General features: G+C 44.4%; 1 protein-coding gene across 3 annotated transcripts; it reads right to left on the bottom strand.

Annotated features, from left to right (window-relative positions):
• Positions 1-30,118: 30,118 nt before the first annotated feature.
• Positions 30,119-60,884, bottom strand: OTULINL (OTU deubiquitinase with linear linkage specificity like). 3 transcript variants are annotated; one of them, XM_064270682.1, is made up of 8 exons: positions 60,764-60,883; positions 38,048-38,207; positions 37,929-37,960; positions 37,730-37,821; positions 36,677-36,826; positions 34,243-34,371; positions 32,809-33,078; positions 30,119-31,902 (listed from the first exon to the last, which is right to left on the bottom strand). In XM_064270682.1, exons 1-8 carry the CDS (start codon positions 60,825-60,827, stop codon positions 31,729-31,731), a joined length of 1,071 nt encoding a protein of 356 aa, XP_064126752.1. In that variant the 5' UTR covers positions 60,828-60,883; the 3' UTR covers positions 30,119-31,728. The 3 variants fall into 3 exon arrangements, with proteins under 3 accessions (XP_064126752.1, XP_064126760.1, XP_064126763.1); XM_064270690.1 differs by having other exon boundaries at positions 38,048-38,204; positions 60,764-60,858; XM_064270693.1 differs by lacking the exon at positions 36,677-36,826 and having other exon boundaries at positions 60,764-60,884.
• Positions 60,885-72,089: the final 11,205 nt, after the last annotated feature.

Here is a 72,089-nt window from a genome sequence, read left to right as displayed (position 1 = left end):
GTCCTCAAAACCACTTCACGAAACAAGTATTATGCCCATTTAAACACGTCAGAGATGATTCCTAGCCCCATTTTACTGAAGAGGAAAGTAAGTTATGGTCACTTGGCTTCAAAGGCTGTGCTCTTAACCACCACACTACACTGTCTCTCAACAAACAACACTAATACCTTCTCCATTAAACACCAGGGTTAGAAAATCAGGCTACCACATGGTTTACTCTATTACTAATTTAAGGTCTAGACTCAGCTGGGCTTTCCATTCTCCTGCATCATTTTTTCATTTTCCTCAGTCCACTCCCTTCCAAATTTCGTGCTGGCTGCCACTTCATGAAAAACTTCAAAAAAAAAAAAAGAAAAAACCCATGACAAGTCACCCATCCAGGTGTGTTGCTTGGCACATAGGACTTCTCCAGGAGGATCACAAGGAAGAACTGCATTTGAGAGTATCCCATGGGAGGGAGACTACCTTCCTGACTCCCTCCCGTCTCCTAAGTCCTATTGTCAAGCTTCACCACGTAGCAGGCTAACTCACCTACAGAATAGAATCTGGCTTCCTGAATGATGTCATCAAGGCTTTAATGGCCACTCAGCAAGCCAGATTCTATTCCAAATGGTGTGGAGCTTCATCCAAGGCCAGAAGTGGCCACGATCAGCAGAAATGGATCAACACAGACTTCACCCAGCCCTCCAAGCTGGGCGAAGGTGGTGGAAGTGGCATGGTCTGGGCTGTGGGTGGTGCCTGCAGAAGGATGGAGGCAGGCTAGATGGGCAGAGGGTCTCTGATACGGTAATCATTTGACATTTGTAGAAGGCCCAGAATTACTTCTGCCCTTTCAAAGTGCACTGGTGGCTATCCTAAAGTGGCAACATTTCCTGAAAAAAAAACCTAACTACAAAGCATTATTGAGAAAGTATATTTTAATGGTCATATAAACACTAACCACGTTTGAATTGAAATGTAAATATTTAATAACCGAGTAACATAATTCATCCTATCCTGAGCCTTGACAGGTGACTGAGTGGGTGTCTTATCCTATAACAAATATTATGTTTGAGATTCTCTCTACTCGGCTCTCAATGTTACTTAATATGCAGTAACATTCAGATTCCAGTTCATCTAAAAAACAAGTGGTTGAATTACGCTAAATTTTTCTAACAAAATAGGTGAAACCTACCAAACCATTGTGAAAAGAGTGAGAATTAAAATACATTCATGATGGCAGTCAAGTTGGGAGGCAGCTTATGGCTTCCGGGTAATTTCTAACAACCTGGGTCCGAGTGACATTGGGAAATGGCTTGCTTATTACAAGGCTATCCTGTCCTTGTTATTGGAAAGACAGAAAATGTGTGAGCTCTATGAGTTCACATTCCATACCAAGGGACATGTGGCTGCTTGCTGACTGTCTTAAATATTGGACCGCGGAACATCTTCGTTTCCATTGAAAATCCTTTGAGATTTCAAATGACTTACTCCTCTTATATTCTTTGTTAGTTTGAAACTTTATGACATGGGTTGTCATGGATATGTATGTGTATGTGCTTTGCGCTAGGATGTAGTTACTCCAAGTGGCTTATCGAAGAGCAGAAATGCTCAGCAGACAATATTGAAACTGTCCAAAGGGCTGAAAATGTACATACAAATTGTCATCGCTGAAATAAATAAGAGTCACTGAGAGAATAAAGAGGGATAGCAGGCAGGTGTGTATTACGCATGGCTACAACAGTGATGTTCCCAGTGGTCTTAGTGGCTTTAAAACATTACCCACAAATGCTGTGAATTGGAGGCAGATAATGAAGAAGACAGTTCTCATGGCCAGAAGTCCTAACATGTCACACCAAATGGTATGTCCCACCACCCTCTTGGATCCACACACTGTGTTTCATGTCCTCTTGATTAGAAAGTTGTTCTTATACTGACACCTAAGTACCCATACTTTCAAACGTCAATCTCCAACCCCATCCTCTCCACCAAGTTCCGGGCTACATATTCCCATTGGCACCTCGTCATGCCCCAAACTGAATCCATCACCTATTCTCCCAAACCTACCTTTACTTATATGTTTCTGTCTCAGTTTATGATATTGCAATCCATTTATTCTCTTAAGTTAGCCATTTCGTTTATTTCTTCAAAACACTTTTTGTGCCAGGTCTTGGGTATACATCAGGAAACATAGGAAATGCCTTCTCTCATGGATCTTATATTCTAGTAGTGAAATGAACAATTGTGTGTGTGTTGTGTGCGTGGTAGTGAAAAGTTTTGTGGGGAAAAAACACAACAGAGTAAAGGGGCAGAAGGTGTCAGAGATGCTATTTACGTAGATTATCAGAGAAGGCTTCAGACATGTCAGTTATTTTAAATTCCTTCCTGTTCTTCACTTGGAGCCTTGGTGGCGTAGTGGTTAAGAGTTTGGCTGTTAACCAAAAGATCAGCAGTCCAAATCCACCAGCTGCTCCTTGGAAACCCCATGGGGCAATTCTACTCCTTCCAAAGGGTTGCTAACAGTCAGAATTTACTTGAGGGCAACGAATTTGGTTTTGTTTTTTTTTTAATTCTTCACCTCCTCTATCCAACTGGTCACTAAGGGCTATCATTGGTGTCCCTGCCTCTGGTGTCTTTGTTTTCTCTCATTCCATCTTCCATGCTTCTGTGCTTCCATCTGAGTCATTCTTCCAAAATCCAAACAACTGAGTCAGTTGCCTGCTTCCCCATTGACTGTAATTGATGTGACATTCTTGGCTTGTCACAATTTGGTCCAGCCTACCTTTTGAACTATAGATTCCACCGCTCTCCAGTTGCTCAAGAGGGAGTTCATTACTGCATCTTCCATGGTTCCTAATGCAAATATGTATATTTCTTTATCATTATATGTTTTCCTTTAGTCTCCCCATTATAACGTGATCTCCTTTTGGGAAAGTGCCGTATACTTCATCTTTTTGTCCCCACATCTGGCACAGTTCCTGGCACCCAGTAAGTAAGTATTTCCTTGGTTGGTTTAATAAAATTTATTGAAATTTAACTTTCTCCTTCTTCTTATAATGGAAGTTTGCTCAGGCAGTACTTCTGAGTTCCTAGTTGTTACTTGGTTACCCAATGCTTTCTCGCTGTTGTTCTACGAGACGCTCCAGCAGTGTGGAGTCACCCAGATCACCAGGTAATGGGGAATTTTGTTCCTCAGGTGTCATCACAACTCCCAGCGAGTCCTTCCCAAAATTTAGCTTTGTGAACTCTAGATGAACTTTGTCAGTATTGTGACTGCCGTGAAATTCTGAGTAAATGTGAAGGGGTGAGGAGGCTGACAGAGCCCACGCTTCTGCAATGCTCTCATCTTTCTGAGATGGCAGAGGTCAGGGTCATAACCAAAGTGGTGACATGACTGAGAAGACCCTTTAAACTGGCCTTTTCCCCACTCTAAGTTATATCAGGGTTTTTGTTGTAGACTGAGAGTTTTCCATAATCTAGTAGTGAATGATGATTTTTTTTTTAAGTCAAAACAAAACAAACAAACAAAAAACCCACTTACTTTCTTTACTGTACTTCTGGGGATGCCACCAGAGAAAGCTCAGGGCCAGTTTTACTTAATCACCCACAAGCATCCTCAAGAAGGAAAATTGAATCGCCATCTGATATCTTCTAGAGGTCACAGTAACATCAAAAATAGAACTCACTATACATTTTGAGTCCCACTATGCTTTTATTCTAAAAAATATACCTACACAGGAATTCTTTGGAAAGTACTTCAGATGACCCTAAATGTTATGACTCTGAGATACTAAGGTAAAAGACATTTGAAGCTTTATAAATTAAAGTGGGAATTTCAGGTATTTGTAAATGAGATGGTCTGATAGCTATTATGTCACTCTCATTCTGTCCAATATAATAAGCACTTGGAAAAAATTAATATCATTTATGTTATGAACAAACTAAACTTTAAATGATTCTTTAAATATATTGAATTGATAGGAAATTATTATTTTGGCACAACCCAAAAGGAGAAAAACAGCTTCAAACATCATTTAATAATCTGAATGTGAGATGTACAAAGTATGAATCAAGGAAAACTAGAAGCCATCAAAAATGAAATGAACACATAAAAATCAATATCCTGGGCATAAGTGAATTGAAATGTATTGCTATTGGCCATTATGAATCAGAAAATCATATGGTTACCATGTCAGGAATGACAAATTGAAGAGGAATGGTGTCACATTTGCTGTCAAAAGAACATTTCAAGATCTATCCTGAAGTACAACACTCAGGGATAGAATAATATCCCTACGCCTATAAGGAAGACCAGTGAAAATGACTACTATTCAAATTGACACACCAACAACTAATGCCAAAGATGAGGAAATTGAGAATTTTTACCAACTTCTGCAGCCTGAATTGATTAAACAAGTAATCAAGATGCATTGATAATTACTGGTGATTGTAACGCGAAATTTGGAAATGAAGAAGGATCAGTAGTTGGAAAATATGATCTTGGTAATAGAAATGACGAAGGAGATAGCATGATAGAATTTTGCAAGAACAATGACTTATTCATTGCAAATACCTTTTTTTTAACAATATAAATGGTGACTATACATGTGGACCTCACTGGATGGAATACACAAGAATCAAATTGACTACATCTGTGGAAAGAGACGATAGAAAACTTAATAGCACCAGTCAGAACAAGGCCAGGGACCAACAGAACAGATTGTCAAGTGTTTATATGCAAGTTTAAGTTGAAGCTGAAGAAAATTAAAACAAGTCCACGAGAGCCAAAATACAACCCCGACTATATCCCACCTGAATTTAGAAACCATCTCAAGAATATATTTGACATATTGAACACTAATGGCCAAATAGAAGACCAGAGAAGTTGTGAGATGACATCAAGGATATCACATGCGAAGAAAGCAAAAGGTCATTAAAAAGACAGGCAAGAAAGAAAAAACCAAAATGAGTATCAGAAGAGACTCTGAAACTTGCTCTTGAAAGAAGAGTAGCTAAAGCGAAAGGAAGAAATGATGACGTAAAAGAGCTGAACAGAATTTCAAAGGGTGGCTTGAAAAGACAAAGTAAAGTATTATAACAATATGTGCAAAAACCTGGAGATGGGAAAGCAAAAGGGAAGAACACACTCAGCATTTCTCAAGCTGAAAGAACTGAAGAAAAAATTTAAGCCCTGAGTAGCAATACTGAAAGATTCTATGGGCAAAAAAACTAAACAATGCAGAAAGTATCAAAAGAAGATGGAATGTATATACAGAGTCTTTATACCAAAAAGAACTGGTTGATATTCAGCCATTCCAGGAGGCAGTGATCAAGAACTGATGGTATTGAAGGAAAAAGTCCAAGCTGCACTGAAGGTATTGGCAAAAAGCAAGGCTCCAGGAATTGACGGAACACGTGCAAAATGGATGCAGTGAGGGTGGTGCTCACTCATCTATGCCAAGAAATTTGGAAGCCAGCTACCTGGACAACTGACTGGAAGAGATCCACATTTGTGCCTATTCCGAAGAAAGGTGATGCAATGGAACACGGAAATTGTCAAATAATATCATTAATATCACACACAAGTAAAATTTTGCAGAAGATAATTAAAAAATAGTTGCAGCAGGACATCATCAGGGAACTGTCAGAAAGTTGAGTAAGATTCAAGAGGACATGGAACCAGGGATGTCATTGCTGATGTCAGATGGATCTTGGCTAAAAGCAGGGAATAACCGGAAAGATGTTTACCTGTATTTTATTGACTATGCAAAGGCATTTGACTGTGTGGATCATAGGAAATTATGGATAACATTGCAAAGAATGTAATTCCAGAACACTTAATTGTGCTCATGAGGAACCTGTACTAGATCAAGAGGCAGTTTTTTGAACAGAACAAGGGGATATTGTGTGGTTTAAAGTCAGGAAATGTGTGCATCAGGTTTTGTATCCTTTCACCATACTTATTCAATCTGTATGCTGAACAAATAACCCAAGAAGCTGGACTATAGGAAGAAGAAAGGGGCATCAGGATTGGAAGAAGACTCATTAACAACCTTTGTTATGCAAATGATACAACCTTACTTGCTGAAAGCGAAGAGGACTTGAAGCACTTGCTGTTGAAGATCAAACACTACAGCCTTCATACGGATTACGCCTCAACATAAAGAAAGCAAAAATCCTCACGACTGGACCAATAAGCAATAACATGATAAACAGAGAAAAGGCTGAAGTTGTCAAAGGATTTAATTTTACTTGGATCCACAATCAACGGCCACGAAAGCAGCAGTCAATAAACCAAACAATGTATTGAATTGGGCAAATCTGCTGCAAAAGACCTCTTTAAAGTGTTGGAAAGCAAAAATGTCACTTTGAAGACTAAGGTGCAGCTGACCCACGCCATGATATTTTCAATTGCCTCATATGCATGCGAAAGCTGGACAATGAATATGGAAGACTGAAGAAGAATTGATGCCTTTGAATTATGACGTTAGCAAAGAATAATGAATATATCATGGACTGCCAGAAAAAGGAACAAATCTGTCTTGGAAGATATACAGCCAGGGTGCTCCTTGGAAGTGAGGATAGTGAGACTTATCTGCGTACTTTGGACATGCTATCAGGAGGGATCAGTCCCTGAAGAGGGACATCGTGCTTGGTAAGGTACAGGGTCAGTGAAGAAGAGGAAGACCCTTGACAAGATGGATTGACACAGTAGCTGCAACAATGGGCTCAAACATAGCATCAATTGTGAGAATGGTGCTGGACCAGGCAGTGTTTCATTTTCCTGTACATAAGGTCAGTATGAGTTGGACGCAACTCGACACCACCTAACAACAACATTGTTTTTAGCAGGAGGAAGAACATTTCCTGAATTGAAGCACTTAATTTTGAAGAACTGTCAATATAAGGGAGATACATTTTTGGCTCAGGGCTGAACGCTCAACTTGAGTGCTGGATAGAATACTGTATATGGAATTTTGTAAGGGAGCTTTGTTAACTCACCAGACACCTTTTTAAAAAAATCTGTTTTCCTCTAATGGGGAAAAACTCTTACAGAAGGTAATTCTTTTCAATTAAAAAATAGTTTAAGCTCTCTCCAATCATGTAAAAGGAATTTTTTTTTTTTTTTTTTTTATCAAAGAACAGAATTTGAAAACAAGAGCTTATTACTTGTTAGGGTAGGAAACAGTTCTCCACTTCCATTTTTTGTTTGTTTGTTTTGGTACCATTTTCAAGTGGACTTGGATTGTAGGCTCAGTGTAATGAAACAAGTGTAGCCTTTGAGGCACACCTCTTCTGGAGGCTATGGACGCCACATTTTCTGCTTCATCCAGTTTCACAAACGAGTCTTTTACTAGAGAACCACTAAGTTTTCTTTCATAGGGCATTTCCCAACAGTTACGTATGAGTTGGAATCAATTCGATGGCAATGGATTTGGGTTTGGATTGATTCTGATGTTGTGAAATCTGCTCCTGGCTTTATAATGTGCTATTCAGGGCATAGATTTTGGAATTCCTATTACGTTCTGTCAACCACCCTGAGGAAAGTTGATGAGGAAAAGATTGGGAAGGATCAGAGAGGAATCACCATGTTGAAAAACAGTCCTCCACACCATCAAGAAAGTGAAAAGAACCCACATAACGGGAGAAAATTTTTTCAAACCGTGTATCTCGTGAGGGACTTGTACTGAGAATATGTAAAGAACTCTTACAACACAACATTAAAAAGGTAAACTATTTTTTTAATAGGTAAAAGATTTGAAAAGATATTTCTCCAAAGAAGATAACAAATGGCCAAAAAGCACATGAAAAGATGCTCAGTATCATTATTCATTAAGGAAATGCAAATAAAATCAAAAAATGAGACACCACTTCACACACACTAGAATGGGTAAAATCAAGAACACAGACAGTAACAAGTCTTAGTGAGAATGTGGAGAAATTAGAACCTCACACATTACTGGTGAGGATGGAAAATGATGCATTTGCTTTGAAAAACAGCTTGGCAGTTCCTCAAAATGTTAAGCAAAAAGTTATCGATTACCCAGCCATCCCACTCCTAGGTATATACTTATGAGTACTGAAAACGTATTTCCACACAAAACCTTGTACACAAGTGTTCATAGTTCATTATTCAAAATGGCAAAAAAGTAGAAAGAAAGCAAATGTTCATTAGTTGACAAATTGGATGAATGAGATGCGGTATATCCAAACAAAGAAATATTCAGCCATAAAAGATTGAAGCACTGATATATATTACAACATGGAAGACTCTTGAAAATATTATGCTAAGTGAAAGAAGCCACTGACAAAGGCTACATATGCTATGATTCCATTTATATTAAATGTCCAGAATAGGCGAATCGGCTGCGAACTGAAAGGTTTGCAGTTTGAACCCACCAAGATGTTCTGCAGGAGAAAAGACTTGGAAATTTACTCCTTTAAAAATTACAGCCAAGAAAACCCTACAGAGAAGTTCTACTCTTTCACAATGAGTGGAATTGACTCAACAGCACCCAACAATGACATTTGTAAAGAAAATAGATTAGTGGTTGCCAAGGGTTAGGTGTGAAGTGAGTGGCTGCTAATGGGAAAAAGGATCTTTTTGGGGTGATGCAACTGTTCTAAAATTGGATCGTGGTGATGGTTTCACACCATTTTATTTTTATTGTGCCGTAAGTCAAAGTTTACAAATCAAGTCAGTCTCTCATACTGACTTGCTACATACTCCCAGTTGCTCTCCCTGTAATGAGACAGTCCGTTCCCTCCCTCCACTCTCTCTTTTCGTGTCCATTTCGCCAGCTTCTAACCCCCTCTACCCTGTCATCTCCCCTCCAGGCAGGAGATGCCAACATAGTCCCAAGTGTCCATCTGATCCAAGAAGCTCACTCCTCACCAACATCCCTCTCCAACCCATTGTCCAGTCCAATCCATGTCTGAAGAGTTGGCTTTGGGAATGGTTCCTGTCCTGGGCCAACAGAAGGTCTGGGGGCCATGACCACCGGGGTCCTTCTAGTGTCAGTCAGACCATTAAGTCTGGTCTTTTTACGAGAGTTTGGGGTCTGCATCCCACTGCTTCTCCTGCTCCCTCAGGGGTTCTCTGTTGTGTTCCCTGTCAGGGCAGTCATTGGTTGTAGCTGGGGACCATCTAGTTCTTCTGGTCTCAGGATGATGTGGTCTCTGGTTTATGTGGCCTTTTCTGTCTCCTGGGCTCTTAATTACCCTGTGTCTTGGTGTTCTTCATTCTCCTTTGATCCAGGTGGGTTGAGACCAATTGATGCATCTTAGATGGCTGCTTGCCAGCGTTTAAGACCCCGTATGCCTTTCTCCAAGGTGGGATGCAGAATGTTTTCTTAATAGATTTTATTATGCCAATTGACTTAGATGTGCCCTGAAACCATGGTCCCCAAACCCCCGCCCTTGCTACTCTGGCATTCAAAGCATTCAGTTTATTCTGGAAACTTCTTTGCTTTTGGTTTAGTCCAGTTGTGCTGACCTCGCCTGTATTGTGTGTCTTCCCCATCACCTAAATTAGTTCTTATATACTATATAATTAGTGAACACCCCTTTCCCACCCTCCCTCCCTCCTGCCTCTCGTAACCATCAAAGAATATTTTCTTCTCTGTTTAAAGTATTTCTTGAGATCTTATAATAATGGTCTTATACAATATTTGTCCTTTTGCAACTGACTAATTTCACTCAGCATAATGCCTTCCAGATTCCTCCATGTTATGAAATGTTTCACAGATTCATCACTGTTCTTTATCTATGCGTAGTATTCCATTGTGTGAATATACCATAATTTATTTATCCATTCATCTCTTGATGGGCACATTGGTTGCTTCTGTCTTTTTGCTATTGTAAACAGTGCTGCAGTGAACATGGGTGTGCATATATCTGTTCATGTAAAGGCTCTTATTTCTCTAGGATATATTCCAAGGAGTGAGATTGCTGGATCGTATGGTAGTTCTATTTCTAGCTTTTTAAGGAAGTACCAAATTGATTTCCAAAGTGGTTGTACCATTTTACATTCCCACCAGCAGTGTATAAGTGTTCCAATCTCTCCACAGTCTCTCCAACATTTATTGTTCTGTGTTTTTTGGATTAATGCCAGCCTTGTTGGAGTGGGATGAAATCTCATTGTAGTTTTGATTTGCATTTCTCTAATGGCTAATGATCATGAGCATTTCCTCAAGTAACTGTTAGCTATCTGAATGTCTTCTTTAGTGAAGTGTCTGTTCATATCTTTTGCCCATTATTTAATTGGGTTATTTCTCTTTTTGCAGTTGAGTTTTTGCAGTATCATGTAGATTTTGGAGATCAGATGCTGATCAGAAATGTCATAGCTAAAAACTTTTTCCCAGTCTCTAGGTAATCTTTTTACTCTTTTGGTGAAGTCTTTGGACGAGCATAAGTGTTTCATTTGTAGGAGCTCCCAGTTATCTAGTTTCTCTTCTGCATTGTTAGTAATGTTTTGTATACTGTTTATGCCATGTATTAGGGGCTCCTAACGTTGTCCCTATTTTTTCTTCCATGATCTTTATTGTTTTAGATTTTATATTTAGGCCTTTGATCCTTTTTGAGCTTGTTTTTGTACATGGAGTGAGTTACGGGTCTTGTTTCATTTTTTTGCAGATGGCTATCCAGTTATGCCAGCACCATTTGTTAAAAAGACTGTCTTTTCCTAATTTAAATGTTTTGGGGCCTTTGTCAAATATCAACTGCTCATATGTTGATGGATTTATGTGTGGGTTCTCAGTTCTGTTCCATTGGTCTATGTATCTGTTGTTGTACCAGTACCAGGCTGTTTTGACTACTGTGGCTGTATAATAGGTTCTAAAATCAGGTAAAGCAAGGCCTCCCACTTTGTTCTTCTTTTTCAGTAAGGCTTTACTTATCCTGGGCCTCTTTCCCTTCCATATGAAGTTGGTGATTTGTTTCTCCATCTCATTAAAGAATGTCGTTGGAATTTGGATCAGAATTGCATTAAATGCATAGATCGTTTTTGGTAGAATAGACATTTTATAATGTTAAGTCTTCCTGTCCATGAGCAAGACATGTTTTTCCACTTATGTAGGTCTGTTTTGGTTTCTAGCAGAAGTGTATTGTAGTTTCCTTTGTATAAGTCTTTTACAACTCTGGTAAGATTTATTCCTAAGTATTTTATCTTCTTGGGGGCTACTGTAAATGGCATTGATTTGGTGATTTCCTCTTTGATGTTCTTTTTGTTGGTGTAGAGGAATCCACCTGATTTTTGTATGTTTATCTTGTATCCTGATACTCTGCTGAACTCTTCTATTAGTTTCAGTAGTTTTCTTGAGGATTCCTTAGGGGTTTCTGTGTATAAGATCATGTCATCTGCAAACAGAGATAATATTACTTCTTCCTTGCCAATCTGGATGCCCTTTATTTCTTTATCTAGCCTAATTGCTCTGGCTAAGACCTCAAGCACAATGTTGGATAAGAGGGGTGATAAAAGGCATCCTTGTCTGGTTCCTGATCTCAAGTGGAATGCTTTCAGGCTCTCTCCATTTAGGATGATGTTGGCTGTGTATAAATGCCCTTTATTATGTTGAGGAATTTTCCTTCTATTCCTATTTTGCTGAGAGTTTTTATCATGTATGGGTTCACACCTTTTTTAATATGCCAAAATTAAATTGTAAGCTTTAAAATGGCAAATTTGATTGTATGTAAATTATAACTCAATAAAGCTGTTATTTCACAAAATAGTTCTAATGCTTTTACATGAAAAATATTGATAAAAATAATTTTTATTAATGGTGTTGCTATTGATCATAGAAGTCCAGAAGAAAATATGTACAAAAATTGGTGAAGGTCATTTTCTAACCAACAGCTGCTAATCGAAACATCCCAGATTCAGAACCACGGACAGCTCCCCCACAAATGCCATCTTTTCAAAGATAGCGTATAAAAGGCTACCTGTGGTCCAACAAAGGTTTCCCAAATGTGACATTCTTTAAACTTTTCTTGTTTTTAGCACTGCCATATGTTATGACAGCTACTGGTAATACTTTTATATATATGTTTTGTGAGCACCTGACTAGGACACAGATCTCCTACACTATTTCATTAATCCATTCATTTAACAAATACAAACTGATCGATTGTTAATGTGTCAGGCACTCACTAAGCGTGAGATCGTCCAAAAGTCACTTGCCTCTTTGAGTTTCAGTTTCTTACCCAAAGCTTGTGAACCATTACACATGCATGATAAACTAAAACAATATTTGTGGGGGAAAAAACCTCATAAATCTTATATTCATGAAAGATATTTTTCATTACTGAATTCTTGAATAAGTCATCCCATTGTATCATCAAGCATTTTATTTTATTCTGGAAGCATTGGAGATGCCGTGACTCTAGAATCCCAGCAAGTGTCCTGGATATACCCAGGATTAAGTTCGTTGTTGTTGGGTGCCATTGAGTCAATTCCGACTCACAGCAACTCTATGTACAAAGAACGAAACACTGCCTGGTCCTGAGCCATCCTGAGAATTGTTGTTATGTTTGACCCCATTGTTGGATTAAGCTTAATTCAGTCTAAAGGCTGGCTGGCAAGCACGCTTCAGATGGACACAAATTTCTAAGACATGACCTTGGGTCTGGCCTGAAAATGGACCCATTTGTAAGGATAAGTAGAAGATTAAAAGCCATGGATCTAATCCTTCACCTTCCTAAATTTAGTCCAATGATGAACTTCCGTACAAAATTGCAGATACATGTCCCCTACACATATTTCTATATGATCAATAACATGATTCGCCAGTAAGGTAGATGTTAATTCTAACCCCAAAATAACACTATTATAAAGGACTACCATAAGATTTAGCACTTTAAAACAAGAAATTGTATGGAAAAGTCCCTGAGTTTTTGAACAGCAAAATTGTGTCAAATCATATAACCTCTGTGACTGCATGTTTTCATGGGTATGAAAGAGACAGGGGTTGTGGGGTGGGGGAGAAGTGGACCAGGTGATCTACAAAGGCTTAACTAAATTTGTATGGCTCAGTTTCACTATTTTTAATTTCTCTCATTCTTACTCATATGGTTAAACTTTAGTTGTCATTTACCACTCTTGCTCCCATTTAAATATCAAAATAATAAGCAAAGGATGCTTACCCCTGTCAATTTCCATGAAACCGGATGCTGTTTCCTCAGGAAGAAAAAAAAATTATTAATACTTATAGAGGATAGGGTGCAAGGCACACGTTTGACCTTTCAATGTCTACTATTTCCTTTGCTCTGAGTTAATTAAGAACGTTGTGGAAGAGGTCAGAGTACACTTCCATGGAACTTCTGGGGATCATTAACGCGGAAGTAGTGGTCATCTCTCTTCCTGAGGAAAGAAAGTACATCATTCTGACCAGGTACAAACAGTACCGCCTCACTGTTTAAGAAGCTGGAAGATAGGCCTTGAGTCCACACGTTTCAAAAAGTAACAGCTTTCCATTTCCATTCTATAGTGATTCTTAATTTAATCCTTACTGTGTCCTCTGTTGATTGATTGCTTTCTTCAACTCTAAGCCCATCAGAAAGATAGCTATTCTCTTTCTGTGGTGCTCAGAATCTCAAAAGTCTCTGCTTTTTATCTTTAAAGATTTCCCCAACTAGTCCATCTGGCCATATCCTTTTCCAAGGCTCAAAACATGCCATATCATTTCACATCACTCATCAACATTTATGATATTTTAGAACACAGTCTTTCTTAATTTTATGAATGTATTTTCTTTCTGGTCAGTTTTAGGGCCCCGTACACAATCATTCATATGTACTTACTATGCTTCTGAACATATAGAAACACTCAAGATGAAAAACTAAAAGAAATTTTGCGTTTATTAAAAATTCGTATAATACTTATATCTACAAATAAGTGACCAGCACAAACCAACTTCCCTCAGGTTAAGGCAAACCATAATACGTCATTTTATCTCCACTACTGGTTCGTTAGCCATAGGTCTACATTTTAGCTTTTAGTGGTTGAACTAATGTCTATAATATACATCCTTAATTCATCAAATCTACTTTAAATAATAATATTTGAATGTTATACAAGTAAGAACCTTATAACAGTATACTTCATTTCCCTCTTTCATCCTTTGTCCTATCACTGTCATATATTTAACTTGGACATATTCTTCAAGCCCCACAGTGCAATATAAGTATTTTATATTTACCCACGTAATTGCCATTTCTTGTGCTCTTCATTCCTGTGTAGAGCCAAGTTTTCATCTCATTTCATTATTCTTCTGCCTAAATAACTTCCTTTAACATGACTTATAGCACAGGTCTTTTGGTGACAAAGTCTCTCAGCTTTCGTTTGTCTAAAAAAGCCTTTATTTCACCCTCATTTTTAAAGTTTTTTTTTTCTTTTTTTTTTTGCTGGATATTTTATTCTAGGTTGGCAGAATATTTATTTTCATTCCCCAATTTAAAGATGCCATTTCATTGTCTTCTGAGTTCCACGGTTTCTGACAAGAAATCAGCTCTCACTCTTATTTTTGTTCCCCTGTACATCTTATGGGAACCTGTTGGCGTGGTGATTAAGAGCTCAGCTGCTAACCAAAAGGTCGGCAGTTCAAATCTGCCAGGCGCTCCTTGGAAACCTTATGGGGCAGTTCTACTCTGTCCCACAGGGTTGCTATGAGTCAGAATCTACTTGACGGCAATGGGTCTGGTTTTTGGTACATCATATGCCTTTTTTCCCTGGCTGATTTTAAGATTTTCTCATTATCACTGTTTTCCAGAAATTTGATTACGATGTACCTTGGTATAGTTTGTGTGTGCGTGCATGTGTTTATCCTGCTTGGGGGTTCATTAAGCTTCTTGGATCTGTTGGGTCATAGTTTTCAACAAATTAAAATTTTTTCCCCATCATTATTTTTTCAAATTGTTTCTGTCTTCTCCCTTTCCACACACAATTTTACAGTTTTCTGGGACTCCAATTACACATATAATAAATAGCTTGATATTACTCCCAGGTCACTGAAGTCCTGTTTTTTCCCCCCATCTTTTTCTTTCTGTGCCTCAGTTTAAATAGCTTCTGTTGCTATAGCTTCAAGTCACTGATATTTTCTTTTTCATGTTTAAACTGCAGTTAATCCCATCCAGTGTATTTTTCATTTCAGATAATGTGTTTTTCATGCCTAGAAGTTCCATTTGGCTCTTTTTTTATATCTTTATTATCTCTCCTGATTATGTTTATGTTAAAGATCCTTAAGCATATTTGTATAGCTTCTTTAAAGTATTTGTATACGAATTCCATAATCTCTGTCAAAAGTGGGTCTTTTCCCTATTGATTTTTTTTTTCTTCCCTGGTTATGTGTCACATTTTCCTGCTTCTTGGTGTATCTAATAATTTTCTACTGAATGCTAAATATTAAGTTGTTAGGTTATTGAGAGTCTGACTTTGGCTATCTTTCTTTAAAGAGTGTTTGACTTTGTTCTGAGAGGCAGTTATAGAACTGGCAGATCAGATCAGTTTGATCTTTTCACTACTTTTCTTTAAAGCTTTTTAAGGATAAGTCTGGAATAGCCTCTATTCTGGCCTAGTTTAGCTCTATTACTAAAGTGTGACCCTCAGTGTACTTCAATTAGTGAATGGACAAATTGTAGTATATCAAAAAATGGTTACCTACTTAGCATTAAAAACGAACAAAACTCACATACAACACACAACACGAACGAGTCTCAAATGCACAGCAGCCTGAAGCTGCTACAAAGTCTTTTCTTGCTCCAGGTTCTAAGGAAAATCAGCAGCTTATGCATTTCTTGGTAAATATATTGAAGAAGTACACTAAAATAGCTTATGTGTTGCCTCTAAAATTCAAATAGTCTCACATTTATTATGTGTCATTTTATTAATCATAGCGGTGAAGATACAGTGATTTGTCTCTCACGTTACAGGGGATATCCTGGCATATAAACGAATGGAACCCTAGAAATTTTACCGATGTGGGAGACAGCCTTCTGAATTTCCAGATATTCTGTCTCACCCTGTGGAATGCAGGTGTCTTACCAAGGTTATTTCCTGCTCACCAGGCCCCGTTGGTATGGTGCCATCGATGCGTGAACCAGCATACTATTCTCAAAGAGGAGACTTGATCAAAGTCTCCGAAGACTCTATTATGACAGAGAGCCAGAGAGTTGACACAGTGAAGGGGTATTATTTCCCTTGCTAGATGAAAGCGAGCTGCTTTTGGTGGTCTTCACTAATCCATATAAGAAAAATGTACTTGTGAGCTCAATAGCTGCTTACCAGGTGCCAGGGACTATGTTAATCTGACGTAGCAAAGAGAACATATCTGGGGCAGTGACTGCACTCGGACTCATCAGCTGATTAAGATAACAGCAATCCATCATCACTCTCCAAGGTTTTTCCCTCTTTGGTCTTGGTCAAACAGAGTTAATGAAGATGTGACAAAAATCACTACCCCTGTAAGTTTTAGGTCTATGAAGATGGCATTTCAAGTCTTTGAAGGTGGTGGCACTAATCTCTGCCATTCTCCCAGGAATGATATACATTGCTTTTGATTTAATATTTTGATAAAGAAAGGCTGTTTCAGGCATTCCCATATGGTCATTCCTAGAATAATAGCCCTCATTACTTGGGTCGGAGGACCAATGCCACGTTTTAGGTTTTTGTTAAGGTGGTGCACCACGTCTAAATAGCAATTTCTGTTTCAGTTAATTGATGCTTAACGAACATCCCAAAACTTGGCAGCTTAAACAACAATTTATTATCTCTCACAATTTGGTGAGCAGACTGAGAAGGTCTTTTGTTGGTCTCACCTGGGGTCATTCATGCACCTGTAGTCAGATGAAAGCTGAAATGACTGAATGGTTTAGGATGGCCTCACTCTTGAGATCTTGCTTAGAAAATCGCACAGCATCACCTCTGTTGCAAACGTTGATCAAAGCAAGTCACTAGGTCAGCCACATTCAAGGGATGGGGACGATAGATCCCATTTTTTTTTCTTTTTTTAAAAAATTTATTTATTGTGCTTTAGGTGAAAGTTTACACATCAAGTCAGTCTCTCATACAAAAAGCCATACACACCCCACCTTGCACTCCCAGCTGCTCTCCCCTTAATGAGACAGCACATTCCTCCTCTCCACCCTGTATTCTCCATGTCCATTCAACCAGCTCCTCTCCCCCTCTTCCTTCTCATCTCGCCACCAGACAGGAGTTGCCCGCATAGTCTCATGTGTCTACTTGAGTCACAAAGTTCACTCCTCACCAGCATCATTTTCTATCTTGTAGTCCAGGCCAAGCCCTGTCTGTAGGGTTGGTTTCGGGAATGGTTCCAATCTTGGGCTATCAAAGGGTCTGGGGACCATGACCATCAGGGTCCCTCTGGTCTCAGTCAGACCATTAAGATTCCATTTCTTGATGGAAGAAACTATATAATTTGTGACCATTTTTAATCCACCACACCATGCATACAAAGAGGTGGGAAATAAAGTCACAAAAATTCTACCCCAGTGAACTTTCTAAGGGTCAAGGGTCTTGGGAATACAGAGACACCCCCTGTAAGGTGAGAGTCATTTGGTGAGAGCACATGATTGTTGGGTGTATGTCACACTTGGTTTGCTGCCATGGCCTATTTACTGAGTAATCAATGCTAGCTCTAAGTGGGTCTTGGAGCAAGAGAAGGCTTTGCAGCAGAGCCATGCTGAGCCACAAGCCACCTGCCAGTAGATGGAAAGATGCTCAAATCATCCGTGGCAGATGGGGATGCTCTATGAAGTCTTGGACAAACACTGATAGGAACATCACAATGCAGACACTGAGGGTTTGGAACAAAGCTGTATCTTCCTCTTCTGATGACCATCCTTGTCTTGGACTATAGTAGAGGCTAAACGTCTGACCATGGGACACCAGGTGACTGTGAAATCTGAGTCCCTTGTGCACTCGGTGCTATTTGATTCACTAGGTTCCACATGAGCAGCATCAACGCACCATCTTGTGAAAATGGCATTTGTGCCTCCTGATGGAAGAGTACAATACACACTTAGAAGTAGTTTAGTTAATTGAATCGGAATCTGATCAAGCCTGATCTAGCTGTACCTTCCAGTTTATAGGAAAAGCAGAGGACAGGAGAACAGGTAACTCGGTGCTGGCCATGTCCCAGTGGCTTAGTGCCTGGGTGCTGACCAGTGAGAAGAGTCACCAGGTTTACCTTCAAAGAATCCAGGATTTCACTCTGTTCCCTGGCCCCAGGCTGTGTCTTAGTAAATACAATATCCTGTAGAAGTCACAATAGGCTTGGGGAATACAATATCTAATTCCAGTAAACATGAAGCTAGCTGCGATAGAGCCGTTGGGAATTCACCACGCGAGGCTCCAGACAATCAGATTTGACCTTCGTGCTACGCTGAAGAGTCAAGGAGCCAATTTCCCCTGCTGGGTGAGGATTTACTACCTGTGGCACGAAGAGAACAACAAATTAAGGAAGTGGTCATGGAACTTGGACGAAGCCAACAATGACAAATCCAACGTGTGCAATATGAGATTCAAGTACTGGGGCCAAAATGCTTTGCAAACAGAGCTGACCAGCTGCAGGCTATAAGTGTGGCTGAAAATGCCCCTCGGTCAGGTTTAGACAACGAGAGAGCACTGTGACCACTTGCCCATCAAAATGGTAGCGAAAAGCTCACAGGGCTCTTGTCAACATTTAAAAAACAGCACAGGTCTGTCTCGTCAGCTGTTTAAACAGAACCACTGCCTGTGTGTGAGGGGAATTACTCTGGGCAATTGCAACATTTTTCGCCTTTTACCCTGACAACTACTACACAAGGGCCACCTTGAGTGATGGCTACCCTCACAATTCTGCACCAGCCAGCACGCAAAGAGACCAACTACAGTTTCTGTTAGTGAGGGTGCGAATTGGATGGTTGCCAACATTAATAATGTGCTGCCCTGAGCCAGATTCTCTGCTGTTACTAAAGGCCACTTGTGTACCTGAGCTGTGAAAACCCCCACTGTCTTAGATATGATTGGAGGCGTGTCCCTCTCACACAGGCTTCCCAGGACCTTTGACTCTGTGCTGCTGGCCCTCTCCCTGCCCCTGTGGCCCACACCCTGCCACAGATGATTGGAGAGAGATGGCCATGAGGTTCACTCGGGTGGCTGAGCCAATCCGACTCTACTTCTCAGGAATGTGAACTGAGGTGTGGCTCCTTTCCATGGTGGGAGCAGCCTTGCATGCCAGGTGAATAGGCAAATGGTTGGCTGAGGGTTGAGAGGTGGGGGTGGAGTACACAGAGACGAGCGAGAGAGCAAGAGAGGGAGGACGTGTACAGTGAGGCAGGGAAGTTGAGTTGAGATCACATGGACGGTGAGAGATGAAGCTGATAACCATAATTCTTGACTTCCTAGGTCCCAGGCAACTTCCTGTGAGAACTGACTGTATTTCTTGCCCTTTAGGTCTGTGGGATTCTTCCTATTAAACTAACTTAATTGGCTTTCTGCCACCAAAACCAAAAGGGCTTGAGCAGAACCCAAAGCATGTTAGAAACTCCTGTTGTTTGCATTTGTAGCAAGACTTGACTTAGTTAGGCTCAGGTGATGTTTCATACTAATCATAAAAACAGAAACTTAAGCTCCCAAACATTTGACCGTCATTATAAAAATCCACCCATGATTGGAATTTCTGAATTTGCTAAGGCTCTGCCTCCCAGAGAACATGAGACCTGTGCCACCCCTTCAGCCTCAGCATCTAGGAGACCTGCAAAGTTCAAGCAGATGGTGTTTATCTTTCAAATCCTCCAGGTTGGCCAGGAAACCAAGGCCTGGTGGATGTGTCAGGTGAACCGCAGAGCCAGCGTCTGGTGAGAGGAAATCTGTCAGAGCAGTCAGGTGTTTTGCAACGCCCTCTCACCCCACTCCCCACCATCAGACATCTCCCTCTGTACTGGTGATGAAGGCAGCCCTGGGTGGTGCAAACCGTCAGCATGATTAGCTGCTAACCAAAGGTTGGTGGTTCAAGTCCACCCAAAGGCGCCTCAGAAGAAAGGTCTGGCAATCTGCTCTGAAAAATCAGCCACTGAAAAGCCTATGGAGTCTAGTTCTACTCTGACACATGTGGGATTGCCATGAGTTGGAGCCAACTTGATGGCAACTGTTTTTGGTTACTGGTTTCAGCTGGGCACCTGGGTTACATGCTTGTGTTTCCAACTTTGAGAAATAGCTGAGATGGAATGAAACTGTTCCCGGCAGCTGTGCGGACTCAGGCCGCAGAGCCCTTGACCTAGCTTCCTGTTTGCCGCCCGGCCTGACCCTACATTCGGTCTCCAGCCCGGAACGTGGAGCGCGGAAGCTGTGCAGAGGCCAGGCGGGCAGCGGGGCGGCTCAGGGCAGGCTCTGCCCGGCAGCTGCGCAGAGCCCAGGCGGGCAGCGGGGAGGCTCAGGGCAGCCTCTGCCCGGCAGCTGCGCAGAGGCCAGGCTGGCAGCGGGGCGGCTCAGGGCAGGCTCTGCCCGGCAGCTGCGCAGAGCCCAGGCGGGCAGCGGGGCGGCTCAGGGCAGGCTCTGCCCGGCAGCTGCGCAGAGGCCAGGCGGGCAGCGGGGAGGCTCAGGGCAGCCTCTGCCCGGCAGCTGCGCAGAGCCCAGGCGGGCAGCGGGGCGGTTCAGGGCAGGCTCTGCCCGGCAGCTGCGCAGAGCCCAGGCGGGCAGCGGGGAGGCTCAGGGCAGGCTCTGCCCGGCAGCTGCGCAGAGGCCAGGCGGGCAGCGGGGCGGTTCAGGGCAGGCTCTGCTCGGCAGCTGCGCAGAGCCCAGGCGGGCAGCGGGGAGGCTCAGGGCAGCCTCTGCCCGGCAGCTGCGCAGAGGCCAGGAGGGCAGCGGGGCGGCTCAGGGCAGGCTCTGCCCGGCAGCTGCGCAGAGGCCAGGCGGGCAGCGGGGAGGCTCAGGGCAGCCTCTGCCCGGCAGCTGCGCAGAGGCCAGGCGGGCAGCGGGGCGGCTCAGGGCAGGCTCTGCCCGGCAGCTGCGCAGAGCCCAGGCGGGCAGCGGGGCGGCTCAGGGCAGGCTCTGCCCGGCAGCTGCGCAGAGCCCAGGCGGGCAGCGGGGAGGCTCAGGGCAGCCTCTGCCCGGCAGCTGGGCAGAGCCCAGGCGGGCAGCGGGGAGGCTCAGGGCAGCCTCTGCCCGGCAGCTGCGCAGAGCCCAGGCGGGCAGCGGGGCGGCTCAGGGCAGGCTCTGCCCGGCAGCTGCGCAGAGGCCAGGCGGGCAGCGGGGAGGCTCAGGGCAGGCTCTGCCCGGCAGCTGCGCAGAGGCCAGGCGGGCAGCGGGGCGGCTCAGGGCAGGCTCTGCCCGGCAGCTGCGCAGAGGCCAGGCGGGCAGCGGGGCGGCTCAGGGCAGGCTCTGCCCGGCAGCTGCGCAGAGGCCAGGCGGGCAGCGGGGAGGCTCAGGGCAGGCTCTGCCCGGCAGCTGCGCAGAGGCCAGGCGGGCAGCGGGGCGGCTCAGGGCAGCCTCTGCCCGGCAGCTGCGCAGAGCCCAGGCGGGCAGCGGGGAGGCTCAGGGCAGCCTCTGCCCGGCAGCTGCGCAGAGGCCAGGCGGGCAGCGGGGCGGCTCAGGGCAGGCTCTGCCCGGCAGCTGCGCAGAGGCCAGGCGGGCAGCGGGGCGGCTCAGGGCAGCCTCTGCCCGGCAGCTGCGCAGAGGCCAGGCGGGCAGCGGGGAGGCTCAGGGCAGCCTCTGCCCGGCAGCTGCGCAGAGGCCAGGCGGGCAGCGGGGCGGCTCAGGGCAGGCTCTGCCCGGCAGCTGCGCAGAGGCCAGGCGGGCAGCGGGGCGGCTCAGGGCAGGCTCTGCCCGGCAGCAGGACACAGTGAAGCATTCCCGGGCCCTGCTCATTTCTGACCCAACTAAATCATGTGTTTTCACAGGCTGTATCGGTCTAAGAACTTGTTTCTGGGTGAACTCAATGTTCCTGGGTAATTTTAACTGCACCGTTAGAAAAACTTGGTTTGACCTCTAGTGTCATTCTACAGGCCACACTGTTTTGATGTTTCAGGGTATCATTAACTTCCGGAAGCGTTTTTCTCCAGGACAACATTTAAAAACTTGCTCTCCTGAAGTCCTGGTTCAAAAAACAGAAACTTCAGGGAAATAATCACACTATAGATTCGTTCTGTGGTACACAGGGTCACTATGAGTCAGAACCACTCAACAGCACCTAACAACAAACAACATAGATTCTTTGCCCTTTTAGAAGTACTGGCTGAGCCTGGCTCTCATTATTAACTTGCAGTTAGTATTGATGTTTGGAGTCCTGGTGACGCAGTGGTTAAGAGCTTGACTGCTATCCTAAAGGTCAGCAGTTTGAATCTACCAGCTGCTCCTCTGAAAAGCTATGGGACAGTCCTACTCTGCCCCAGAGGATAGCTATGAGTCGGAATGAACTCCACAGCAACGGGTTTTTCTTTTATGTGAGCACTGTTCTAGTCACAATGATATAGCATAAGGCCCACATGCCCTCTTTCAAGGGGGGAAAACTCAGAAAAGAAAAAAAGTGATGATGAATGGTTTTCTTAAGTACACCCAAAACCAAAAACTAAACCCACTGCCGTTGAGTCGATTCTGACTCATAGCGAACCTATAGGACAGAGTAGAACCACCCCATAGAGTTTCCAAGGAGCACCTGGTGGATTCGAACTGCCAACCTTTTGGTTAGCAGCCGTAGCACTTAAACACTACACCACCAGGGTTTCCTCTTAAGTACACAGCACTGTGAAATCAAACTGAGGTTAAAAAACAAAAAAACCTTATTCCTTGCTGGTTTCTTCTAAGGGAGAAGCCCGTAAAAGCCTTCTCAAGAAAGTATCACCTCCCTGAAATGCATAGTTTTGTAGCGGGGCTATCCGGAGGCTGAGCTGAGGACCCTGCCAAACAGGCCTTTATGCAACTTAGGAAAAGGTGCCCCCACTGGCACAGGCCTTTGTTGGTAGAAAAAGACATTCCTTCCCCTGGGACCATGGTCACCTCCTGCAAGGGCCCATGGTTTGGAAAGGAGGCATTAGGTTCTCAGTTGGGTCCTCCAAGCAGGGCACACACCGTACAACCCCACGCGGTGGCCTTGGTTGGACCGAGAATCACAAAGCGGTGCCCTCCCCTTTGGGCAAAATCTCAAACATCCAGATAAATAACATCAGAACCCGTTGATTACTGCCTGAAACTCTTATTTCAGTGCTTTTTTTTCTTTAAAGTGAGGTCACAGACCAGTGCTCATTTGCAAACTCTGTTAATGGAAATCAAGAGACAGCATTTAGAAACTTTGATAGTAACTTGACCACAGTGAAATATTTATTATATTTTACCAAAGTGTCAGTCTGCAAAGGATTGGAAATTTTAAAAACTTGTCTATCACCATGGATTATTTGAAACACACTGCTGCACCCCAAGTGAAGGTGGTGAGACTTTGGCTTGCTTACTTTGGACGAGTCATCAGGAATGACCAACCACTAGAAAAGGAGATCCTGGTTGGTAAAGTAGAGGGTCAGCGAAAAACAAGGGAAATCATGAGATGCAGCCCTAGGAGTACAGGACCAGCACAGGACCAGGCGATGTTTCATTCTGTTGTACGTAGTTAGGAGTTGGAGCTGACTCAACAGATATTAACAACAATCACAGTTTTCAAAGCAAAAAAGCCACTTTCTGCTCTAAAAAGAGAATCATATGGTGTCTCCTTTCCTGTAAGTATAGAGTATCTTTTCAATTTGCTTGCACTTCTGAAGCTTATCGGAGGAGCAGCCAAAAACACAACTACTAATATAACTGGTCTCACGAGAAGACTGAAGCATTCCATTATCACCTGGTGGAATGTAAATCAAGTGGAAATATTAATTTTACTCATTTACAATTTGCAAACTAAAGACTTAAACACAGATCAAATATATATCAGTGCTGAATTTTTCTTTGACTCTATCGAGCATATTTACTTATAGCTAAAGGTAACTTCAGATAAGAGAAAGATAAATATTTGTCTTTCCGATCTAACTACGATGAGACCCATGTTTTATGACACTGTTTTCACCCTGGAGCCCTTCATATCTGCTGCTTCTTTACTTAAGGCAGTCATGAATGTATCTCCTTGGAATCACAGACTATCTCTGAAATTTCCAGAGCACTCAAGCAGCTCATGAGGTCTTTGTGCTCATCATCAGTCAGCTTGCACTCTTCACCCTGCCCCGGGTCCTTCCAGTGAAACTCAGTCCAGGAGAAGAGCCAACACCCACAGGAAGTCAGTGTGCATGCCAAGTGGGGATAGAAGCAGAGACCTGACATAGTGCTTCAAGTAGTTCCAAAGTTGCTCCCCAGATTTTGTCTTTGGGGATGGTAGTGATAACAAGAAACAAAGGCAGGAAAGTCTCAGGCTTCTTTGTTTTTGTTACACGCCTTCAAGTTGGTTCTGATTTATAGCGACCCTATGTACAATAGAACGAAAGACTGCCTGATCCTGTGCCATCCTCACAATCGTTGTTATGCCTGAGTCCATTGTTACAGACACGGTGTCAATCCATCTCATTGAGGGTCTTCCTCTTTTTCAATGACCGTATACTTTTCCAAGCATGATGTCCTTCTCCAGGGACTGGTCCCTCCTCAGGCTTCTGTATTGGTCCCAATAAATTTGTTGATGTATCATAAGGTGAACATATCAAGACAACCTTTTCAGTGATAGAATAATATCCACATGCCTACAAGGAAGACCAATTAATACTATTATTTAAATTTATGCACCAACCAGTAACGACAAAGATGAAACAATTGAAGATTTTTACCAACTTCTGCAGTCTGTTGCAAGATCAATGACCTATTCGTTTTTTTCAACAACACAAATAGTGACTACACACATTAACCTCACTGGATGGAAAACATAGGAATTGAATCGACTACATCATGATGGAAACGCTCAATATCATCAGTCAGAACAAGGCCAGCGGCCCACCGCAGAACACATCATCAATTGCTAAGAAAATTAAAATCAGTCCACGAGAGCCAGAATATGACCTTGAGTATACCCCACCCGAAGTTGTCAAAGATTTCATTTTACTTGGATCCACAATCAATTCCCATGGAAGCAAGAGTCAAGAAATCAAACAATGAATTGCATTGGGCAAATCTGCTGCAAAAGACCTCTTCAAAGTGTTAAAAAGCAAAGATGTCACTTTGAGGACTAAGGTGCTCCTGACCCAAGCCATGGTGTTTTCAACTGCCTCCTATGTATGTGAAAGCTGGACAATGAACAGGAAAGACCAAAGAATTGACACCTTTGAATTATGGTGTTGGCCAAGAATATCAAATATACCATGGACTGCCAGAAAAAGGAACAAATCTGTCTTCGACGGATTACTGCCAGAATCTTCCTTATAAGAGAGGATGGCAAGATTTAGTCCCACATGCTTTAGACACGTTATCAGGAGGGACCAGTCCCTGGAGAAGGACATCATGCTTGGTAAAATGAGCATCAGCAAAAAAGAGGAAGACCCTCAAGGAAATTGACACAGTGGCTCCAACAATGGGCTCAAACATAGCGATGACTGTGAGAATGGCGAAGGACTGGGCAGTGTTTCATTCCGTTGTGCATAGGGTCGCTCTGAGTCAGAACTGACTTGATGCCACCGAACATCGTAAGGTTCAATGCAATGAAGTTATACAGTTTATAATGCATCCTAAAAAACCAGTTGCCATAGAATCGACTCTGACTCACGTGGACCCCATGTGTGACAGGCTAGACCTATGCACCACAGGGTTATCAATGGCTAATTCTTCTCAAATAGACTGCCAGGCCTTTCTTCCAAGGCACCTGTGGGTGGAATCAAACCTCCAATTTTCGATCAGCAGCAGAGCACATTAATTGTGTTATGGATTGAATTATGTTCCTCAAAAATATGGGTTATAAATCCTAACTTCTATGCCTGTGGTTATAATCCTATTTTGGAATGGGTTTTCTTTGCTATGTTAAGGAGGCAGGATTAGAATAGGGCCTATCTTAATTCAATATCTTTTGAGATATAAAAGAGATTAAACAAGACAGCAAAGCAGAGATAGGGGTGATTGATGCCAAGCAACATGGAGATTGTCAAGGAACCTGGAAACAAGCTGAAGAGACAAGGACCTTCCCCTAAAACTGACAGAGAAGGAAAGCCTTCCTCTAGAGCTAGTGCCCTGAAATCGAACTTCTAGCCTCCTAAACTGTGAGAAAATAAATCTGTTAAAGCCACCTAATCGTGGTACTTCTGTTCTAGCACCACTAGATAACTAAGACAACCGTTTGCACCACCCAGGGGCTGCAAAGTGTTCCAGCATTACAAATGTGTACCACATTTCACCCGATCGAGCTCGTGGGGAAGCAAAACAAAATCTGAGGACACTATGCTGACACTTAGTTTTAACTACCAGACTCTACTCAGATGTTCCGTCTGAGTTTTTATATATTAGGAGCGAGAGCTATTCTTTGTTTATAAATACACTATTTCAACAGGAAAAAATACTTCTATGTTTCAGGAATGCTTCTTATAACACAGTCTTGTTTGAAATAAACTATGTATACAGAAATGGGTTTTACAGCATACCTAGGATAAGATGAAAATACTTAGAGCATCTTTTTTTTCCTTTTAGGAAAATCTCTTGATTAAACTTTCCAAGGATCACTGCAAATACGTAACACTCACCAGTGGCAGCAAAATAACATTTAAGACTTAATGACATCGATCAATTATACACAGAAATTTGTTTTAAAGCCATGTTGTTTTTGCGAGTCAATGGCTAATAACACAACTTGAAATTCCACGTGCAGGAATTCACCCACGCTGGCTCCTGATCCACACCAGGAGTTCTTTCCACCCTGAGTCCGTTTCCTCAAACACATTCCAAGGTCTTAAAGGCAGAGACACAGTTTATGTCCGGCCGCTCGCCGCAGCATCCAGGGATCACAGAATATGTGAGTGAATGGTTTTTCCATTCACTTATAAATCAGGCTGACATGAAGTGTAAATACAATCCAGGTAAGCTTTCATGTTCCTGGTCTAAAGGAGTATAACAGGATTGAAAACGGAATGAATTAAGGGCAGTCTCAGTTATTCTGGACAAACACTGTGGAAGTGATTCTATAATTGGACCCACTTAATTTTGTGTCTGGCTTTAAAACAGATGCTGTGAACAAAAAATAGGATTTGAAGGAAACTGGCTATACAGAAAAGTTTAAAAAAAAATTAGCTCAATATAATTAATACATATTTATAAGGTAATTAAAGAATACTCAACTGATGACAATCCAATAAAAAAAAAAAATCCAGTGCCGTGGAGTTGGTTCCGACTCATAGTGACCCTATAGGACAGAGTAGAACTGCCCCACAGAGTTTCCAAGGAGCGCATGGCGGATTCAAACTGCCGACTCTTTGGTTAGCAGCCGTAGCACTTAACCACTACACCACCAGGGTTTCCTGACAATCCAATAGGGAATTAATATTTTAGATCCAAAAAAAATCACGTAGTTTGAGGAATTTGCTATTTCAAAGACTTATAATTCTAAAATTAGTCATTTTTATTCATATTCTAAAGGAGTTGTGGTGGCACAGTGGTTAAGTGTTTGGCTGCTAACCAAAAGGTCATCAGTTCAAACCCACCAGCTGCTCCATGGGAGAAAGATATGGCAGGCTGCTTCCATAAAGATTACAGCCTTAGGAGCCCCATGGGGCAGTTCTACTCTGTCCTATAGGGTCACTGAGAGTCAGAACCAACTAGATGGCAATGGATTTGGGGGTTCATATTCTTTATATTCTATAAAGATCTACACAAATCAGATTAGTTATCAATCAAAAAGTATTTACCTTTTTTGATGCTGAATTCTTAACATTCTCAGAGCATTCAGAAAAATGAGATTTTTTTTTCTCTTTAAGCCCAGCTTGGACAAAATTATCTCCCTTTGATCTCACTAAAATATGAAAATATCTCACTTAGAACAAGAACATAAACCTTCCCACCTAAAATTCATTTGCAGGGAAGTCCTCGAAAAAATGAATGTAGATGCCCCTGACGGGCGCTGTCCTCCCCTGGCGGCTGGGCCTGCCCTGCACCAGCGCGGCTGGGGCTCTCCCACAGCTAGAGAAGGCCCTGGGCTTTCACCTGGCTCCCGCGTCGGTGGAAGTGGCTGGTTCAAGACTGCAAAGGGCCATATTTAAGCAACTGAAGTTACCAAGGTGGCCCTGAATTAATTCAGTTTCTTGGAGACCTTTGGAATGTAGTATTCCTAAGGGAGGGTTAGATGGCCAACTAAATCGAACAAATCATGTTTTACTTCATCTTCAAAGCAAAGAAATAACTGGAGGTTATTTCTTTGCTTTGAAGATGAAGTAAAACATGATTTGTTCGATTTAGTTGGCCATCTAACCCTCCCTTATATCAGACTTCTTCGACAAGGATCTTTTAAGCCTGGAGAAGATGCGAGGATTAGAAGGGTGTGCAATAAAGATAGTGTGAAAAGAAAAGAAATTCAGGTACATGGTGGGGAAGTAAACTTGACCTCCTGTGGAAAAAGTCAGCCTGAACTACCCTTCATATGACCCCACAGTATGCACAAGAATTTAAGAAAACTTATTCTAAAATAACAATGATTGTGAGCATGGCGCAGGATGGAACAGTGTTTGGTTCTGCGGTACACAGGGTCGCTATGAGTCAGAACCGACTTGATGGTACCTAACAGCATTCTAAAATCAGAAAAGGATTAAAGGCATACGTTTTCATTTTTGCTAAGATAGTTATCTCATCACTTAAAACACATAAGGTTAGAAAGACATTTAAATGTTGGCATCATATGGTACATTTACTTCCAATTTATTGCTGGCATTTAAAAGTGCTTAGTTATGTGAAAGTTCCTCCTGGCTAATAAGTTTGTTAGATTCATTACAAAACTGAATAGTAATAACAAAAAGACAAAAAAATACCAATACCTTGTTCCTAGAAACTTTGTCTTAAAGCCTTTCCCAAATATGCTGTTGAGTTGGCTCCAACTCATGATGACCACATGTAGGACAGAACAAAACGTGGCCTGGTCTTGTGCTTTCTTCACAATCGTTGGTATGCTTGAGTCCATTGTGCTGGCCACTGTGTATTTTGAGTGTCTTCCAACCTAGGGTGCTCATTTTCCAGCACTATATTGGACAATACTCTGTTGGGGTCCATAGGGTTTTCATTGGCTAATTTTCAGAAGTAGATCTACAGGCCTTTCCTCCTAATCTTAGTCTAGAAGCTCTGTGGAAACCCACCCACCATGGGTGACCCTGCTGGTATTTGAAAAACCAGTGGCATAGCTTCCAGCATTATAACAACACACAAGCCACCAGCTTACAACAAACTGACAGACTTTCCAAACATAGCTATTTAAATGTTTTCTTACCTTTCACTTTCACTGTATTGAAAAGACCTTTTTACACAAAATTTGGTCTTGACTCTGTAAAGAATTCTTGCCCCCACCCCCCACATAGTTAGGGATAAGCATAACGGCTTGGCTCCATAGGCCCTGTGACTTATGATAGGACCTGCCAATCCCTATGAAAAAGTTATTTCCTCTCAGTCCTGGCTTGATGTGGAAATAATTACATTGGGTGAGGAGATCCAAGGTGAGTCGTAATAAATGAATTACCAGGTAGGTACCCTGGACAGCTCAACCTGAGCCAAAAGTCCAGTACAGCAGGCTGTCGTCAATCATGTCTACTCAGGAAGGGAAAGGGAAGAGATCAAGTGTTCTTGGTCACTGTAACATACCAAGGTGGATACCTTCAAAGTGTCTGTGAAGTGACAGCCTTTATGCAAAACCACAGATAATTCTGAGCATAAAGAGTCCTGTTTCGCGTGGCTGTCAAGGTAATACAAACAAAGCTCCAAGTCGGCATTACTCTCCGACCAGAAAGCTAATCAGTAGCAGGCACCCCAGCCTGCGCAGTACATGGACTGATTAATCCCACTGGAAAGGAATCGGAATGTTATTCTCATACACTACAGCATTCAATGAACCTCTTATTTATTTATACCAGAAGCAATATGAGAATGTGGGGAAAAGTTAGTGCCAGACACACCGCTACGCAAGCCACTCTTAGAAAGGGGTTGGTGACTCTGAAATAGAAGTCGTTGGCAATATTTCCAAAGTTATTCTGTATTTATTGCAATTCAAAATAGACTAGCAAAGCACTTCCAAAATAAAGGTTACCAGACACTAGTCAGCCTGAGTGTATTAGTTTTCTGCTGCTGCTATAACACTTCACCACAAACTTGGCAACTTCATTCACATTTCTTATCTGACAGTTAGTTCTGTACGTTACCCTGACAAGAGTCTCGCTGAGCTAAAATCAGGGTGTTGGCAGGGCTGCATTTCCCTCTTGAGGCTCTAGGGGAGAATCTGTTCCTCTCCTGTTCTAGCTTCTAGAGGTTGCCTGCATTCCTTGGCTCGTGACCCCCCTTCCTCCACTTTTAAGGCCAGCAGCTTATCATCTGCTGTGATTGTTCTTTCGTATTTCCCATTTCCCTCTCTCTCTTCTGACTCCCTCTTCTATTTTTAAGGACCATTGTGATTACACTGGGCCCACGTGGGCAGTTCAGATAAACTTTTGATTTCAAAGTCAGCTGATTACCAACCTGAGTTCCATCTGCCACCTTAATTCTTCTTTGTCAGTAACCTAACATATTCATAAATTTTGGGAATAAGGACATAGACATCTTTGGGGGGGCTATTATTCTGCCTACCACAATGAGATTCTACATTAAATATACACATAATACACATTAAATACAACAGAGTTTAGTATTTTTGTGACAGTTCAATAATTGTCATTGAGTTGACTTAATCTCCAGAATTTCTCTTTTGTATCAATACAAAACAGTATGCAACATTAACAACAACAAAAAAATGTAGAGCTATAAAACACATTGTACAACATTACTAAGTAGTAGTAGGTGTGTGTGTGCGCGCACGCGTGTGTGGGTGTGCATAATAAAACTACACGTGTATACATCCCATTGCTGTCGAGTCGATTCTGACTCATAGTGACCCTACAGGACAGAGAAAAACTGTCCCATAAGGTTTCCAAGGCTGTAACCTCTATGGCAGCAGACTGCCACATCTTTCTCCTGCAGAGCGGCTGGTTAGCAGCCAATCGCTTAGCTGCTGTGCCACCAGGGCTCCTACACGTACACATACGTGTGTGTACGTATGTAGATGCATATAAATATATATTCACACACACATAATTCTAAAGTTACACAAGCAGTTCTAGAAAGTCAACAGACCTCAAAGATTCCTGGGAAGATAATGCTCATAAAACAAAGCCACACTGACGCTGCTCCAAAATCAGCCAAGGAGGAGATTCTTCATGAAGAATGTAAGGGCTGGGGATAAAGGTATTCTTTCTTTTCAGGTTAGTCGCTTTTCCTGACTTGTTTTCTTCTCCTTCTTTTTTCCCGCTGCTGTTATTGTCCACGTTAAACTTCCCTGTGCTCTTAAAGGCTGACCGTCGTGTGACGTGACCAGAGAGCCCTGATGAACAAAGTCAAACCACCAACCCACAAACATCAGTGCAGCTGTTTGCAGGAAATCACTGGACAGTAAAGAAACGCAACCCTCACCCTGCTTCATCCTCGTGTACCTGTAACTCCAGAGAAAGGCACTCCAGGCCCTTCGCTGGCTGAAACACTAGCTCCTCGCAAGTGTGGCCACTGTACCTGGCAAGAGCCAGTGTCCAGTCACGTCAGACTTAGAAGACGGGGATGAGATAGTGGTGGTCATTCTCTGTCAGCAGGGTGATCTCCGGCCACTCCCGGAAAGGCTGCTCTGGGTAGCAGACTTCAAAGTCCTTGGAGTTAAACTTGAACAGTCTGAACACTTTTATCTTGACTTCAAGGGAGTATCCAAGGATAAACATATCAATCTGGGGACGAGATGAAAGGAAGGTCACAAATACACATTTTCAAATTCTGGCCCTCCCACCACAATGGGAGAAAGTGTTCTTCTGCAGTTTATGAAATAATCTGCTTGTTTACACCCACACATAAGCCACTGAGTGGGCAGTTAGGAACAAATGTCCATTACTGGAAGAAAGGGGACAAGTGTGGCAAATCTCTCTAGTGGTCTAGAAAAAAGTTTAAAAAATCTAAGGAAAAAGCTCTCCGAAAAAAATTTTAATGAAAAATAAAGAATGCTCACAATAAAAACGACACTGTTTTCCAACAAGCTTTGTATCATCTTAAATCAATTTGTATAAAAATATGTCAGATCATTTTGTTCACCTCCTAGGAAAGCCAAAAGAAATCCATTTCCAAGAGGATAACAGCATTTTCTGGATTTAAAACATTTTAATAATTTCTATTTATCTGCAGTAATTAACCAAATGCTTTCCCAATATGTTATCTCGTTTTTCAAATGGACTTCTTCCTGGTTAAGTGTGAAAGGTCACCCAGGTGCCCAGAACTGGGGCTCAGAGAGACACAGGGCGCTGGTCTGGAGACACACAGCCACCCGCAGAGCAGTGAGGGTTACGATTCTTCTTCTCTTAACCGGAGGGGCACTGATATTAACCAATAGGCTGACACAGTGGCCGTGACAATGGACTCAAAAATACCAACAATCATGAAGGTGGCTCAGGACCAGGGAACATTCTGTTCTGTTGTACATGCGACTGCCATGAGTGGGAGCCGACTCGGCGGCAACTAGCAACAACGACAGTATTAACCGACCACCCCTCTGCGGCCGGTTCTATCACCACTGAGAGCGAAGTGCTCACCCGTTAGCGCCACGACCCTTAATCCAACGCTCACAGTCCTTCTGTCCCACTCACCCGCTCCAAACCACACGTGTCGCCCACAGAATTCAGGTGATTCATCATGAAGCTCAACGGATCAGAGGAGGTTTCCCTGGAAAACAGCAGGCTAAAAAGGCTGGGGATAACTTTTTTAGCCTTCATTTGTTCATAAACTTCAGTGACTTGATATAACATGATGAATTTTAAAGCTTCGTAAAGTCTGTATTCCAGAATCGCATCAGAGAAAAGCACATTGCACATGCTTCCTCTCTTATGATAATCCTTCATCCCGCTAAATTCAGTCCACTAAAAACAGGATGTAAAGGTGAATTAGAAGGGCAAACCGCACACATCCTCAAGGATTTATAATAAACCAAAGACCCACGGGGCAGCGGGGAGCGTTAACTTTTTACTTCCTATCTTCTGGCATTGTTTTTTTTTTTTAAACTAGAAGTATACATTACTTTTACAATAACACACTGGTTTAAATAATTTTTTAAATGTACCATTTATTAGATATGATACTAAGCAGGTCAGTTCCCTACAACTGCTTAAGGTGGTTGGGTTACACAAAGAATATTCCAGCACAGCACAGAGCTAGCACCAGGCACAGCCTGAAGCACTCAACATGTACGAGCTCCTACGTACAGCATGTAGTGAACCTCACAATAACTGTACAGGGAAGATCAGCAGCCAGAATCAGTTGGCAGTGAGTCAACTCTGACTCATGGTGACCCCATGTATGTCGGAGTAGAACTGTGCTCCACAGGGTTTTCAAGGGCTGACTTTCTGGAATAGATTGCCAGGCCTTTCTTCCCAGGCTCCTCCAAGTCGACTCTAACTTGGTCAGTTCCTGAGCATGTTAACCATTTCCACCACCTGGGGACTCTGCAGGGGAGATACTATTCATATTTCAGTTTTACAGATAAGAAAACTATGGTTAAGGTACTTCCCAAGTAACCCAGCAAGTAAGTGGCAGGCCCAGGATTAATTCTGGAAGCTCAAAATCTGTATCTGTATTAAAAGGCAGTGAAAACTCTTAGTCAAATGATCTGTGCTGTTCCTGAGCTATTAATAGGGTACATTCCAAAGGGGCATTTCTAAGCACCTCGCCTGGAACTTGCACCACATTTTCCTGGAGAAACAAAAGAATGAGGTTGAAGGTTGTTCAAGTTTGCACCACATTTTCCTGGAGAAACAAAAGAATGAGGTTGGAGGTTGTTAAAGTTTCGAGGCCAGAAAAGCCTCCTTAACCCCTAAGGAGCCGAATTAGCAAGTAGAACAACCTTGCTGTAGTTCATTACCTGGTCGGAGAAAGATCAGCAAGGAAAGGCAACATCAGTTTCTAGAATTTCCAGCCTGTTTTCCTACTTCCCTATCAATGAGGGATACGCTGACTTTAGAGGAATGTGGCTACATTTGGGATGTGTGTTTTCATGCCTAGTCTCTTTTTTTCCCCCAAACACTCACCTGAGTTTTCAGTAATTCCACACATTTACGTAATTTTCCAAACACGTTTGAACCTGTATACTTCTCTGGACCAAAACTGTATTGCTGGATCCAATTACAACCTTGTGAAAAGAGCAGTTTTTCAGGAAGCTTAAAAAGGAAGTCGATGCCAACAACGTTAGTATCTTCACAGGTATTACACGCAATTCTCAATATGTCACAACTCTTGTTCTTATCCCACTTAGTAAGCTTCTTTTTTAAAAAAAACACAACACAAGGTAAGTGAAAAGTAGTTTTTTGTTTTTTTTTTTTTTTTGGTAGATTCATGGATTCAGTGATTTGTAAATCATCTTCCTACTTCCCAATTTCATGAGTGATGACAATCTAAAAGATTATGTCTATAGAAGCTATTTTTTTGGACAGAATACTTCCCAAACTTCCTAGACATAACCCTTTACAACTTGTTTTTAACCAAACCATCTCAGAGCATTATAGCACACCAGGGAACACGTGGCTTTTAGGGTTAGGCACTCAGGGCTCGGTCCTCGCTCTGGCACTTACCAACTGTGAGACGACTTAACCAGCATGGATTATTTCACCTCTTAGCTTCACTCTTAACCGTAAATTAAGGACACTACTACCCGTTTTACAGGGCTTTTGTTAGGATTAAATCAAATAATGGTTCATCACAGGCATCCAATACATTTTTCCACTGAAGAATCTTGAACCCAGGGTCTCTGTTACATTTTATTGAACCAAAAATTTATTGCTGGTTCCAATTACAACCTTGCAAAACATATATATATATATATATATATATATAGTATATATCATAAATTATGTTACATTCTTCGTCCTCAGCAAGTAGCAGAACGCCTAGCACACTACACACACTTGACAAATATTTGCTAGATAAAACTGAACTAATGAAAACAGTTCTAAATAAGAAATGTCAAGGTCATAGAATACATGTAGCTATATAGATGCATATATTTCATACTTCCTTGATCCTCGATTCTTAAATGTACATTCTAGGTTAGCATCCTGAATTTCAAAATAAAAATTTAGGTTATGCATTAAGAATTGGCTGTCTTTACACTGTTAAGGCAATGAAAATACAAGCTACAGACAGGAAGAAAATATGTGCAAATCACATTGATAAAAGCACTTGCATTCAGAATATATAAAAACTCTCAAAACTCAATCAATAGTAAAAAAGTAGCTCAATAAAAAATGGGTGTAAGATCGGATAATTCCTCCAAGGTGATCAGAGGGATGGCAAATAAGCACCTGAAAAACTGCTCAACACCATCACTCATTGGGGAAATGCAAATTAAAACCACAATGATACCAACGCACACTTACCAGAATGGCCTAAGGGGAAAAAAAAAAGCCGACAATACCGAATGCTGGCAAGGATGCAAAGCAACTGGAAAGCTCATCCATTGCTGGTGGGAACAAAAATGGCAGAGCCACTTTGGAAAACAATTTGGCAGTTTCTTATAAAGTTACACATATACTACTCCATGACCCAGCAATCCCACTCATAGGTATTTACCCAAAAGAAATGAAAACTTAGGTTCTCAACATCCTGTTTGTGAAGAGAAGAACTAGGACAGAGATAATAAGAATGCTGATACAATGTGAAGAACGTTACTCCATGTTACTGAACAATATGTGTAGAAGTTGTTGAATGGGAGCTGCATACACTTCCACTAAAAATATAATAAAATACTATTTTAAAAAATCTTGTTTGTGAATATTTACAACAGTTTTCTACACAATAGCCAAAAATTGGGAACAATTCAGTTCTCCTTCAACTGGTGGATGGTTAAACAAGCTGTGTACATTCATGTAAAGCAACAGCACTCACCAATAAAAAGGAATAAACTACAAATTCAGGGGACAACATGGACGAATTGGAAATGCATTACGTTAAAGGAAAGGTCAGACTTAAAAGGCTACATGTCATATGATTCCATGACATTTACATGACATTCTTGCAAAGGTAAAACTATAGGGACAGAAAACATATCAGTGGTCACCAGGGGCTGGGGGTTGGAGAAGGTTGACTGCAAAGGGATATGAAGACACCCTTGAGAGAGAAGTGGTTACACAACTGTACGTGGTAGTCAAAATTCATGTATCTCTATAAAGTAAAAAAGTGAATTTTACTGGATCACCTGACTTATGAAGGATGGATACCCTTCCCAAGAAGAGATGGGGACACTGAAAAACAAACAAAAAACTGAGTATGGCTACTTTTCTGAGATGGTTTATTTGCAAACTTAGGTGAGAGAGGGTTGGGTTAAATGACCTCTCAAAGTTCCTTCAACCTCACCATGCCCTGGGTACATCACGTCTCATTTTGCCCTGAGTAAAGCAGCCCACAGCAGTTCGGTGTGGCAGTCATCACCAACATGACATCTCCCGTGTGTCAGGCATGAAGGCATACCTTAACAATGTCTTTTTCTTTCATCCAGGATGGAAAAGAGAGGCCCTGGCTGAATATCTGAAATAACACCGATCTTAGCGCACCATAGTTGTCTCGTTTTACTTGTCGAACGCATTTAATATGATGCCGCCAGAACAGCTCCTCATAAGCCTATCAGCACAAAAAGAAAAACACTTGCAACTCCATGGGCTAAGAGAATAAAGAGGGTACACTGGATTCTCAGTGAAGTGTTACTCCCATCTAAGGTGGACAACAGAAACAAAAACAGTTATAAATTACAGCTTATGACTGCATGTAATAAGTGATTCTCAAGGATAGAGTCCACGTCATGCTATTTTAGACAATAAACACCTAGAGGCCCAGACCATGGAACACCATTTTGGGGAGGCCATGGGTCCAACTGCACCACAGGGAAAAATACTATGTACTTTGAAGACCATGCTAAGGAGGTCCTTTGGAGCCCTGGTGGCTCAGTGGTTAAGAGCTTGTCGGCTAACCAAAAGGCTTGCAGTTCGAACCCAACAGCTGCTCCCTGGCAACCGTATGGGGCAGTTCTATTCTGTCCTATAGGGTCGCTATGAATCAGAATGGACTTGGCGGCCAGGGGTTTGGTTTAAGGAGGTACATTAAATGTACGCTTTCGCTTTGCTTTTGCAGGTAACAAAGTTGGTCAGCACCAGTCTGACAGAGAATTCTAAAAATCTTCAAAATATTTTACATCAAGGTGCCTGGTCCCTTTGAGGACAGAAGTCTCCACTGTGTATGCAGGAGTGTAACAGGCCCTGCCAGGAGAGGGCTGAGAAGAGCTGTGACACTCCGGTCTCCCAAACTACACACCTGCTTTACCTAGTCCTCCCAGGAGCTAGCTCTGGGGAAATGGCCTGAAGGCAAGGTCTAACTTTGGCGTCTGAATTAGAGCCTCAGTGGTTGCTTGTTATCACACTTGTTTTAGTTGCTCTTTGGATTTAGTAAAGCAGAATAGAATGTCTGTTTCTTTCCTGATTTTTATGGAAAAATTCTATGTTCTTCCATAGTTTTCATAAACAGACACACCTTCTTCATCAGGTTGACACAGGGCGTCTCTCCTTTCCACTCTCTTGCACAATAACTGAGCAAATCAACTTCCGCCTCCACGCTGAGGTTCTCTGGACCAAAGAAAAAAATCAGAGGCAGTTAATTTTCCCTTTCCTCTCCCTTCTTGAGCTCTCTCCACATCTTAAATATAAGGAAACACACACATGAAAATATTTACTTTTGAACTTTCTCTGCAGATATCCAATCCACCTGAAAGATAAAAGGAACGACAGTATCAAAACTCTACTCGGAATGGCAAGGGCATTTTTTAAACTGAAAGATGATACGGTCACCTACCATTTCAGCTGATGCCCCACGTACAAACACAGGCTTTGGAAGTAGCAGAGGGCAGCCAGCAGGAACGAGGCTGTCAGCATCATGGACCCCTTCACCATCCTCCATGCGCTGTCCAAGGCTTGGCTTGTGACAACTGTCCAGAAGGGAACTTTGTCATCTGCTATTAAAAAAAAAAATCACATTACAACTACACAACAGTCTGCTTTAAGAAAAAAAAGATACATTGGAAAATTTTACCTACATTCTATCACTGATTTACATAAACCTTCTTCCCTTCTTTAAAGGATTCAAAAATTCAATCTGAAAGAAAAACTATGCAGTTGTATAATCAGAGTGTCACGTATGAGAATAGCTTGGTTCCATAAAATTAATTAAGAGGGGTGCTGTTGCTGACAGCTGCCACCCGCGTGGCCCCTGACCCTCGGCGACCCCGAGCTCGGTGGAATGGGGTGCTGTTCTTGACAGCTGCCACCCGCGTGGCCCCTGATCCTCGGCGACCCCGAGCTCGGTGGAATGGGGTGCTGTTGTTGACAGCTGCCACCCGCGTGGCCCCTGATCCTCGGCGACCCCGAGCTCGGTGGAATGGGGTGCTGTTCTTGACAGCTGCCACCCGCGTGGCCCCTGACCCTCGGCGACCCCGAGCTCGGTGGAATGGGGTGCTGTTCTTGACAGCTGCCACCCGCGTGGCCCCTGATCCTCGGCGACCCCGAGCTCGGTGGAATGAGACCCTGCCTCCCGTGGTCAGCTGCAGACCAGACCACTGTGACCCACAGGGTTTTTGCCGGCTGCGTTTTTGGAGGCAGACCACCAGACATTTCTTCCTAGTCTTAGTCTGGAAGCTCCGCTGAAACCTGTTCGGCACCCGGAACATTCAGGCCTCCACTGGCTACATAAAGGAATTGAACCTGGGTCTCCCACATAGGAGGTGAGAATTCTACCACCGAGCCACTGATGTCCCCTAAAGAGCATGGGCTTCAGAATCGATCAGACCTGCACTCGAAACTTGCCTCCCCCACTTACCCAGCCAGCTACGTGACTGTGGGCAGCCTAATTTCTCCTACCTTGGGTCTTCTTGACTGTAAAATGGGGATAAAAATACTGAGCTCACTGGAGAAAGACCGAACGAAGGCTTTCCAACAGCAGCAGCGCAGTGCCCAGCGCGCAGCCGTTCCTGATGCTCACCGAGTGCGTGAATAATTACAGGGGGCCTATGCAACACCGGACACCGGGAGGCCCCCCGCGATCCCTTCACCAGCACCGCTGCCTGCCTTTATGCTTTTGAATCATTAGAGGCCTCAGCATATGGCAACATTTTCACAACACAGAGCAAGTGACTCAAACTGCAGGCACACAGACCTCATTTCCAGAAAGTAGACCACTTAAAAGGAAAGATGAGTCGTGAGATACAGACAGATACGCTGCTTATGACAGATACTATCATCCCTGATTTGACATATAAGAGAGAAAATTAACAGGCTATAGCGTTCAAACTGTGAACTTATAATATGCTGCCACGTTCAGCCGATTCCTAATTATATTATGTTTGAGCATGTAAAATGCTGAAGTACAAATGAGGAAGAGGAATTCTGAACAATGGTCAAACCTTCTGGGGTGCATTGTGAAATAAGTTCCTCCACAACACACGATTCAGTAAAATTCCTGGGACTAAAAACCTCATCAACCTGGAATCTATAATTTAAGCATGTTTGATTGCACTCTCAATAAAAAATGTACCAGAAAATGTTTTCTAAGAAAATATTTGCAGCTACTTAAATGAAATAACACTTTCAAAAACAAGTGCTTACCTATTTAGGACTATTGTTGTTAGGTGCTGTCGAGTCGGTTCCGACTCATAGACACCCTATTGGACAGAGCAGAACTACCCCCATAGGGTTTCCAAGGACCAGCTGGTGGATTTGAGCTGCCAGCCTTTTGGTTAGTAGCTGAGGTCTTAACCACTGTGCCACCAGGGCTCCTTCTATTTAGAATAGTGATTAGCTATTCAAACCATTATTTATTCCCCCTAGAAACTTAACGGAGTCCCTGGGCATTGAGAATGGTTAAGTGCTTGACTATTAGCCAGAAGACTGGCAGTTCAAACCTACCCATAGGCGTCTCAAAAGATAGGCCTGGCAATTTGCTTCTGAAAGGTCACGGCCTTGAAAGCCCTATGGAATGGTTCTACTCTGCACACATGGGGTTGCCATGAGTCAGAATGTACTCACTGGCAAGTAACATAACAAGAAGAAACTTAGTGGAACTTTAAATGAATTTCATAAAAATATTATTCAGATGTTTATTAATTCAGAGTAATTTTCCAACTTTGAAAATTCTCATACATGCAAATATTTTTTAGTAAATGCTTATATTCGTGGGAGAACTAGAATTTTGTCTGTGTTACATAATTTCTTTTATTGTAACCATAACCATTTTCTACAAAAATGAGACATTACACGTGATTTTACAGTTTTTTTCTTTTCTCCTAATGAAACCTGGGCATCTTTTCATATCAGTGATTTCATATAGATCCACCTTCTTTAAAGAATGCATAAGATTTCAGTATACAGCTATTGTTATTGTTAGCTGCTATCGAGTCGATTCCAACTCATGGCAATCCCATGTGTGCAGAGCAGAACTGCTCCATAGGGTTTTCAAGGCCGTGATCTTTCAGAAACAGATTGCCTGTCCTGTTTTCTGAGGCACCTCTGGGTGGGTTCGAACCATCAACCTTTCAGCTAGCAGTAGAGCACTTTTGTTTGCGCCACCCAGGGACTCCTAGTATAAAGTTAGACCACCACATATGTCCTCATTGCTTCATTGGTAAACATCTGGATTGTTTCCCATTTTTCACATTTATGAACAATGCTGCAATGAACATTCTTTTCCACCAGTCCTTGTGGACTCACGGTAGGAAAATCTCAAGAAGAGAAAGTTCTGGGTCAAAGAACATGTAGTTTAGATCTGACAGACATTCCAAAGTGCCTTCCACAACAGCTCTGCCAGTTAACACTCCCACCAGGGAACAGGGAGAGCCTGTTTCCCTAAATTTCAAAATTGGTTGTCACTGACAAGTGATAGGTGATTTCTCATTTAGTCTGCATTTCTGTCAAAACAACTGAGCTTGAGACGTTCCCATATGTACCAGCCATTCATGTTTTTTCTTCTGTGAAGAGTCTTCTTAGAGCATCTGCCCACCTCCCACTGGGGGAGGGTGTGTTCCTTTATGGAGGGCTGGTGGTCGCTAAGATGGGGCGGGGGGGCAGGAACTGGCTGCAGTCCCCCTCTGTGGGGCAAACGACCTCCCATTTGTCACAGGCCCCACTGAACGGGATGTAGTCGCTTCATTCACTAGCCTGGCCCCTCTGGGCTTCCTCTTCTGAGCACGAGGGCCCTCTTACAGCTGCCCAGAACCTCCACGGGGACAATCTGCTCTAAACACCACTGCAGATGACAGCTCTTCTGACTTCTACACACACACACTTCCCCAGCCTACTGCCCCATCCTCAAAATTGAACCCTGTCTACAACCCAAAAAAAGAAACGGTGGTCTGGTGACTTATCAGAACCGAGCCCAGCCTGCACTCCTGTCCCCCTTTACCTGAGGCTCCCACAGTTCTCAGTCAAGTGACTCAAGTCAAGAAGTGCCAGGGAGCCTAGACAAGGGGGGCTGGTGTGGGTACCAGGGAACGGTTTGGAGCGGGCAGGAGGGGCCTGTTTTGGACTCGTGAAGCCACAAGTGGGCAGACTGCTCACTCTACTGCCCGCAGCCACCGCCAGAGAGCCACAGAGATCTGAGATCCCTTCCTGTTAAGGACTCAGACTGCCACTCAGAGACAACTGTGAGCTGTTCACTGATAACGTGTCATTACGAGGAGGGCTTTGAAGTCAAAAGAAAGGAAGTACAATGTTTCAGTAGAAAAAAATTTTGGGCAAGTCACCTCCCTAAGCTTTAGTTTCTTAAAAACAGTACATAGCACCGCCTGGGACAGTGCTCAGTACATGTCAGCTCTTGTATGGGTACTGTGTGACAGCACAGGAGCTGGAACCCTGTTCTGAGATGAAACGAAATGTTGGGGAAGCACTCAGCACAATGGCTGGCACACCTAAGAGCCAATAAATGCAAATCCTTCTTTTTACTGCTATTCATTCTCCTATCGCCTTTAGTTACTGTTTTATTGTCGTAAAAATACAAGTAACATCACTTTGCCAATTCAACATTTTTCACTTGCTAATTTAATGAAACTAATTATAACAATTATGTTGTGCACCCATCACCAATATCCACTGCCATATTTTCATGCCCGTAAACAGAAACCCAATGCTAGTTTAGTTAAACCAAGCTTTCCCTTTTTCCCCCTCCCTCCCTCCCCTGGTAACCAATGTGAAGCTCTGATCTCTATGTTGTATTCTTAGATGTCATTGAGTCGATTCCAACTCATGTGGTCTCGTGTGTGCAGAGGAGAACTGCTCCATAAGGTTTTCATAAGCAGATGGCCAGGCCTGTCTTCCAAGGTGCCTCTGGGTGGGTTCAAACTGCGAACCTTTCAGTTAGTAGCCAAGTGCTTAACCATGTGCGCCACCTAGGGATTCCTTACATTTGCCTATTCTAAATGTTTCATATTAGCGACATCATGCAATATTTGTCACTTTGTGATTGACATTTTGCTCAGCATATTTTCAAGGTTCATCCACGCTGTGGCATGTATCAGGACTTCATTTCTCTTTATGTCAAAGTAATATTCTATTGTATGCATATACCATATTTTCTTTATCCATTCATCTGTTGATGGGCATTTGGGTTGCTTCCACATTTTATCACCTTTATTTTGCAGATGAGGAAACTGAGGGAAAGAAAGATTAAATAATTGTCCACTGAGACTCAGCTAGTAAGAGGTAGGGTTAGAATTCAACAAGGACAATGATGCTGGAAGCTGCATGCCTAGCCCTCCGAGATCCTCTTTCTGAATGATGGAGCCAAGTCAGCCTGCAAATCTGCCTTGCTGTCAAGTCAGTATCAACCCACAGTGACCCTATAGGACAGGGCAGAACTGCCCCACAGGGTTTCCAAAGAGTGGCTGGTGGATTCAAACTGTCAACCTTTTTGGTTAGCAGCCAAGTTCTTAACCACTGCGCCACCAGGGCTCCTCGCCTAATTACAGGAAGCGGAATTAAGACTTTTTAAAAAGAAAATTTAAAAAGGTCTTCCGCATGTGTCAGTAACTGGATTACAACCCAAAAACAACAGACATAGAAGGAAAAGCCATCGTGAGGCACCCAGCAAAATAGTATCATGAACACAACTTTGACGATCTTGTGAGTCAAATCTCATTTCCCCTAAAAACAGCTGAAAGAAGATAAGATTTTTGATATCAGGATGTTCACAGGGGTCCCCCTTCTGCCAGCCTGCCAAGTAATATTCTGCAACCGCCAGCCCAACTTCCCCCCTCCCTGCCTGGTGAGAGGCACCCTGCCCGAAAGGGCTCAGGCCCTTGGTGATTCAGACTTGGAGAAATAGGAAGAGGAGGAAGGTTCCAACACAGCATGAGTCATTCTACAGAATAAAAAGATCAGAGAGAAGGAAGGGCAAGAAACAAGGGGGTGTGGGTAGGGGAGGTTTGGAGAGCAAAGACCTCCAGGAAGTACGGGGCTGCAGGGGAAGGCTGCAAAGGGAAGAGACGTGTTGCCAAGAATTAGGGATCTGGTCCTCTTTAAAGTTTGTCAAGAGACAAAAAATAAAATTTCTTTTTAATCTTTTTGGACTGAACCACTGGGGTCACAGCTGAAATTAGGCTACGTATGGAGCATGATTCATTTCTATTCTATTGGAAAACTTATTTTTCCAATATAATGGGTGTCATACACCCTCCAATCATTAGCATTAAAACACGCTGAAACCCTGATCTATACCACTGGAATAAGTAATGTTTAAATAATTAAGACATACTTGAGCAATTATACCAGAACCTCCTGAAATCAACAATGTGCGTATCTAAAACTAAAATCTGATCTATGATCACTCAAACCATGTATAGCAGATGAGACCACTGACCAGAGCTGGAAAAAAAAAAAAAAAGCTACAATTTTTTTGTGGTAAAATTCTACTTAGAATTTTTTTCCATGCCCTAAAATGTACCAAAGTTGAAATAATTCAAACATTAAAACAGGAAACCAAGAAGAAGAAGAAAAAAACCTGAAAACAAAACTAGAAGACACTGAAGAGCCGGAAACCATGTGATTATGAAGACTGTGGTGCTAAAAACCCTGAGAGGCTTGAGGCCCCTGGGCCAGGAAGTCACAGTCCCTCTGCCATGGAAACTCATCCACATCTGGCTCTCCTCTGAAACTTCCAGCGGTGGCCAGGACAGCTAATTCTTGACTATCTCCACTTCCCCGTGGTCCTGCCAGACAGTCTTCTACCTTGTCTATTTCCTCTTCCAATCTTATTCATGGTACAGCCTCAGTGGTGGTTTCTGTCTGCACACGTCCACAAGTGTTACCTGTCTCCAGCCCACTGACTTTCTCCTAAAGCCAGGGTGGGTTATCAAGCACTACTCAGTGGGCTGACAGGGGGGAGAAGGAATCCAGCCAGAGCTAAAAGAATGCAAATAGCAATTTAATTTTGAAGTTTGGACTAGCAGAGGGAGGAAGATACATACCAAACAGTACAACCATCTTGTTAAAAATTTCTTAGTGGGATAAATACAATAGGAATTTTTATTTGTGTTGATGTCATATATGGTTCATTAAGAGGAGATGGAAGAAAGAGTAGAGAAGAGAGGCTGATGGACTAGAAAACAAACAGAGAGGGTGGGCAAAGTGGCCAGCCCTCTCACACTTCATAGAGCTGGGTCCTGGGAGACTGCTGCCTTTGAGAAAGTGAAGGTGGCTGTCTGCTGCACAGAGGCCTGAGCTAAAGATGAGTGGTACACGGGACAGGGAGGACATGGGCAGATGTTCCTCCCTCCTGTCCTCCTGTCCTCTCCCCCATGCCCCTCACCTCTTGGTTATACGTCCTTTTCCCACCAGGGGCTGGGCAGCAGTGAAGAGAGGAGACACAATCCCTGCCCTCAAGGAGCTCATGGTCTGGGGGAAGAAGCCTTTCCATCAGGAAACGTGCAGGCGGCCTTGTCCAGGTAAATAGTCCCAGATAGTGCTCCCCAGGGTTAGCCCATCCTGGTCACAGGATGCAGCCAGGAGTAGCCACTAACCATAGGCAGGATAGCAGAAGGCCCTAAAGTGTGGCTCCCAGGTGGCAGGCAGACCCCCATTCCCAGTAGGTCATCCCTCTCTGAAGCTTTTAGTTTCTCCTTAGGCCTCAGTAAGGCTCCAGGGAAAGGCTGGGGCCCCCTGTGTGGGAATCAACTCCTTAATTCTGACAAACTTCAAGGCTCCAGAATAAAGCAAAATATTATACACTAATCCAGTCCAATAAACTAAGCACTATACAACCAGAATGATAAGCATACAGAACAAATTCTGTTAGATCATCAAGGTTTTTAAATAATTTGGAGCACTTGGAGATGACTGGAGATTTAAAAACAGCAAGGCAGTGTGAGAGAGTAGGTTTAAACAGTCTTGGTTCTAGCAAAATCATAGGTTAGTTGGTTGTTTTTCATATCAGATGTGGGGGAAATAGAAAAAAATGCGTTTTTAATGAGCCTTTGAAATGGTTAGGTCAAAACGCTATCTAAACTTCTATATTTCAGGTGCTGACCCTGCTATGTGAAGAAAGTACAGTCCTACTCAGTAAAGTAGTGTGCCCAGAACAGTTAGATCAGTGTCATGTAGGAAGAGAACCACCAAGTGAAAGGTTTTTATCTTGAAGGTCAAGACCACTGAGACATTCCACTGCAGCCCCGTCATGCAACTTAAGCTATTAGCTCAATCTGCCCAGGGATGGGCATGTTTTATCCAAGGTAATGCAGCCGTCAAGTGCTCCGCTGCTAAATTAAAGATCAGCTATTCAAACCCACCAGCCGCTCTGTGGGAGAAAGATGTGGCAGTCTGCTTCTGTGAAGATTTACAGCCTTGGAAACCCTATGGGGCAGTTTTACTCTGAGTCGCTGTAAGAATCAACTTGATGGCAATGGGTTTGGGTAGGTTGGGCCTGCTAAACTACAAGTGTCAGTAAATACAACAGGAAGCTGCTCCTTGCTAAACACAGACTTGGTGTTGTTTTTCTTTTTGAATTGTTTTATTGTAGTAGAAAATATATACACCCACTTCTCACTTATTGACATGGTTAGGTTCCAAAACCAGGTTATTACACAAAAATCTGTGTCACGTGAGAATCTGGCTGTGCCCCTCTTTGGCACCAGTGGTCCGACATGGCTCACCACCTGTTGGGTGCCCTGCCATCTCACGACGCCCGTGGTTTGGTAGGTCTCCCTTCTTATCCACGCCTTCCCTACCACTGCGCAGAGTGTGGAGGTTGGGATGGCAGTGGTGATGGTCAGGGGTTGCCTGCCGCCTCTGGAGCAGCAGGGACCCACATCACTCAGCCATGCTCCAGGCCTCCGAGTACAGCCCTAAGTCTCACCTCTCCAACTTCCCACCCCACCGGCCCCAGAGGCAGGCCTGGGCGTTGGGGGGAGGAGGGAGGGAGGGGAGCCCCCGGGCCCACAGGCAGGTGAGGCCCGGCTACCTGGGCCCAGTGGAGGCTGAGGAGGTGGCAGAGAGGCCTCTTCGGAAGAAGAGACTTCCGAGCCCCCTGCCTGACTCCTGCGGCAGAGCCCCTACTTCCTCCTCAGCCTGGCCACCCTCGTCCACCCTGCTTGCTATCCACCTGCCCTATGCCTGCCATAGGCCCAACCTGGGTAATAGGAACCACTGGCAGCCCACGCAGCCTCACTCCCTCTCACAAACCTCGTCCTCCTCCTCCTCCTCCTCCCCCTCCCCCAGCTCCTTATTAGTGTGTAAAATAGCCAGGTAGATTTTTTACTGTTGTCGTAAATGTAAAATGTCGGATAATGAAACAGTCAATAAGGAAGGAGGAAGTATACACATAACAGCTTTTACACATACAGTTCAGTGACATTGGTTCCATTCATCATACTGTGTGACCATCACCACCATCTATTTCCCAATCTTCCTACCACCATTATTAACAGAAACTCAGTGCCCCCTAAGTCCACCCTCCCTGTAGCCCTCCCAGCCGTTCCAGGTAACCACTAATGAACTTTGGCCTCTATACCTTTGCCTATTTCCTACAAGTAGGATCATATGATATTTGTCCATTCGTGACTGACTTATTTCACTCAGCATATTTTCAAGGTTCATCCACGTTGTAGCGTTTTTACTTTTTAATAACATCATAGTTCAGAGGTTTTTTCATTTTACTGGGCACATTTTCTAGGAGTGTAAATGCGGCCCATCACTTTAAACGTAAATTTAATTCTCTAATTGTGCGTGGGGTTTTTAAAACCCACTCAGCTATAAAACCACAAAAGGTGTAGGTGGGCTAGGCTACGACTGAAGAGCAGGCTGTAAGTCCTCCTCAATGGATTCAGAGTCCCAGTGCTGACCGGAACCTTGGAAAGACCATTTTACCCAACCCTGCAAGCGTCTGTGGCCAACTGCTGTGGGGGAACAGGTACTGGGTTGGGAGCTTATCTTCATTCTGCCAATTTCTAGCTGCAGGACTTCAGACAAATCACTTTACCTCAATGAGCCCACGCAGTCTTTCCAATGGGCAAGATGAGTGACAAAACAGGGTTGGAACAAAATGAAATGTAATAAGGCATGTAAAAACGCCTGTAAACACAAAAGCACCATCCAATGTAGCCTCCTGGACTTGGGTTTCTTCCACAACTTGCCCACCATCTTGTCATCCTGCCAGAGCTTACCTACCTTTTGGCATGGGAACTCACTCCCTCTTGTGGGAGTCCCTTTCCTTTCTGGCATGTTCCTCTTTTTCTCATCAAAATCAATCATTATCTATCATTATTCTATGAATATGAATTAAGTTCCTCCTGCGGGTCTGGCATGAGGAGCTCATGCTACAATTATGAACACAACAGGCAGACATGGACTCTCCTGGTGGATTCACGGATGGGCCACCCACTAAGACAAGGCTCCATAGGGAAGGAAGGCAGCTCTGTACGTGCACGTGACAGCGATCTGACCTAGACCAAGCGGGGAAGGCTACCCGGAGCACATGAGATTCAGAGGACGGGCAAGAGTTCACAAGGCAGGGAAAGCCAGGGGAGGCTCAATTCCGCAGGGCCTTTTGGTCCTGTGAATGATTCTGTGGTTCACCTGAAGAGCCAAGTGAGTCCTGTAGGGTCTTAAGCAAGAAGCTGATATGATCAGATCTGTAACCACAACTTCAAGCGTTAGTGCTTGAGCATGAAGAAGAAACCTGATTCCTCTTCCATATGAGGAATCTTCTCTTCCATCTTTCACAAATCAGAGAACGCTTTGGCCTGATGGGCTGGAATCCTACTTGTTCTCCGAGGCCTGATCCAAATGTCTCCTCTGACAGGGTCTCTCCAGCCCTTCCCCTGGTGCTCCCTCAGCACTTGTCTATACTGCCAGTCAATTAGTTGTATGCATGACTACTTTCCCTAGTAGCCTGTAAGCACCTCTGGGGCCAGTCTTACGCAGAATGTTATTCACTGCGGGCCTGGTTATCTGATAAACTCACACCTACACATACACACTTCATGTTTGCAGTGAAGAAACTGAAGCCCAGGGAAAACAAGTAGCAGTCTGAACACAAACCCACATTTTCTGACTGAAAGTCAGAACCCATGAACTAACTATACAACTGCCTACCCCTGAGTAATTCTCTCACAAGAATGAAAACAATCAACTAGCACAACCTTTGAAGACAGCTATCGTTTCTGCCAAGCATCTTTGCTCCTTTAGGTTAATCCAGTTCTCTCAACCAGTCCTCACATGATCTGGCTTGGGGTCTTGTCACTCTTCTTTGAACTCATTTCACACTTAAAGTGAGGTCCCCAAGGCAGAACAAAATGTGCTGGGTGTGGCCAGCCAGGAGAGCATCCAGCAAAGTGACTGACCACCTTCTTCATTCTAGATCAGGGGGTGGCACATTTTCTGTAAGAAGCCAGAGAGTAAATCTTTTAGGCCCCAAAGGCCGCACAGTCTCTGTCCCAATGACTCAACTCTGCCGTTAGAGAGTGAAAGAAGTCACAGACAACACACAGCGCAGCAGCGTTCCAATAAAACTTTACTCACGGTTGCTGAAAGTGCGAATTTCACATAATTTTCACATCAGGAAATAGTATTCTTTTGATGGTTTTCCAACCACTTAAAAGTGGAAAAACCATTCTTAGATCACAAGCCATATAAAACCAGACAGTGGGCCAGATGTGGCTGCCAGCTATGTTATGCAAAATGCTGTTCTACATGATACACTCAAATTAATGCAGCCTGCCAGTGGATTGGTATTATACGACTAAAAAACGAAAAAGCCATCGACTCACTTTCAGCCTGCGGATAATTTAAAGCCCTTTGCACCCGTTGCTGGGGTATGTCTCCCCATCTTCTGAGGGCAGGAAGAGGGAGCAGATGCTTTCAGCCCACCATCCTCAAGTTTCCAGATGGAGGGGTTTTTCCTGGAGATGTCCTCCTGCACCTCCCCCCACCTCCTTTATTCCTTCCAGGACGGGAATGGATCTGATTGGTAGGTTTAGAAGATACACTGGGTGGGCATGCTCCGTTCAGCCACTTCCTCTCCTCTCTGAGGAGCCACGCACCTGCAGGGAAGGTGCCCTTGTGCCTGCTCTCTCTGGGAGGGAGCTTGGCACCTCAGGCGTGAGCTCAGCTCAGGCACATGAGCAAGCCCACGTGGCGACACAAGACGACATGGGGACTTTATCAGACATTGAGCTGACACTGTTATCTCTTGGCTCCTATGTCTACCTATCAATTTGTTCAGAACTTGGAAAGAGAAGAACGGGTTTAACCAGCTCATGTGTGCGAGTCCTGTGCTTGCTAGACCTGGACCTCACACTGAATTCCACATTCATTGCTTCAGTCTGCTTCTGTGGCTCCTGACTCGGCCATGCAATAGGTGTCTGTCTGTCTGTCTCTCTCTCTCACCTCTCAGGCCTTTAAATATTAAACTTGCTTCCTACAATCTCATACAAATCGTTTATGAACAGGTTGACCAAGCAAGCACTAAAGGCACACTCCGAGATAAGACACTCTTCGCTTGGGCCCTGTGGCGAGTTGTCCATTAATCGGTATCACTTTGGGCACTGTTGCCAATCATACTAATCCCTCTGATTAGCCCTCCTTCCTCCGATCCATTCTCCACACTGTAGCCAGGGTGATTTTTTTCAATATCCAGTAGTTGTGTCATCTCCTATTAAAAGTCTTCCAATGGCTTTTCTCACCTGTGGGAAAAAGACCCGCACCCCAGCAGCCGCTGCAGCGAGCTGGAAAGGCCCCCAGACAAGGTGCACACGTACCATCTGTTGTACCAGCCTCACCAGAAGTGCCGGCAGCTGGTGCTTCTGTACCCAAGACTACCAGTGTGGCCAGTGGTTGTGGAAACCAGACGGCAGAGCGCCGGCAGCTGGTGCTTCTGTACCCAAGACTACCAGTGCGGCCAGTGGTTGTGGAAACCAGACGGCAGAGCGCCGGCAGCTGGTGCTTCTGTACCCAAGACTACCAGTGTGGCCAGTGGTTGTGGAAACCAGACGGCAGAGCGCCGGCAGCTGGTGCTTCTGTACCCAAGACTACCAGTGCGGCCAGTGGTTGTGGAAACCAGACGGCAGAGCGCCGGCAGCTGGTGCTTCTGTACCCAAGACTACCAGTGTGGCCAGTGGTTGTGGAAACCAGACGGCAGAGCGCCGGCAGCTGGTGCTTCTGTACCCAAGACTACCAGTGCGGCCAGTGGTTGTGGAAACCAGATGGCAGAGCGCCGGCAGCTGGTGCTTCTGTACCCAAGACTACCAGTGCGGCCAGTGCTTATGGAAACCAGGTGGCAGAACAAAAGGTTAGTCCAACTGAAGAAACGCATTCAATGATTATTTTTTACAATGAAAGCAGTGCTTACAGAACAAAACATCTTCCTACTGTTAGCAAGTTGGATATCACAGAGAAGGTCCTGCAGTGTAGAAGCAATGGGCTAAAGTCCCCTATGGGGCCAAAAGACAGGATGGCAGCAGCTGCTGCCAAATTCAGGCAAAGCACTGAGGGAGATAGCAGAAACCAAGCCCAGTCTGCAAGGTGCCGGCCTCGGGAAAGTTTCTCCAGGGACCCTGGAACCACATTCATTTGGGAGCGCTGCAGCTCAGCACGTGGACTGTCCTGCAGTTGCCTCACAGGTCCCCTTCCAGGCCCTGGAGCCCAATGCCAGAGGGTAAGTGAAAGGACCCAGTAGGAGGCCCACCTTTCTGACGGATATTTCTCATACTGATGGAGCAGAGCCAGAAGCAAGGCCCGTGTGGCTCTCTGGGACTCAAGACAAGGGCTGCGAACCTTCAGACCTACCAGGGAGAACCTGAGTCCAAGGATGAGCCTGCACAAAAGCTGTATCCACCACGTCAATATGAACGACTTTCTCAAGAAAAAATACTCATTCCACGTGGACAGAACAAGTTTATGAAGAAGAGAGAAGCCAGCCCCTTTCTGCTCCACAAACCAGGGCCAATCTGACTGGGTGGACTGATCATTTGTGTGTCATGAGGCTTGGACTCTCAACTGTTACAAGGCAGAGCTACACTGGGGTGTTATGAGACGATCCCCAAGTCAAGCTTCCCACAGAGCCTCCCAACCACTACCTGGTCCCAACTGAGAAGGTGAGATCTGCCCCACATTGGGTGTTCAATGGGACCTTGCTGATGGCACCCCACCACAGAAGCTTCCCTGTCCTGCTCCCTAAGTTTTCTGCCTCTCTGGGCACTTCTCAGAAATGTAGAACCTCGGGTCACGGAGGCAGAATCTGTGTTCTAGCAAGACCCCCATGTGACTCACGCACACTGAAGTCTGAGAGGTGCAGTGCTAGAGCAGAGCCTGCCCTGGTTACCTACGCCTGGTCTCCACTGATGCATTTCCTGGTTTGTTGAGCTGGGGCCCAGACACTGGGCTTTTTCAAGTTTCCAGGTAACTCTGATGTATTGTCAGTGTTGAGGAGTACTGTCCGCAGTAAGGGCTTCCTCATCTTTGGTTGCTTTTACTACCTCAAATACAGGTAGTCCTTGACTTCTTACGACTTATTTTTTTTTTTGTACATCTTATCGTTAGTAATATGTCCTACATATAATGATGTTGCGGCATGTGATTTGGTGACATTACTATTCCCAGATGTTCACCTGCAGACATTCAAAGATCAGATTTATAAAGATACTGATAATAAAAGGTAATAACAGTGAAAACTAAAAAAGGGGGGGGTATTCAACCTATGTCAGAACCGACTTATGGTGGAGTCATCAGAAGAGAACCCCATAGTACGCTGGGGACTACCTGTGTACTACCAGATGCCAAATTAACTTCCAAAATTGCCATTGGAAGAAATCATGCCAGAAAAAGAAAAATCTTAGAGTCAAGTAATCCAAGTACAAATAAGCATTGCTTCTGTTTTGCACCTCTTTCCCCTTGGCCAATGTGAGGGGCTATTTTTACTAGTCAATTGTTTTCTACCTATTGGGAGTTATGCCTATCTCAAAAGAACTTTTCTGAAATTAATAATGAAGAAATGAATCCAACCACTTGGCCTCCAGGCAGGGGGACCAACTCATCCCAGTCTGCCTCGGACTTTCAGTCAACAAATAACTTGTGATGTGCCAGGTACTGCTCTAATTCTGATTTTAGCACTGAAAGGCCCACATCCTGGGGAATCCTCCAGTCCCTGGCAAACCTGGATGGTTGGTCACCCTACCTCCAGGGCCCTGCAAGCTCTGACCCTGACTCCCCCCCACCTCACCTCTTCCTCTTGCTCCAGGATGACTGGCCTCCTTCAGCCCTCCGCAGTGCTCACCCCACTTCTGGGCCTTCCTCCACCGTGCTCTTCCCTCTGCCTGGACCCTTTTGCTCCCATCCATAGCCTAGTTCACTCTTCTCATTCTCCAACTCACGGCTGAAATGCCATTCCCTCTCTGACCCATTTCCAACCCCTCGCTTGATCAACTTCCCATTGTACTCTTTCATAGGACGCTGTGTCCTTTTTCTTCAAGCATTTATCACAGTTTATATAATTGTATTTGTGTCTGATTAGTGTCTGTTTCCCTATTAAACAGTAAACTTCATAAGGACTGGGACCGCGTCTGTTTTCTTTGTGCTTTCTCAATGCCCAGGCACACACTGTTGTTGTTGTTAGCTGACACTGAGTTGGCCCCTGACTCAGGGCGGCCTCATACCCAAAAGAATCAAATGCTGCCCAATCCTGCACAATCTCCATGATCAGATGTGGATCAGGCCATTGGGAGCCACAGGGGTAATGTGGCTGATTTTGAAGTAGCTCACCAGGCCATTCTTCCTAGTTAGTCTGAAGCTCAGCTGAAACCTGTTCAGCATCACAGCAACATGCAAGCCTCCACTGACAAATGGGCGGTAGCTACGCAAGAAGTGCACTGGCCAGGAATCGAACCCAGGTCTCTTGCACAAAAGGTGAGAATTCTACCACTGAACCACCACTGCCCCCTGCCTAGGCACATAATAAACAGTCAATAAATATTTGCTGAATGAATAACAAATCTATGTAACTGGATCCAGTCCATATGCCCCCATGACAGAGACTGCTATCTCCCCCCAGTACCTGTTCCCTCTGCCTTCCAGAGAAATAGAACCTGACTTTCAGCTGGGCACACTGCCACTTGAAATAAAAGCTACATTCTATCCTCCCTGGTTTCTGGATATAGCTGTGTGACTGAATTCTGCCCAAGAAAAAGTGATAATGGAATTTTCAGATGGGTTCATCAAGAAGGGTATATTCCACGCCCTTCTTCCTTCCTACTAACTGGGATGTAAGTGTGATGACCGACGCTCCAGCAGCCATCCTGGACCAAGAAGTAACTATGGGGATAGAAACCGTCCACAAGCAGAAGGAGCCTGGGCCTCTGAGACTACGGAGCCTATCCCAGCCCTAGGGCGCCACCTCTGATTCTCAAAATGAGTGGTTCTGTTACTCCAGCCATAACTAGTCCTAACTAATAGCCTATATCTTGAGGGTCCCTTCCAACTTTTAAAATATATGACTTGCCAGAAATAACAAACCACCACTGTATTTCTCTTCCCTTAATTACACTCATATCAACATAAAGCAAGAAGTGAGAATGTGAAGCAGTCACCTAGTAGGTGGGGTTCAAGGCAGTGGAGTGAGCAGACCCCTGGGACTCAGGAACTCAGGGTCTGGTCCTAGAGAGCTGAGAGAATCTGCACTCAGCTTCCTCTCCAATGAACAGAGACAAGGAGCCGGGCCACTAGCTGCCATTTCTCTTCTTTCCACGTAAAAAAAAAAAAACAAAATCAAACCCATTGCCATCAAGTCGATTCTGACTCATAGCGACCCTAGAGGACAGAGTAGAACTGCCCCATAGGGTTTCCAAGGAATGCCTGGTAGATTCGAACTGCCGACCTTTTGGTGAGCAGCCGTAGACCTTAAACACTACACCACCAGGGTTTCCTCTTTCCGCACAGGCTCTCTTATTTTAACTTGTTTCAGAGTTATGTTGGACGAACAGTGGCGTGGGTACCTGGCACAGTTGTGAAATAACTGAAGTTCAGTTAAGCTCCAAACATTGCTCAGAGCTTGCAATACAGGAAAGATGCCCTAAGCATCTAGACAAGATTCCTAGATCTTGACAAATGCTAGGAAATATCCCAATTAGAAGTTCATGCTTAGCTCTATAGATCTGTATTAAATCAGTTGACCTGAAAGCATAGTTTGATAAACAGCCTTTTCCACAAGGGCTTCCATGGAGGTGATCAGTTTCTAAAAGACAGCAAGAGAAAAAGAAAAAAAAAAAAAAACGGAAGGTTCAGGAGGCGGGGAAGGAAGGAGAGGGAGAACTATACCTTCCTATGTTACAGGTTGCAATATTTGAACGAATCAATCAATGAGGTGCACATGGGGGAAGACCCTGTAGAACAGTACAGTGTGACGAACAAGACAGCACAAGACAGATCAACAGGTACAGGCCGTCCAAGTCCTTTGTTGACGATCAGCTAAGTACCCCAAAATGAGTTTAACAAACATCTATAAAACAGAGGGATACACCATGGGTAACACTGACCTAATAATCCTCCTCCATTGAAGTGATTTTCTCACCTACTTTAGATTTCGGAAGAAATGAAGGAACCGATACACCCAAGTCCGTAGTGTCTTACGTGCAAAACCAAGGGACCTAAAGATTATATTAACAATTCCATTGGCTACATTTCAGTTTCAAGCTGAGCGACCAACCAAATCCTTAGCTACAAACTGAACTCCAAGCTCCTTTTTTAAAATGACAAATAGCTGATCCTGTCCACTGACACCAGGGCCGTTAGGCCCCCCATCTAGATGGTGGCGGATTACACTCCGCCTGCGCTGGGACTGGCCTGCCGTCTTCTCCACTTCCCCTTTTATATCAGCCAGTCTGCTTCCTCTACAGCATTTCCACCTGTCCAGGCGGTTAATGGGGAAGACACAGGACACCCTAGTTTTCCTTTAACATCAGAGAGCTCACAGAAAAGTTGGGGCCTTCTTGTCAGGGGTCAACCAATAACCCATGACGCGCCAGGTATTACGCTAAGCGTTTGGAACAGATTCTCTCAATGCCAGGCAAAAAGGAACTGAGTTCACTTCTCTTAAACTTGGGAGACTAAGTGTAACGAGGAAGACTCCATGCCTGCCCTTGGAGGACAAACACAAACTGTCCAAAGCCTACTCTCCAGTGGGCTTCTCCCAGCAGCCCCACTGCCTGCTTCCACTCCTGAACCATCCAGGAGCTGGTGTGTACCCACGGAGGCCAGTCCAAGCCGGAGGGAGCAGACAGCTCGGCTCTACCATGGTGGGTATACAAGGTGGTACGGGGCTGTTTGGAAGATTTTTGACAGTAGGCATTTGAAGTTTTGTGAGATTTCATGTCCCCCTGAATTGGGTGAGGACTCTATTGAGAACTGACTTTCAATGACATTATTAGTCCCTCTGTTATTTTTTTGCACTAGTAGTCAGCTACGGAAAGGGGGCCCTGGTGGCGCAGTGGTTAAGTGCTCAGCTGCTAACCTAAAGGCCAGTGGTTTGAACCTACTAGCAGCTCCGGAGAAAGACGTGGCAGTCAGTTTCCGTAAAGATTGCATTCTTCCATTAAATTAACTACAAATCAAATAAACGTGTATACAACATCAATGGTTAATTATTTTGAATATGGATGGTTCTGCTAAGTAACTGAACATTCACCAGAGGGCTCGAATGGCAGAAGAGAAAAGGTAGGATCTGCTGGTAGGATTTTCCAGTCCAGTAACTTTTCTAACAATTAAGTAGGAACTTCAGTAAGCATGTATATGGAAGCTTTCTAGCTCAATAATAACTTTTTCCTTCCTTCTTCTGTACCACAGACCTGTGAGAGTGATCTCCAGCGGCAACAGTGGTATAAGAATGGCCAAATCTGGAACAGCTTCAGTGTGCTGAGGTGGCCTGGGAAGTGCAGAGTGCTCTCAAGTTTAAACCCGAACGCTGATTCAGGAAGACAGGAACAAGCGGATGGCTAAGAATCTGGTTGTGGGTGGAGTCCCACTGCCACGGTTTGAATCCTGGCCACCACTTACTGCATAGAGACCCTCAGCAAATTCCATAGCCGCTGTAAGCGTCATGGAGATGGTGGCTGTGGAGATCAGGTAAGGCTATCAATGTTCAGCGTCTGTGTCCAGCACCGTGATGAGAATGCACATGTCCACTAATACTGCGACAGGGACAAGTAGTGGGTGCTTCGGACACATAGGAGGACACCCAGCCCAGTCAAGGGAGCAAAGAAAAGCCTTCCAGAGGAAGCCAAGTCTAAGTTGGGACCTGGACCAGGTAAAAAGTCATTTTCAAGTTAATACTTGTACCAATCAAGAATTTCTACTTGGATAAAACGTCAGGTACTAAAAAAAATTATATTTTATTCAGTATTTAATCACATGGTAGAAATGTAAGGGTAGAAATATAAAAGCAGGGCAAAGGGGCTGGCAAAAAACTATCAACTACGGGCCACTGGTCTTTATGCCTTCTGTTGTGTGTCTATGTGTGAGTGTTTAATTCCTGTGGGGTTTTGTTTCCCTAAGCCCTCAAACTGTTTTTTAAAGAAGGAAAATATTTCTCTTTAAGATGACAAAGAGCACATGGAAGAATGGCAGCCACCCGCTCCCTCCTCCATCTTGGCCGCTGCTGTCCACTGTTCGGCTCCCTGAGAGTAGAGGCCTTGAAGGCACTGACTGTAGAAGCAGCTCAACTCTCAGCACACCTTGGGAGAGGGAGTTAGTGCCAGGGCTTCCATATACGTAAGAATCACCCAGGGATCTTGCTGAACTATAGATTCTGATTCAGTATACCTGGGGGTAGAAACGCACATTCTCAGTAGGGGTTCAATGCCCTGATTTGTGCGCCCCATAGTCCTCATTGTTTCTTTTGCCACTGGCCAGCCGTGGGTCGCTGACTGTTCTGATACTCTCCCTTGAACATGGAAGGTGCTCAGCAGGTAAACTCACCTGCCTGCCTAGTGTGATACCTGGGATTACCTGTGGGTAAGAAACATCTGTTTCATCCATAAAGTAAGCCATCTTGAATGGCTCTGGAGTAACAAAACCCATGACACTGAAGAATGCACCTCCTAATTAGCAGGCAAGTCTAGGTGGGTGACCCTTTGCAAATTAATCTCGCTATGACTCACTTTCATAAAACGGGGATAAAAATAACAACCCCCTCATAGTATAGGACAATGGTAATAATAATAACAGCAGCTAACATTTGAGTGTTTACTATGGGCTCAGTAACAGTTCTAAGGACTTTACACAAAATAAATGGGCTAAGACACAAGAAGCACTCAACCACTATTAGCCATTACTGGTATTTTCAAAGTTTTTGTTTAGCATTGGGTCCTTTTCCCAGAACAAAATCTTACCCAGGTCAGCGGTACAAAACAGAAAAACAGCAGAACTGCTCTGATTATAGCTAAAGTTGGGGAGGGGTTTGCTGGCTGCTGGGGCCCCTGCTCCACATTGGGCATTCCTGTGTCCCCCCCAGTGCTGGAGACCACCCAGGAGCCCTGTGGCTCCTGAGAACAAAGTTATAAACTCTCAGTCTCATCTCTCTCCTCACTTTACCACTGAACAAACGGAGATGGACAGAGGTGGGCATCAGCCACAGCAGAGCCCAAAATAACTGAACAGTTGATGGCCTGAGGCTGGCTGGCCGCACTGCCAGTGAGTGTGGGGCATACACGTGCCCTCCTCCAACTCAAATGGCCAAAGGCCAGCTGAGAATTGTGAGCTTTTAGTCTACAATCAGGTCCCGTCTGCCCCCTGATGTGTCAGTGTCCTCTCTGGGCTTCTGGGCATTGGACTAAAGGATCTTCAGGGCCTCTGCCATATCTAATACTCTGGCTCTCACAGGGTCTTTCCCATAATATTGTACACAGATGTTTAGTCTGTATTCTCAATACCCAAGCACAGTAGAAATGGCTAACAAAAACTCTTTCCATCCCTACCTGTGCTGTGGGTTTTCTTCTGTCAATTGTACCTTTGTTTTTTTTTTTTTTATTGTCAAGCGTTACTTGGTATTACTTGCTATTATCTCAAAAGTAAATCATGCTCTCTCTCTTACCAAAATAGTTGCTGTTGTCGTGTGCCACCGAGATTTCAACTCACAGTGACCCTATAGGACAGAGTGGAACTGCCCCATGGGGTTTCCAAGGCTGTAATCTTTACAGGAGCAGACTGCCACATCCTTCTCCTGTAGAGCATCCGGTGGGTTCTAAACACTGACCTTTTGGTTAGCAGCTGAGAGCTTAACCATCATGCCACCAGGGCTCCTTGACAAATTAGTTAGGGGTAGGTAAAAAAAGCCATCCCCCATTGCTAGCTTTGGCAATTGATTTTACGACTGTTTTTTTTGCCAAACATAACCAGCAAAGAAGGGAAACTATGCTCCTAAACTCTCAGAGGTTATGTTTTGGAGAACAAAGTTTTCCATAACCTGATCCTGGAATCACATTCTTCCACGGTGGCACATCAACTGCAGACCCCACCTGCTCGAGCAGAGGAAAGAATTCTGTCTGTAGGCTTACAGGGCTGGCACACCGTGCCTGGGGCAGAGGAGGGAAACGTTCCTGGCAATTAAGTTCATCCCAGAGTAGGCACCTTTCCGCCTCCCAACCCAACTCTTTCCAGCTGCACCTCTACCTCTGTTTCCAGCTTTCCTTGCTCTGACAAACTAAGGCAGAGAGAAAGGAAGAAAATAACATAATAAAAAGTTCAAATGAATACACCCACAGGAAATATTTTGCTAATTCTACAGTAACTCAAGGTGCAGAGAGGTTGAAAAACGCGTCCCTTCTCCAGACTTCTGAGAGTGGACGTCAGTCACAGAATTCTGGGCTGCGAGGGGCTTTATAGATGGATGGGCTAGTCCAACGCCCTCATTTTGTGGATGAGGACACGGAAGAAGTGCAGAGTGGCTGTGACTTGTATGCACACGCTTTGGGGCAGAATGATGTCTACACCTCTTGTCCTGATTCCCAGAATGGTGCTGTTCCTACTGCACCAAACAGTCTGCTATCTGAATTAAAAACCCCTGTCAGGACCCAAATCAGCAATTAATAACATCTGCCAACTTCCCATAAATGCTGTAGTACCCGAAACCCAGGAGCCCCTGGGTGGCACAAATGATACGTATTCGACAACAAGCCAAAAGTTGGCAGCTTAAGCCCATTCCGAGGCAATCTGCTTCCAAAAGGTCACAGCCTTGAAGGCCCTATGCAGTAGTTCTACTCTGCACGCACGGGGCTGAAACCTACTCAACTACAGCAACTAACAACAATAATCTGGAGCCCACACTTTGTGTTTGTGAACAGGTCTGCTCCCAAAATTCACGGGTGACCCCCGGCCCTCCGCCGTGGTCATCATCTCGCAACTGAGAAGCAGTTACATTCATCCTTCTGACAGGTGGGGACAGCAGAAAGGACGGGAAAGAAAAAACACCTTTCACTTCTTCAGAGCAGGGGAGGGGCGGGGACGCCAAGACAGGTGGGGGCCCTCCTGTCCCCCACTTCGGGGACGCGGCCTGCGTGCGTGACCCGCCGTCATACTGAGCTGCTGCTCTTGCTCCTCGGTGCAATTCAAAAAAAAGGGGGGTTTCTCTTCAGCAGGTCTCCATGGCTGAGAAGGTGTGGGCCACATCCTCCGCCAGCCGAGTGCCAAACCCGGCAGCTTCCCGCCGACGACACTCAGTCCCCAGAGGGGACACCGGTGCCAGCGCCGCCCCAACCTCCGCGGGTCCCGCGGCGGCCCCGACGGCGCCCCAACGCAGCCCACCGCCACCACGCGCTCTTCTCCCCAGGAAACGCCTTCCCCGCCTCGGCGACCCGCACAGCTCGGCCCCCGAGGGCGACCCCGGCCCCCGCCCGGCCGCCACCCCCCTGTCAGGGCGGCCCAGACCCCGGCCGTCCGAGCGGACCCCGCGACCCCAAAGACGGCTGCCGAGAAGAGCGCACCCGCCCCGGCCCCCGCCCCCGCCCCCGCCCCCGCCCCCGCCCCCGCCCCCGCCCGCCGTCCTCGCGCCCACCTGCGGCGGAGGCGCGAGGCCGCTCCCGCTCGCGCGCCCGCGCGGGGCTCCTGGGCGCCACCATGCCGGCCGCGCGCTACCGAGGGCGCCAAGCCCGGCCGTGCTCCGTCAGCCGCGGCAGCCGCCAGCCTGCAAGCCCGCGCCGGGTCCGCTTCCCCGCGGCGGGGGGGCGGGGCGGCCTGCGCACTGACTGACGCTCCAGGGAGCCAATCCGAGGCCGCAGTGGGGCGGGGGGCGGGGCGGACCGGGAGGGGCGGGGCAGCCGGCGCATTGACTGACGCTCCAGGGAGCCAATCCGAGGCCGCAGCGGGGCGGGGCGGGGCGGGAGGAGCGGGCGGGGGCGGGGCCTCTGCGCGCCGTCGGGCCGGGGGCTGGGCGGCACCCCCGGCGTCTTGTGCCCCGCGGTCGGGCAGGTGGGCGGGGACCGGTGCTCAGGAAGCATCCTGGGAATTCCACCTGCGTGGACAGGCTACCTCCAGGCCCTTGACGTCGAAGGCCCCGTGAGTGTGAACCAAAGAAGCCGGGACGACGGTTGAGAAGAACCTGTGCCTTTTTCCTCTCCGCGGCAAGATTCCAGGAGTATTCCCTCCCCTGTTAGTAGCCCTTGAGTCGATTCCGACTCGTAGCAACCCTATGGGACAGAGTAGAATCGCCATAGAGTTTCCAAGGAGCGCCTGGCGGATTCGAACTCCCCACCTTTTGGTTAGCAGCTGTAGCACTTAACCAGGGTTTCCCCTGTTCCACTAGACTGGGCAAATTAGCTGATCTTTATTTCCCCGTGGGTTAGCAAAACGGGGTTATTCTTACTTAAAACTCACAATTTACTTTGGGGGGGGCGAGAATATGTGCGTCATTGAATTAACTCTCTGATAAATGGTTAAATCAAAAGGAAACAATGTGGGAGCGGCTAACAGTAAAAATAAACAGCCCCACAATAAAAATGTGCTCAGAACAGGTTCTTTTGCTTCTGGTTTCCTAGTCAGATGGACCCTTTTATTTATTTCCAGAAGAAAAGGGAAGAAAATGAAAATCCTGGTGAACACTTCCTCTTTTGTCAAGAAACCCAATTGCAGAAATGCACAGACTGGTATTTGAACATGTTTTGGTACTGTTTGAAACAAATTTCATAACTAAAGAAAGATATGGGGAACACCCTGGAATTTTACATCCACTCAGTATCCTTAGGGCAGTGTACAAGTAACTGAATCTCTTTTCCCTTTCTCCTAAGTCTCAGAGCAAAGGATTAGAGGATCACAGGTCTTTGGGGACTCGTAGAATTCTCTATCAGAGGCAACTGCGATTAATATAATGCCAGGCATTTACTGACAGGCCAGGCACTTAGATAAGTCCTTTACATATATATTTTCACACTTACATATAAGGTACTGTTATCCCCACTTCAGAGATGAGGAAACTGAGGCTCAGTTGTGCCAGGGCAGAGTTTGAACCTAGGTCTGACCTCTAAACTACCACACCTTTCCGTAGCCCATGATTCACAGAAGATAATAAAAACGTTCCTGAACTCTGCTGCATGTTTAGAAAAAGAATTCCTTTATCCAAATCAGATTTTAACATCCAGGAGTAGCTTTCTACAGTTCTAAACCATGACTTGCGTGTCTAGAACCCTGTTACTCATACAAAATTAACGACTTCAAATTGCTGTGCCTATTTAAACCTAAACAAGGTTATGAGTAGAAGCTGAAAATCCCAGGGCTAAGTTCTTGCGGTATAATAAAATAAAATTTACTCAAGTCCTTTAGTCACAAAACAAATCAGCCAGTTCCCCTCCCCTCTTCCCCTAAGATAATATTTATGAACACAGCTGTTTGTACTAGGCCTAAAATCCTCTGGATTCGTTCACTTTCGGGATTTTGTGGTTGGCTGTTCGTTTTTATTCTACAAGTTGAGTGGGAGGCCTCTTACTGTGGTTCCTACAGACCCAAACCTTGGAGCCAGACTGCCTGACTTGGCTGCCTACCAGCCATGTGGCCTTGCACACATTATTTAATCTTTTGTGCCTCCGTTTTCTCATCTGCAAAATGGTGCTTATAAGAATACCTACCTCATGGGATTGTTATGGGTATTAAATGACTAAGTATCTACAAAGGCCTTAGAATAATGTCTGGCAGATAATAAAGACCACACAATGAAATAAAATATGTGAATATACATAGAGAACTCTGATTAGCTTTCTCGTCTACTCCTATATGCTTTACTATGTCTTAACAATATTAGAGTTACTGACTTTTTTTTCTTTATACTTAGATTGTGAGCTCTTTGAGGGCAAGTACTCTGACACAGAATCGCTAGTGCCTAGCTCAGAGCTTGAAAATTTGTGAATTGAGCCTGTGGCATGCGGCCAGCTAAAGATCTCGCTCAGCAAAGAGTTCTGTAGTAACAGACTCTGCTTAAATAATGATAGGCCATCACACTCATCAAAATCTCCAACGCCTAGCATTGTGCCGGAGTCCCTGGGTGCCGCAAATGGTTAATACACTCGGCTGCCAACCAAAAAGTTGGTTGGCGCTTCAAGCCCACCCAGGGCCTCCTTGGAGGAAAGGCTTAGCGATCTAGTGAAAAATCAACCATTGAAAATCCTATGAAGCACATTTTGATTCTGATACATGTGGGATCACCGGGAGTCAGAATTGACTTGACAGCAACTATTTAGCATTGTGGGTAGAAGCCTTCTGATGGTGATGCTTGGGAGGTCACAACTGGGGCAACATCTACTCCAGTTAGTCACACAGAGGGTAGTGATAAGCCCAAAATCAGGAAAAAAAAAGAACTAGTCAATAGCTCCTAGCAATTTTTTTTAGAGTTTTTGTTTTCATTTCATCTTTGTTTCTTGACCATTTGAACTCTGGAAATGGAATGCAAGTAGCTAGAACCACTAAGGACATTATGAAATGTATTTTCCATTGCTACGTCCAACCCTTCATATTACTGGAGGGTCACTCATTCACATCTGGGTCAGCCTCGGGCCAGGACAAGCTGACGGTCACTCTGAGAACAGTGGAGCTGCTACACCTTTGAGCAATGGAATTGCAGTCTTCATTTCTAGTAAGACAGTTTCCTTGGTAGACTGAGCTCCTCTAACACAGAGGTTGCAGAGGGAGACATGGGGCCAGTTGCTATAATTCCTGCACCAAGAAGGAAGCCTGGCACATGGAGGGTGCTTATTCAATATTCCCTGAATGAACACATGAGTAAATGAGGGAGTGAGAGAATAATCAGACTGTCTGCTAAGAATCAGTGAAAATTTCCAGGCCATATTCACTTCCAACTGTCCTGATTCAACTTCACTCTCTGTTAAAGCATTATGCCATCTCTGGTAATATCCATAAAAATTGGAATTTCAGAAATCCTTTGCTTTCCTTTTTCTTATTGAAGTGAAACTCACATAACATGTGATTAAGCACGCTAAAGTGTACCATTCTGTGGCATTTAGTGCATCGACACTGTTGTGCAAGAACCACCTCTAACTCGTTGCGACACTTTTTCATCACCCCAGAAGAACACGCCATACCCTTTAAGTAACCACTCCCCGCCCCACCCCCACCACCTGGCAAACACTCCTCTGCTTTCTGTCTCTAAGGATATGCCTATTCACCTAAAAGGAGTCATACAGTACGTGGCCTTTTATGCCCGGCTTCTTTCACTTAACGTAATGTTTTGGAGGTACATCTAAGTTGTAGCATATATCAGTACTTCATTCCCTTTTATGGCTAAATAATATTCTTTCATATGTATATCCCACAATTTGTTTACCTACTCATCCATTGATGGACATTTGCGTTGTTTCCACCCTTTGGCTGTTCTGAATAATGCTGCTATAAATATTTGTATACCAGTTTCTCTGTGGACACATGTTTTCATTTATCTTGGGTATAGAAACACTTTGTCTTCTACTTCAGTTCTGCAGTGGGTCTGAACATCTGTTGGTTATTATTTATATGAAGTCCCTGGATTTGTAGGAAAACTTTTATATCAAAATCGGTCAGAGTCAGTTTTTCTAGGAGAGGACAGTGTGCAGAGATCAACTGATGATAAGGGTGGCAAGGATGATGATGAGGCTAAAAAAACCAAAAAACCAAACACACTGCTGTCTAGCCAATTCCAACTCATAGCAGCCCTACAGGACAGAGTAGTAGAACTGCCATATACAGTTTCCAAGGAACGCCTGGGAGATTGAGGATTGAGGATGGCAGTACTATAATCATAGTACTGATCTCAAATGGAGGTAGGATTGAATGAATTAATACATGGCTGGCACTTCCGTACTGAGCACACATTTGAGATCAGTGCTATTATTCACTGTGTACACAGGCAGTGGTTTAGTGGATACAGATAAAGACACTGAGCCACAGAGAGGCTTAAGTCTTGCTTCATGTCGTCCAACTAGTGAATAGCAGTCTAGGATTCGAACCCAGGTTCCTAGGCCATATGGAAAGCATTCCCTAAAAAAAAAAAAAATCACCTCCCAGGAATTTGAAGATTCCCAAAAGTCATGTCCTGCTCTTTCTGTGGGATAAGCAGGGGCTAGGAGAAATGTGGTCCACCCTGCAACTTGCCAGGCCAGGGCATAGGTGAGGTGCCCCATAGCATGAAAGTGAGGAAATGCTGCAAGCAGTGAACCCAGCATGAGGTCAAGATCCAAGTGGATCTGCATGACCTATGCTGAAAAATCCCAAGGGGCAAGGCAGCAATGGGGGAGCCCAGGTAGGAAGCCTGAAGAGGCAGGGAAACCAGGAAGGTTCTTGAGAGGGGCCAATATGGCAGGAGCAGAAGCAAGCCTAAAGAATCCTGAAGCTGTTCACTGGACAATGGCAGAAGCTTCTATGACGCCCCACACTAGGGTCTTTAAGTTACCCAAGCAGGGTCTTGGTCTACTGGAAAAGTAACACCGGACATCTAAATTACAACCAATCAGCCAGTTGCCATCGAGTCAACTCTGACCCATGGCAACCTCATGTGGCCAGCGTATAACTGTGTTCCACAGAGTTTCACTGTCTACTTTTTCAGAAGTACACACCAGGCCTTGCTTCTGAGGCAACTCTCGGAGGACTCGAAGCCTCAATCTTTCATTTAGTAGTCTAGCGTGTTAACTTTTTACACTACCCAGGTACTCCGAATTGCAACACTGTCCTACTAGTCGTTTACACCCTAGGGTCAATAAGCCTTGCTCTTTCTAAGAGTAGGCGTTGATGAGGACATTCCAAAGAGAACATAAGAACTGGCTACAGGGATAAAGGCCAGCGTACAACCCCAAAGGAGAACTGAAAGATGAGGGGGTGGTATGTGTGGAGAAAAACTTCATCATTTTGTGAAGGTACAGACCAGAACTTAGCATTTCCTTAATTTTTTTTTTTTTTGGGCAAATTTGATGGCTTTGCTATTTCCCAAATTCCTGACAGCTGTCCTACCTGCAGGTTGCATAGCATAGACCTGTACCCGCTCACATCTCTGGCTTTGAACTTGGTGCTTGCAATCCTTGGGCTGAGCTTTCCCTTTCTGTTGACCTGGCTGACTCCCAGTGGTCCGTGTGGACTCTGCCCAAGCCTACTGTCCTTCAGGAAGCAATTCTGGAGCACCCAGGATGAGTTCACAACCTGGCTTCACAGCTCCTACCATGTACTCTGGTTATCTCCACTGCACCTAGTAGCGCTTGTCCAAGTCTTTGTCTGTCTTTGCACTTGACTGTGAGATCTCGGAGGGCAGAGACAAAGATCTCAGTCTTCCTCGTGTTCCCCACACATCATCTGGAAGACCCTTCATAAGTGCTTGTAGAATGTAGGAATTATTACTCTCTTCCAGGCTCACAGCCTTCTTTCTTCCTCCTCACCAAGAAGGCGGCAAATAGATTCCTTTCCTCCCTCTACAAATGGGCTCTGAGTCCTCAGATGTCCTGGTCATCGAATCCGCCTTCCAGATGAAGACACTTCCCTTTCATGCCTGGCAAGCTTTGTAAGATCGCAGGGACTGCAGGAGACTTGCCACGGGAAATAGACAAATAAAAAGCCAATTTTGCTGTAATATCAGACAATTAAGGAAAATATTTGAAGAGCTGCTAGCTCTAAAACCTTTTAGATACTTTACCAGGCTTGCGGCTCCGATTAGCCAGCAAAGCATATTTTTTAAATAATTCGTTAAAGAGGAACAAGCAGCAGCGTCTGTGGCTTTATCTACCCCCACCCCACCCCATTTTCAAAAGTAAACCCAGGAATGGGGAAGAGAGCGAGATTGCTCTTTTGCCCTGACGCTGCGTTTATGCGTGAGGATCCCTGGGGCTGGCATCCTGCTTTAGCTGACCGCTTTTCTAGCCTGAATTTTGCTTTGGAGTTGACATTTAAGAGAGAGCAGATGGCGGAGGGGAAATGAACTTTGGGACCTTCTAATTCTGGCTCCCCACCATTAACTACTTGAAGGATCATGGGAAATAGCATATTTTTTCTGGGTCTGTTTCCTAACTCTACAATGAATAGCTTGAGCTGGATAGTTCCTCAGACCACATCTAACCCTACATCATGCTTCTGAGATGAAAATTTCCTCAAACAGGTTGGTTTAAAAAAAATTATGATGTATTTAAAGGATTAAGTTGTTGCTGTTATTAGCTGCCCAAGAATTGGCTCTTAACTCATGGCAACCCAGTGAACAACAGGATCAGACTATTGTGATCCATAGGGCTTTCATTGGCTGATTTTTCGGAAGTAGATCACCAGCCCTTTCTTCCTAGCCTGTCTTAGTCTGGAAGCTCTGCTGAAACCTGTTCAGCATCAGAGCAACAAGGAAGCCTCCACTGACAGGCGCGTCGTGGCTGTGCTTGACATAGGTGCATTGGTTGAGAATTGAACTCGAGTCTCCTGCACGGAAGGTGAGAATTCTACCACTGAATCATCATTCCTTCCAAATGATTAACTACTAAAAACAAAACAAAAAAAACCCAAACCGGTAGCCATCAAGTTGATTCTGACTCATAGTGACCCTACAGGACAGAGTAGAACTGCCCAAGGGTTTGCAAGAAGCAGCTGGTGGATTTGGACAGCCAACCTTTTGGTTAACACCCAAACACTTAACCACTGCACCACCAGGGCTCTGTTTAACTACTAGGCAGCAATTAACAATGGTTGCAGTAACACATCAACAAGGAACCGGACTGCCATGGCCTACCAGAAGAACAAACAAATCTGTCTTGGAAGAAGTACAGCCAGAATGCTCCGTAGAAGTGAGGATGGCCAGAATTCATCTCACATACTTTGTGGACATGTTATCAGGAGGGACCAGTTCTTGGAGAAGGACATCAAGCCTGGTAAAGGAGAGGAACAGGGAAAAAGACGAAGACCCTCAAGGAGTTGGATTGACACAATGGCTGCAACAATGGGCTCAAGCATAACAACAATTGTGAGAATAGTGCAGGGCCAGGCAGTGTTTCATTCTGTTGTACATAGGGTGGCTATGAGTTGGAACCAACTTGACGGCACCTAACAACAATGGCAATTAACATACTTCCCGCAGTGTGCAATCTGACTGGACAGCTCTGTTCTCATGGACAGAGACCGTGGTAAGGGCTCTCTCCTCAAGAAGAAAGAGGCAGTGGCAAGGCTGCTGGGGCGCTTTCCCTGGCCCCCCAGTGTCTCAAGGCCCTTTGCCAAAGCAATGCCTCTTGCCACCCATTGGACTACCATGGCTGCCACTCTGAGAGGCTGGAGGAGGCAGTGTGGGCCAGGCCAAGAAGGATGGACTTACCATGACCTGGTCATTTAAAACTATGAGTCCAGGAGCTCTTGTCATTGACTCATTCACTCATTCTGCAAATATTGACTGAGTGATTGTGATGTGACAGGAGCTGGGGATACCTCAGTGGATAAGACAGAGGAAGTCTCTGGTTCTGTGGTACCCCCATTCCACTGAGTAGGGTAAAATAACTTGCCTGTCATCAGAAATTTTATTCAGCGTCACAGAAATGTTATGCCAGCCTGAAGAGCTGGCCCTAACTCCTTTCTGTAGTCTGACCACCACCACCACAGGGGCAAGAAAAGCTACATTTTGTTTCCCAGCTTCCCCTGCAGTCAGGTAGTCATGTGACACCATTCTATACAATGTTACTTAAGCAGTTGTCCGCGGGGGTTCTGAGAAGGCACTGCTTTTTCTAAGGGAAAGGACCCATGTAGCTGGTGCCTCCTCTTCCCCTTCTTCCCCGACTTGAATATGATGCTTCTTAAGAACACATGGGAAGGGCCAAGAGAAATCTCAGGGTTGAGAAATGGAATGAAACTCCTGTCTCTGGTCTCCCTGTGACCTGAGACGAACAACCCTTATTTGTTTTAGCCACCGTCATTGAGGTTTTTTAGTCATAGATGAAAATAGTCTTAAATGATACAGCAAGAAGATAGCAATCACCTGATTCTTTTATTCTTCTTTTTCTTTTTAAAATGAGAGTTCAAAAATGTTCCCACATTAAATAATCTAAAACTTTAAATTGCTTTTGATTGGTCATTTAATATTTTTGACAGGGTGATAGATAAACTTCTCCCACTGAGGGGTCATTATGGAACAGAAAGCCAATCTGGTGGCAATAAACAAGAAAAGTGTTCAAATTCTATCAGCTTTATGCTCCAATTCTAAAATATGGAGTTCTATTATTAGCTTTAGAAGGAGCCCTGATTGCAGTGCCACAGTGGTTAAAATGCTCTGCCGCTAACCGAAAGGTCAGTGGTTTGAACCCACCAGGTGCTCCATGGGAGAAAGATGTGGCAGTCTGCTTCTGTAAAGCTTTACAGCCTTGGAAACTCGATGGGGCAGTTCTACTCTGTCCTATAGCATCGCTATGCTTCGGTATCGACTCGGCAGCATAGTGTTTGGTTTGGTTTTTGGGATCTGCTTTAAGCTCCAATTCCAAGCACCAAGCACCAAGAACTATACCAACATTGCTCTCTTGGGCAGAAGTGTGTAGATGCTAACTCTAACATAGAGGTTGAAAAAGGAGGAAAATTCCTTTAAGCATCTCAATAAAAAGAAAAATCCAGATCCAGTGGGGATACAAACATCATCAACAGCTCCCAAGTCCATGATGCTTCCTGAAAAGCCCTGCCTCATCATTGTGGGGTAATCGTTCCTACAGGAAACTTAACCCAGAGGTTAGGCAAATTCATGCTGCAGCAAAGGCTCGTGTGATGATGGAAATCCTAGTATAAGACAAGAGAAGTCAACACGCCAGGGCCCGACAGCCAGATATGTGGCCTGCTGACTGCCTTTGTACAGCCTTCAAGCTAAGAATGGTTTTCACGTTTATAAATGGTTGAAAGTAATCAAAAGGATAATAATACTTTGTGATACATGAACGTTATAGGAAATTCAAATTCCAGTGTTCATAAATAAACACATACATGACCGATCATTTACATACTGGCTATGGCTGCTTTCATGCCACAATGGCAGAGTTGAGTGGTTGCCACAGAAACAATATGAACTGCAAAGCTGAGAATACTCACTATCTGCTCCTTTACAGAACGTTTGTAATAGAATTTAGTACCTTAGCAATGACTCCTTCAACAAGATACATCTATAGCCTATCAAATATCAACTCTTACTCAGATAAAAGGGTTAAACCAGAGGAGAGAGGATTCTCTATCATACCACAAAGTCCCCACAAGATAGTGCATTAAAGTAACATTGCAGAAAATTATACAAGCTTTTATTGGGCAAGATCTTAGAATCTTGTGTCGTAAACTCTAATCCAGATCTCTCCTTTGAAGGGAATGGACTGTAAGGCAAAGAGAGGTCTATCAATTTCCTAAGATCACACAGCTATTTAGCAGGTACAACAGTGGGTGGAGCCCTGATCCCCTGGCTCGCAAGTCAACACCCTTCCATTCTGTCTTCTGTTGCTGCAGTGGACATGCGGGATGGATCTGCTAAGGCTCCTTCCTTCAGGGAAAGTCCCGCCCGCCCTGTCATGTCATCTTAAGGCGAATGTCAATGACAGGGATCATCAGAGCATCTCCAACTCTTCTGATCACAAAGGGGCCAATGTCTTAGGTATGACACCAAAGGCACACACACACAAAAAAAAGTTAAATTGGACTTCATTAAATTGAAACGTTCTGTGCATCAAATGACTTTATCAAGAAAGTGAAAAGGCAACCTACGTAATGGGAGAAAATATTTGGGAACCATGTATCTGACACCAAACTGAAAAACCAAACCCGTTGCCATCAAGTCGATTAATATCCAGAATATATAAAGAACTTCTACAACTCAACAAAGACAAATAACCTAATTTAAAAATGGTCCAAGGATTTGAATAGACATTTCTCCAAAGAAAATACACAAACAGCCAAGGAGCACGTGAAAAGATGTTTGGCCTCATTAGTCATGAGGGAAATGTAAATCCAAACCACGATGAGATACCATTTCATACCCACTAGGATGGCTGTTACAAGAAAAAATGGAAAACAAGTGTTGGGGAGGACGTAGACAAATTGGAACTCTTATCAATTGCTGGTGGGAATGTAAAATTATGGAAATCAGTTTGGCTGTCCTTCAGAAAGTTAAACACAGAATTACTACATGAACCAGCAATTCTACTCCTAGGTATATGCCCAGGAGACTTGACAGCAGGGAATCAAACAGATACATGTACACCAGTGTTCACTGAAGCATTATTCACAACAGCCAAGAGGTGAAAACAACCCAAGTGTCCATCAGTAAATGAATGGAAAAACAAAATGCAGTATATACATACCATGAAATATTATTTAACCATAAAGAGAAATAAAGTGCTGACGCATGCTATGACTTGGATGAACCCTGAGAACACTTGCTGAGTGAAATAAGTCAAACACAAAAGGACAAATATTGTATGATCCAACTTTTATGAAATATCTAGAATAGGCAAAATCATAGAGACAAGCTTATTAGAGGTTACGGGGGCTTGGGGAGGGGAAAATGGGAACTATAGCTGAGTTTCTGTTTGGGGTGATGAAAAACTTTTGGAAATGGGTAACGGTGATGGTATACAACATGGTGAACGTAATTAATGTCTCTAAAATGTACACTTAAAATAGTTGCAGTGGCAAACATTTTGTTATATGTATTTTACCACAATACAATAAAAAGGAGGGCGAGGAGCCCCAGAGAGCCAGGTGGAGCCTTCTCCTGGTTGGCATACGGACATTAGAAGAAAGAAGTCACTGTTACTCGGGTTGCTAGGAGGGAAGGACTTCTGAGAAGCCAAGCTAGAGAGCCTTGGTAACACCGCAGAGAATGGGCAGAGCGAAATCCATGATGACAGCTGTGCAGCAGGCTAAAGGTCAACCAGTCCAGA

Source organism: Loxodonta africana, chromosome 2, assembly GCF_030014295.1.
Source record: "Loxodonta africana isolate mLoxAfr1 chromosome 2, mLoxAfr1.hap2, whole genome shotgun sequence".
Classification (NCBI taxonomy): domain Eukaryota; kingdom Metazoa; phylum Chordata; class Mammalia; order Proboscidea; family Elephantidae; genus Loxodonta; species Loxodonta africana.
This window is presented reverse-complemented; position numbering and strand designations above follow the sequence as displayed.

Excerpts from the sequence above, each read along its gene's own strand:
- OTULINL (XM_064270682.1), bottom strand. The coding sequence starts at position 60,827 with ATGGTGGCGCCCAGGAGCCCCGCGCGGGCGCGCGAGCGGGAGCGGCCT. Across the intron at positions 37,961-38,047 it reads GTGGGGCATCAGCTGAAATG|GTGGATTGGATATCTGCAGA; the intron begins GTAGGTGACCGT and ends TTTATCTTTCAG. Across the intron at positions 36,827-37,729 it reads GTGTCAACCTGATGAAGAAG|GCTTATGAGGAGCTGTTCTG; the intron begins GTGTGTCTGTTT and ends TTGTGCTGATAG.